Below are 72,089 nucleotides of genomic sequence, written 5' to 3'. Positions count from 1 at the left end.
AGCATCGCGCCACACGTTTTATATTGGTAATTTCGTGCCATAAGACATATCCGTGTCAAAAATGCAGAAAAAGAGAAGGGCTTGTCCTTTGGCATTTCAAATGAAAATCCACAGCCTGTTTCCAGCCATTCTTCGACCGCGTCAGGAATGGAATGAATAACGCCTCCATCGAGCGGCGAGGATAGGAACTGTACTGGCTGCCGAAGCCTGTCGCACTCCTCTAGGGCAATAATTAATGACTGACAGTGAAATGAAATGATGTTGAAGAATGTTGCCGGAATGAAAGATGACAGCGAAAACCGGAGTAGCCGGAGAAAAATTTGTCCCGCCTTCGCTTTGTCCAGAACAAATCTCGCATGGCGTGACAGGGATTTGAACCCCGGGACCGAGCAGTAAAAGGCCGGCGTGCTACCGCCTGAGCCACGGAGGCTCGTCCTTTGATACTTGTTTGAACAAAATATTGTTATTTAAATATTGGGAAAGTGTGATATTAGACTGTTTTATTATATGTTCGTAGTCTCTTTGACTGAGAAAATCAATACCATTATAATAGATCAAGCTGAGTAATGTATGTGTACTCAGCTTGATCTATTATAATGGTATTGATAATAGATCATAATACATTCGTGTCCTCATCTTGAGGTACCGGTAGTGGATCTCTTTACAGGCACATCCCTAATGGAGATGAGCTGTGTGTATTTTACCCCCTTACTAGTCCTCTTGCCATTTTTAAATCTCTGGCAGTACTGGGAATCGAACCCGGGCCACCGAATATGGCAGGTAACTGTTATGCTATGGAGGTCGACAATACCATTATGGTAATATATATATAAAATAAGAGTTTAGTCTGTTCATTGCTCAGAATTTAAAAACAATGGTATTTCTGTATCGGCCGTGTCCGCAGTAAGAAGGAAATGCAATTTGTAATGTTCCGTCATCTCTGTCTGTCTGTATGTTCGTACGTACGCGCATCACGAGAAAATTGCTGAAAAGAATTAAATGAAAATCGGTATGTAAAGTGGTATAATAAGGCACTACAATCTAGGATATAAATAATGAAATTTTGCCGGCCCCGTGATGTAGGGGTAGCGTGCCTGCCTCTTCCCCGGTTCGATTCCCGGCCAGATCAGGGATTTTTACCTGGACCTGAGGGCTGGTTCGAGGTCCACTCAGCCTACGTGTTTAGAATTGATGAGCTATCTGACGGTGAGATAGCGGCCCCGGTCTCGAAAGCCAAGAATAACGGCCGAGATGATTCGTCGTACGGACCACAAGACACCTCGCAATCTGAAGGCCTTCGGGCTGAGCAGCAGTCGCTTTGCAGGCCAAGGCCCTTCAAGGGCTGTACTGCCATGGAAAAAAATGGATGAAATTTTAGTTTAGGGCAAACTTAACATGTAGTTCTCAAATATGTATATTGTTATTGGTTCTATCGATGAATATTACATCACCAAAGTGACAGAAAAATACAATTTTCGATCGTTCATGTCTGATACAGTTTTGTCATACCGGCTATGATAACCGAGATATTCATGATTCACACTTTTGTTGCGTAGTCCATTTCAACGCTGAGCTACGAGGAGATGGCTTGACAGAATTGAATGGAAATCGGTATGTAAAGTCGGGAATAACGCACTACAGTCTAGGCTACAAATGGGTGAAATGGTAGTTCTCATACGAACTTAGATTTTTGTTGCTTAGCCCATATCAACAAAGAACATAGATAACATGCAGATGTTGTTTAATCGTGTTAACTGGCGATGGTGGTGGATTCTGTCCTGATCATCTTAAGGACCGGTATTATAATAGAAGTTTAAACTGTTGGTTCAGTTTAAACTTCGGTTTGTGTGTTTGTTGTGTATTATAAAACTTAATCTTCAGTTTAAATAGCGATTAATTTTACTGCCACTCATCTACCGTTTAAAGTGAAGTGTAAGAATACATAACCTTACAACATGGCAGAACGAATGGATCTCGAAGATATTTGTGAGGTGTTTGAAGAAATACTAAGCGATGACGAAGAAGTGGTTCAAATTATCGAACGACCACGGGCATTACGAGTTTTACGAGCAAGGACGTCACTTTCATATATGGAATGAAAAATAGTTTTTAAATAGGTTTACAAAACAGACTTTCATAACCCTATTTCAGCAAATTGGTGCTAGAATAAAACATGCAACGAAAAGGTAAGAATGTAAAAATGACTTTTTGAACATTTTGAAAGTCAAAAGTGTAAATTTTAGAAAACAAAGTAACTTCCTTCTATTTCAGAAATCATGCTGTAGACCCCGCCAGTCAGCTACTAATAGCATTGCGCTTTTATGCCTCCCGTAGTATGTTTATTAAAATGGGAAATTTCGGAGAAATTCATAAGGCCACTGTTTCACAAACTATATAAATATTTCTGCATTAATTGCACAAGCAATTCTATTTCCTTGCAAGTAAAATTAGGACAACGTTTATTGCTTTTATCCGCCATTTTTACCTACAAGAAGTAAACAAAATATTATCAATAATAATCTTTTCTTGCAAATCACCGTAAAACATTATCGACAGTCATCTTTTCTCGCAAGTCACTGCTACCAAGATCGTATATTTCCTTCTTCATCTCAGTTTAACTTAGGCCGGCCATTATAAGACACAACATCGGTTTAAATTCAAGTTACATTTTAACTAAATCTTCAGTTTAAACCCTCATTATAATACCGACCCTTAAGGTTAGAAACCGCGTGGTCATCAGCCTATATCGACAAAACAATTGTGAAGATGACTATCAAAATGAGAAAAAAGTCGTGAAGGAATGATCGCTTGAAGAATAAAACCAAGAGGAAGTCATGACAGGAGGAAGAAGGCCTCCCTTTATACTGCATGCGTTGATATCAGAGAGTCGGAAGAAAACTAAATATAGATAGTCCAACAAATTGATCAACGAAAGCATTACATTGGCTATTGTTTATTGTGATGTGCTTTGTCTCTTCTGCTGCCGCTCCTGTCCGATAGATGGTATTATTGCTGCGTGCCGCATGATCTTATGGAGTTAGCTACCCGAGTAGAACAGCCTCCCTAAATCTTGGCGGGAGATAACTGGGTAACTTCCTTTTATTTAGTATGCCATTCCTCAGGTTCATATATTGTCTGATAATTACTGGTGTGCGACACACTGGTTGAACACAGTATTCCAGCTATTCTATCGCTGCTATGTTTTATGTTATAGGAATGGGAACTTGCTCTCTTAAGCGGCAGAGCATTGTTCAGCGGTGTTTGTAGATGGGTCATTCCAGCTCAGGAATGGTTTGAATGGCAGCGTAATACAGTACGCTCGCGAGAAGTGAGAAATTGTGCCGTGTTTAATTTGAAGGAGCAATTTGTATGAGAGCTTTGCGACATTTCAGTCACTTATTATAGTGTTCTGACAATAATACTGACGTCATTATCTTATTTTAGTTGTAATTAGCATTGCTGTATTGTCTTCTTTTTTCTCTTCATCGATTTCGATGACTCTCTAATTATTATCTCTATGCCATTCAAATGAAAAATGCCCTACCCAATTGTGACTGGCAGTAGACAAGAGGGCCTGCCAGTACAATGAAACTCCCTAAAACGGTCTCGACATGGAAACGATGTATGGTGGCCTTCCCGTCGTGTTTCTCCGGAAACGCTAAGAGCTATGTAATGTAATAAAATCTAATTCACAACGTATACGCTGCTTCGTTTAGAATTCTGTATACAATGTAGAATTCCGTAGCGAAACACGGCTACAAGAGCTAGTTGATAATATAAAGACAACTTTAAATTAAATTTAAATTAAATTGAATTACCGATGGAACGTCCTGCACTGTGAACTGATTAGGTTTGGTAGACCTCCACATTCCTTAAACTTGCCCTGGCTTCAACGAATGTGGGCAGCATATGCCGTGTTAGTGTGGTCTGTCTGAGGTATTATGGGTTGCAGGGATATTGGGGGACAACTCTCTGAGCCAAGGAAATTAACCGCTTAAAATTAAAATCCCTCGAACCCTGCATACTAAGGAACGAAGGCCTCTGAGCCAGACTTGATTATTGATCAAAATCTTCGAAATCGCACATTTTCTCCGCGACACGGAAAAGCGTTGAATGACGTATTTGTTTTTGGGTTTGGGAGATGAGAGCGAGTACAGATTCTTTGGTCGTTCCCCTCTTAGTAGCCTCTTACGACATGCAGGGGGTACAGATAATGCGTCCTTTGACTCCACCCACAGGGGAGATAAAGAGTTCTGATATATCGAAAGAAAAATGAGCGTATCCACGAAAGAATAGTAAGGCTCATGGATTGGGAAAATGAAAGACATTCTAGAGCTCGTAAATGTAATACCAATCTAATTCTTCTTCTTATTATTATTATTGAAAATGAAAATCCACAGCCTGTTTCCAGTCATTCGACCGGGTCAGAAATTGAATGAATGAAGTCCCCATCTAGCGGCGAGGATAGGAATTATACCGGAATTATACCGGAATTATACCGGCTGCCGAAGCCTGTCGCACTCATCTGGGGCAATGATTAATGAATGAGAGATGAAATGAAATGATTTTGGAGAGTGTTGTTGGAATGAAATATGACAGGGAAAACCGGAGTGCCCGGAGATAAACCTGTCCCGCCTCCGCTTTGTCCAGTACAAATCTCACATGGAGTGACCGGGAGTTGAAACATGGAAACCAGCGGTGAGAGGCCGGCGCGCTGCCGCCTGAGCCACGGAGGTTCTTATTATTATTATTATTATTATTATTATTATTATTATCATCATCATTATTATTATTATTATTATTTCCGACTCGTTGGCTGAATAGTCAGCGTACTGGCGTTCGGTTCAGAGGGTCCCGCGTTCGATTCCCGGCCGGTTCGGGGATTTTAACCTTCATTGGTTAATTCCAATGGCTCGGGGACTTGTGTTCGTGCTGTCCCCAACATCCCTTCAACTCACACACAACTCATAACACTATCCTCCACCACAATAACATGCAGCTACCTACATATGGCAGATGCCGCCCACCCTCATCGGAGGGTCTGCCTTACAAGGGCTGCACCCGGCTAGAGATAGCCACACGAAATGATGATTATTATTATTATTATTATTATTATTATTATTATTATTATTATTATTATTATTATTATTATTGCCCGTCTGGTGGCCATGATCGTTAAGGCGTTGAAGTCTAAACTGTCAGACTCCGTGGTTAGCCCGTTCGAGTCCCGCCGGTAGGGTAGGAGAGGTGGTGGTATACAATTTCTAATCACTAGACTGCGTGTCAAAAGCCCTGATTAAATTCCAAACCTCTCCACAGTGCTCATATGGAGTAAGGGCATATGACGCTGTTGATGGTGATTCATCCGTCGGATGGGGACGTTAAGCCCTGAGCAGACCTCTTAGTGCTATTCGATAGGAGTAGGCTATGTGCCGGCACCAGGTTACCATGGTTACAATGGTGTCGCGAAACTGATGACACTAATTCCAGATAGATATCCACCTCAAAAATAATATTCGTGTTAACAGAGGAATAAATTAATCAACGGTCTTAAATAATTTATCTTCCTAGGAGACAAAATTTAGTTAAGTGTAAATGTGTGTATGTTGAGTGCTCAGCCCGAAGGCTTGTTTGATCCTCAACAGCTCTGCCATCAGCTGTCATAGGTGGCCTAGGTGTCTCTGAAGGGGCATACTAGGGAAATGAGGAGTGAGGTAGTTTCCGGTTGTTTTCCTCACAGAGCCAGAAGTTGTCATTACATCTCAGTCTGCCAAGCCAACTGAAATGCCCGTCACCAACGAACCAATTGAGCAACATATTCACACCATTCATAATAGGTGACTGGCTGTATGAGGAATGGTATTACTAGCATCGCTCATACCTCAGTCACTTTCATTTTGTTAAAGCCAAGGATGAGACAGACCAGTGAAAGTAACAAAATTTTAGCCCACACCAGAACACATAGTACAGGATAAAAACTAGGTCTTGCCAACGAAGGCATATGTATAGAACAGTAAAAATATGTGATGGTCCTACCTTCTTTCCACTGGGATCTTCAATACGTATTATTTAATTTTATATGGTGGTCTTTAACTTCTGACCGGTACTGTAGTTAGATATAATAGGAAGTGAGCCAATGTTAGTCTTGTTCTGGCGCTATCACACACCAGTAGCACTTGCTGTACTCACCTGGTACTGCACTTGTGAACGTTACGGACGACCGATTGGTACTGCACTCAGATCTGTGTTCTACTCTCCACTCTCTACGCACACCCGGTGGGGCTCCCTTCTCTTGTGAAAGTTGAAGGTGTTTACACATCCAGTTCATGTCCTGGCTTTGAATCTTGCGACAGCAGTGCCTTCATACCTTCTCATTAATTATTGATCGATAGAGTTCAATACTTTTCATGGTAACACTAGTAGAATTTTGTAATATGCATGCAAATTCGGTAATAAGGGTCAAAATGTTCATAAAATAAATACAAAGAAGGGAAACCAGAGGGATAATTTGGTGGTGACGTCAATGTACAAGAATAAAGACCTAAGAGTAGAAAAAAATAAATCAATGCATTTTATGCAATAAACATATCGAAGTGGACCATCTGTTACAATACTGTAAGGAAATGAGAAAAATCAGAGAGAAATATATAGATGGGGAAGAAACAGGGCCCACCTCTGTGGTGCAGTGGTTAGTGTGATTAGGTGATACCCCTGCCATGAAATTTGAAAATATGGTACGAGGGCTGGAACGGGATCCGCTTAGGCTTGGGAGATCAACTGAGTAGAGGTAATTCGATTCGCACCTCAGCCATCCTCAAAGTGGTTTTCTGTGGTTTCTCACTTCTCCTCCAGGCAAATGCCGGGATGGTACCTAACATGAGGCCACGGCCGCTTCCTTCCCCCTTCCTGGTCCATTCCTTCCAATCTTCCCTCACAAGGCCCCTGGTCAGAATAGAAGGTGGGGCCGCCAATTTCAGCAGCGGCGATTGGGAATTAGAAGTGGGGAGGGGGCAAACATGCACAGACCACAAGAAGTACCCGGGTTTATGGGATATAGCGGGAAGGGGTGGGGTTGTAAATCCAAACTGAAGAAAAGAAACCTACAAAATGTTAAGTTTTTTATGCTCTCTGAGTGAATTTCGACATACAGGTAAACGTTGATAGCTTACCAAGTTAAGTGCGGTAATAATAGATAATAGTTTTTTAGATTTTGATACAATACAGACCAAATGAACGATATTACACGTGTATTACAAATAAATCATTTAGTATTTTACTACACACTGAAACTAACACTGACGAATGCGCGCGGCTAGCGGCTGAATCTTACCTCGTGTCCATGCCTTGTCAACAAAATATACCCCTGCTACCCTTCCTCACAGCACATGCAATGTCTCCACTAGTTGCTGTGGCGCTATAGAAATCGGTTAGACGCGACGAACGACATTTTGTGCGTATTTCCGCTAATAATTTTGTTAGTACGGTGAAACCTGTTCAAGACGGAATTGGTCGGGTTCCAACGTTTTTTCGATTTGGACAGGTTTCCGTATTATTCAGGTAAATGCAATACAGTATTTAATGTGACATTGTTTGTTATACACGGTTATTATCTGAAAAGTCTTGAAAGTCAAAGCCATGCTATACATTGTGTGAAAATTTTTACACTAGGCAACTGTACTTACGTTACAAAGATCATCCAGTGTCTTATCCATCAGTGGATCTTAATGCAATTCCAATTCACGGCGCACATTTTGTGAAGACTTAAAGCAGTAAACGTTTAATAACCACATTAAATTAAAAATGAACACTCTAAGGCTACTACAAAACTATTTGAAATACAAACGAATTTATTTCTTGCTGCTGGAGCTCCAAAAGTCGGTTATCTTCACCTGCTTGATGTTGCACTGGATTGAACTTTTCTCGACGGATTCTTTAACCCGCCATAAATATTCGTATAGTTCAGGCAAATTCCGTTTGGCAGCGAATTTTTGTACACTCCTTACGTGCGCGAGAGCTAGAGATTTCTGGAGAGTCGTCATCAACTTCTGTCTCCTCTTCCTCGTTACTTTCATCATCATTTTGCTCCATTTTTTTTCTCGAGTTTCTCGCCAATGATTTCTGTCGCAAATTCAGCGGTTTGATATGGCGACACATCACAATCGTCGTTGATGTATTGGGCAGCATCCATGTCAAAGTTTCCAGATGAACGCATTGATGACATGGCCTGCACATTGTCTACCACTTCGTCCAAGAGTGCTGGGAAGAAAATTAGCCTTCCTGAAGCATTTTGTGACAGTTTCTTGTTTTATTTTCTGTACTGCCATTTGGATCGAATTCACAACATCCAGCATAGAAATAGATTTTACCATGTCACTGGCACTAGCTGCCCCCTCCATCTTGGCAGCTATTTCCTGCAGAACTAGTCTCCTGTAGTGACTTTTAAAGGTGTAGATAATACCTTGGTCCATGGGCTGAGTGATACTTGTAGTGTTCGGTGGAAACCATGCTAGTGTTACGTTGGTCAATTTAATATGTTGATTGCATGTAGCATTGTCAAGGAATAGCAACACATTGCGATTTTCTCTCTTCATTTTGACTTTGAAACTTGTGAGCCATTCCTCCATCAGTGTAGTAGTCACCCACGCCTTTTTGTTTGCTCTCCATATGACTGGAAGATTACGCGGATCTAGATGTATGAAGCAACGTAGCTTAGCTGATTTTCCCTATCACAAAAGGTTTTTCAAGTTGTCCCGCCGCATTCCCGCAAATAAAAAGTCAACCGTTCTTTAGACATTCTGCCACCTCTTCCTACGAATGTCTTCAAAAACATCATTCTAATTCCTATATCAAAGTTCGAAGTGAGCAAATTTCTTTTCTTAAGAATGGTCTTACCGAGCTCGATAGCTGCAGTCGCTTAAGTGCGGCCAGTATCCAGTATTCAGGAGATAGTAGGTTCGAATCCCACTGTCGGCAGCCCTGAAGATGGTTTTCCGTGGTTTTCCATTTTCACACCAGGCAAATGCTGGGGATGTACCTTAATTAAGACCACGGTCGCTTCCTTCCCACTCCTAGCCCTTCCCTGTCCCATCGTCCCCATAAGACCTATCTGTGTCGGTGCGACGTAAAGCAAATAGCAAAAAAAAAAAAAAAAAAAAGGAATGGTCTTTCTTGCTTGTACTAGTCTGCATTTTATGTCCTCCTTACTTCTGCCAACGTTAGTTATTCTAATACCCAAGTAACAATATTCACTTACTTCCTTTAAGACTTAATTTATTAATGTAATATTTCCTGCATCATCCGACTTCGTTCGGCTGCACCCCATTACCTTTGTTTGGGATTTACTTAATTTCATCTTGTACACCTTCTCTAAAACTGTGTCCATACTATTGAGCAATTTCTCCAGATCTTCTGCAGACTCAGATAAAATAAAAATATCATAGCCAAAACTCAGAGTTTTTAATTCATCTCGCTGGTTTGTGATTTCTTTTTCAAATTCCTATTTATTTTCCTTTACAGCTCGTTCTATGTAAGGTAAGGTAAGGGTGTATTCTGGCCGAAGGCAGGTCCGAACCTCCGCAGAGGTGTGCCTGAGCCGGAGTTTACGTACGCGAGGGTGGCTAGTTCCTTTTTCCTTTTCGCTCCTCCATTCCCTTACCCCCACCAACAGCGCACGGTAACCCATCCAAATCTTGACCACGCCCAATGTGACGGAGATCTCACGAGATCCGGTGTTTCAACACGGCTACGGCTATGTAAGTAACCTAAATAAACATGACTGGAATCGAACGTGATGCACAATATCCCTGGCATAAAGAAGAGAGCAGAAATTAAAACTGATTGTCAGGGTAATAACATTTTTATACTGTCTTTGATAGATTTTGAATAAAAGGAAATTGCTGCCTTCATGGTCCTTCAATACTTTATTGAATCTGACATGTCTTGCTTACACAATAGATCACATTCATTTGATGAATAACTTAAACGTGATATAGGCAACAATTATCAACAGTGCCTGATTTTCCGATTAATCAGAAATTGGCTGTGAAACTGCCAACTTCAAGTAATGAAATAAATCTACAAAATAAATTACTCTTTATCATATACTTAATGTGGCCTTTGACGAGGCCTGGTGCATGTCTTTCGAGTTGACGCCATGTAGGCGACCTGCGCGTTTGTGAAGATGCATTCTAATGATGAAGTTAGCACAAACATCCATCTCCCGACCCAGCGGTATTAACTAATGAAATTTAAAATCTCAGACTCGGCCAGGAATCGAACCCGAGATTCGTTGGACCAAAGGCCAGCATGCTGACCATTTAGCCATGGAACCGAACTATACTTAGTGATAACACTGGAATTCTGTGTTAATATGCGATTAGCAGTGACGAAATCTGCTCCACAAGCGACTGTGTCGTAACACTTTAATTTTAAGAAAAATGTGAGGAATGTGTGGGTATTTCTGGGATGTTTTGATGATACAGACAGTAGAAAAAATACCCGAGAAGACTGAATGTCAGGTCTGGAATACAAAACTGGGACAAATGGATCCTTTCAAGTATTTTGGATATATGTTCTCCTAGGACGGCAGTATAGTAAGTGAGATTGAATCAAGGGGCAGCAAAGCTAATGCAGTGAGCTCGCAGTTGTGATCAACAATATTCTGTAAAGAGGAAGTCAGCTCCAGAATGAAACTATCTTTACATCGGTCTGTTTTCAGGCCAACTTTGCTTTACGGGAGTAAAAGCTGGGTGGACTCAGCTTATCTAATTATAAGAAACAGTGAAATAGTGAAATGATTGCTTGTAAAAAGATGGGAACAATGACAGGAGGTTACTCGGAACGAGGGGATAAAGGGTAAGTTAGAAATGAACGTTATGGATAAAGATGTAAGCATTAATCGGCTTTGGTGGTGGGGTCACGTGAGGCGAATGGGGGAGGATAATTTACCTGGGAGAATAATAGACTCGGTCATGGAGACGTTGAAATGGCGTACGGCTTTTAGTGCCGGGATGTGTCCGAGGACTTCGGCTCGCCAGGTGCAGATCTTTTGATTTGACGCTCGGAGGCGACCTGCGCGTCGTGATGAGGATGAAATGATGATGAAGACGACACATACACCCAGGACGATGATTAGAGAGGAAAGAGCAGAGAATGGGAAGAAAGTGGTCGTGTCCTTACTTAAGGTACAGCCCCAGGTAGCATTTTCTTGGTGTGAAAATGCCAAATGTAGGAGTTGGAACGCACTATCTCTCGAATGCAAACTAACAGTCACACAGGCCAATTCACTCGGTACAAAAGAAATCTCCGAGAGACGGCTACTCTGGCATAGACATATAACGCGCAGTTATTACTACCTTGTGGGAAAAGAGTGCTTGTTCTGGAGGTAGAAGGTAAACAGTGGGAAGCATACTGAGAAGAAGAACATGATGGATAGAGAGTGAAGTTCTGGGGGAGGAGCAGTTAACACAGAACGATGTTTGAGATACAGACAAATAAAAACGCCAAAGGTACAAAAAACGGGGAAAAGACGCTAAAAATGAAGAAGAATAAGAACAAAAAGAAATAAAAATGTAAACTTTTCCCTTTGTGAGAAGTTAATGATCATGAATACGTCTTTCAATATATGGAACTCAAATATTGATAAGGAACGATTTATTTGCATCATTCCACAGATCTAGTTACAGAGGTTTAAAAAAAAATACAAATCTCAGCTCGTGCACCGCTCAAGGTCACTGTTACTAGGCCTAAGTAAAACATCCATGGCTGCTAATTTCAGATGACCATCAACCATAAGAATAGAGTAAACAGGAGGCTGTGGATTTGTATATTAGTTCTACAGTGAGAACCGTCAATCTCAATGTCAGTACTACCACGGCCGACTAGATGCAGGGAAGATCTAGTTGGCCGTGGTACTGTCCTGCGCATCTTAAACTAGTGCCTTCTGTTTCAACGCACTCTGTACTAATCTACAGCCCGTACACCTGCCACGGTCATTGTTGCTAGCTAAAACATTTTGTGACGTCACTTCTGTTACACATTTTGACACGTCATGCAAATTTCCAATGACCCCCCAGCCATCCCCAGCTCTAAGACGTATTGATGCAAGTGTAATGGACTAGTATAACTAACAATTCTCTAATCCCATGGGTAAATAGTGGAAATATCGAGCTTGATTAGTAGGTATTTTTATTATTATTAGTATGATTACTCGTGAGTTGTGGCTATGAAGTTGTTTACGTCTATTACTATTATTATTTACATAGTTATGTACGGACTTCATTTGGTATAAATCGTGGTCGTATCATTTATTATTTGTGTGTTGTATGATCTGTCTTGTGTGACAATACATGTGAGGTTATGTCATGATACATGTGCTGTTTTTATATTAATACGACTTTATTTATTGTACGAACACGTAATTAATAGTATGTCATGTATTGTTACCGGTAAATATGGTGTATAAATCCTATGCAATGTTTGCAACACAGGGTAAGGTTCCAGAACAACGTATCTTTGTCACTCGAGTTTTATAGAATGTTCTATCCATTTGTACGTAGGTTACTGGAGACTCGAGAAGATACGAGAAAACATGTTGTGTCATACTTTTCTAGAAGCCTGGCCAGGCAAGGTGCATAGTCCTGGGTGGAAGAGTTAAGTTGTTAGCGCGAGTTGTTAGTAAGTGTGTGAACTCATGTTGTGAGTTTGTTGTGTTGGTAGTTAGTTGACATGCTAATGTGGCAGTCTTCTTCTTCTTCTTCTTCTTCTTCTTCGAGTCAGTTCAAGATGGCAGTTCATTAGTGTGTGTGTATAATGTGTATATAATTTGTAAATATATCAGTGTACACAATTGACAGCATCTCGTGTGTGAGTCTTTGTGAATATGATAGTATACATGTCTGTAATATCTTCGAAAAAGTTATAACACTTTCAGTAAAGAAAACTGAATTTTCAGCTTTCCTATTAGACCTTCGACAGCCACAGGTGATGCAAAGACACATTAGAATATGCTTCAGTAGTCTTGATGACGAATTACCAGTCTTACCTGAACAAGTTAGCGAGAATCCAATCACTACGGTATTTGTATTACGAAACGTATAATATCTCATTGTACCAAGGTAAAAAAAAAACCATAGCCTACTGAAGGAATTTCAGTACGAAACTTCATATCACCCCAGAGAAGTTCTGCAGCAAATTTTCCTTTTCAGAACAGTCACCGGAGTACTTGATAACCAGAACTTTTTGGAAAGATACGTTTGCGTTTGAACACAAATAAATCTAATTTACGGGTGCGTCATCTACAAAACTTTCTTGCCAAATGTCAAAGTCTATGTTTTATAAGAAATTACCGCTGATTAGAATGTACGAAACCTGTAACAATGAATGCTTGAAAAGGACTCCAACTAACTTGCATGTTGTCGTTTAGAGATAATAAATGTGTAAATAAAATATTTTCATAAAATAATACTATTAATCACTTATGTACATAGAAGTTTGTTAAGCTGTTGAATGTTTAATTATACTTAAATATAATCGTTGCCGTTTCACCTGGTATGATTTATTTTTAAGTATATTTCAACGTTTTCTGTAATTTTGTTGCTTGTTTTGTTAATTTTATTTCAATTGTACACTGTGTGTTATGTTGCAGTGGTCCGTCTGTTGTAATTGGCCGGTCTGAATGGCTCAGACGGTTAAGGCGCTGGCCTTCTAACCCCAACTTGGCAGGTTCGATCCTGGCTCAGTCCAGTGGTATTAGAAGGTGCTCAAATACGTCAGCCTCGTGTCGGTAGATTTACAGGCACGTTAAAGAACTTCCTGAGGGTCTAAATTCTGACACCTCGGCAACTCCGGAAACCGAAAAGGTAGCGGGACGTAAGGCCAATAATATTATTATTTTTGTAATTGGAGCTAGTCTCTGTTATTGAAGCATAACTAACTAACTAACTAACTAACTAACTAACTAAATAAATAAATAAATAAATAAATAAATAAATAAATAAATAAATAAATAAATAAATAAATGTCTACTCCTTAGTCTCGTGTCGTGATGCGAGGTCGGGGATGAGGTGATATGAATTCATATGACATGATTTGACGGATAGGTGCCCTTCTTGACGCTAACCTAAGTTGTCGATCTAATGAAAATGAAATGAATTATGGTGAGTGAAATTGGGTAGGGAGATGAAAGGAATCGGATGGACAGGAAATCTCCTGGGATTTGCTCTGAAGTGAAAATGGGAAACCATGGAAAACCATTCTCAGGACAGCGGACGGTGGGGTTCGGACTTACGCGTTTACGGCAAATGTTCCGTAAGCAATTCACTTATCATATAACCATTTTGATATCTCTTTTAACAAGGAGAAATTTCTTTGTAATAAGGCTTAACATTAAACAAATTATAATGTGAATATTAATGTGTCGTTGAACAAATAGTTTGACGTGCTCACAAAGACATTCAGCAAATTATATTGTGGACATTGGCGAACGGGGGTTATATGTGATCCCGCTTTATGAAGTGTTTCAGCTTTTCGGAGGATGGGCGATCGGGTATAGGTCCAGGGTACTCTCTTATCCTTCAGAGGAGAGATCATTCCTGAGGTCAGATAAGTCATAACATGGTTAACGACATAGGATTCAGAAAGCAACGAGATACTCCTTCATTAAAGAATCTCTAGACATCCCAAGGAATAGTTGGACATGTCGGGAAGACTTGCAAAACATCAGTCAATTAATGATCAACAAGTCTACCAAACTGAGGATTGAACACCGCAGAGGAAGATTATTCTTCTAGCATCATTCTTTTATTTTAGGCTAGTGAACGTAATTAAATCTCTAGGTAAATATGAATTTTATTCTTAACAAAAATAATATCGAATTTTCATAATATAACTTGACTTGTCTGTGATGCACAATGTAGCTCAACATTAAACATAACATCAAAATACACGTATTTGGTGAGAAAGGAACTTAAATCTAAGAGTTTTCAGTCCTTGCTTCTTCTCCTTACGATGACGATGCCTTGTTCTCCCTCAAGGGGTTGGTCAGCAGCTTGTTGACAGCCTTCAGCACGCTGATAGGAATCTGGAAACGAGAACTTATGTTAGTTACAGGACACTTCCAAGGAACAGGGAGCATTTCATCTCAGAAGTATGTATACTCTGAATCAGGTAAGGTTAGTCACTAAATACCAAATATGGCCACCCTATTTTCTTTTTATTTAATGGCTCATCACTGCTGTCAACTTGACTAGTTACATTTTAAAATCCCCAAACATTATCATGTCACAGTAACCTAAATGTAAGCAACAATAATGGAGGGTCCCATACTCCAGTAAATTGTTCATCTTGCCATATGAAATAAATCACGATTTTCACAATTAAGTCAGTTTTCAAGCTCACTGAGGAATTAAGTAAAGAAACACACACACTCTCTCCCACGCTCAATTTATTTTGATATTGCCTTTATTTTGATATAACTGTAACCTTGTTATTAAATTATGTCTTAAACGATGCAATGTATTTGATAAATCACGTAGAGTGATTTTCAAAAGTTACAGAACATACTTCGAATATAGGTCTTCCCTCGATTTTACTTGAATATTCTTTGCCGGGCTGAGTGGCTCAAAGGGTTGAGACGCTGGCCTTCTGATCCCAACTTGGCAGGTTCGATCCTGGCTCAGCCCGGTGGTATTTGAGGGTGCTCAAATACGTCAGCCTCGTTCGGTAGATTTACTGGCACGTAAAATAACTCTTTCCGGACTAAATTCCGGCACCTCGGCGTCTCAGAAACCGTGAAAGTTGTTAGTGGGACGTAAAGCAAATAACATTATTATTATGAATATTATTTTCTTTCTTTCCTTCTTCAATAAACAGTAAGGGGGTGTATTAGCATATTTTCAGAGATTAGGATGGCTATATCTCCAATCTTACCCAGGAAACGTATAGGGGCACTATTAATTCAAACTACGTGAATATAACATTTTCACTGAGGAATTGAGAGTAATAATGTTAATGGTTTAACATCCATTATCGGATATTGTAAACGTTGAATTAAAAAAAAGAGAAAAATATTATAAAATTTTAACAAAAATAATAGTCCGCCTCTGTGGTGTAGTGGTTGGTGTGATTAACTGCCATCCCCGGTGGCCCGAGTTCGGTTCTTGGCTTTGGCACGAAATTTGAAAAGTGGTATGAAGGCTGGAACGGAGTCCACTCAGCCTCGGGAGGTCAACTGAGTAGAGATTTCCATCTCACCTATTCTCGAAGTGGTTTTGCGTGGTTTCCCACTTCTTCTCCAGGCAAATGCCGGGATGGTACCTAACTTAAGACCACGGTCGCTTTATTCCGTCTTTCCTGTCCATCCCTTCCAATCTTCCCATCCCCCACAAGGCCCCTGTTTAGCATAGCAGGTGAGGCCGCCTGGGCGAGGTACTGGTCCTCCATCCCAGTTGTAAACCCCAACTCAAAGACTCACGCTCTTGGACACTGCCCTTGAGGCGGTAGAGATGGGATCCCTTGCTGAGTCCTAGGGAAAATCCAACCCTCGAAGATAAACTGATGGTGAAATGAAATTAGATAATAATAAACTAGAGGACCCGCTCTGCTACACAGCATTCCTCATGAACAGGTCAGACAACTCGTCTTGATATGCCTGTCGTGTCATATTGTTTTACCTGCCCTTTTCTATACTTTTATGAACATTTAATAGCGGTACGTAATAACTGATTCATTCGTAATGTAATTTATAACACTTCTTATGCAATATTCTCCGTGCTTCGACCGTTTGGCGAAATTTCCGTACAGTTACCCGTTTCAGGTGTAATCACAACTTTAACTTTGGTGTCTGTTTCTCTGTTTGTCTGTTTGTCTGTTTGTCTGAGTTCTTATAACTTGAAAACTACTGGATATATTTCTACCAAACTTGATATTTAGAATCCACCTAAATTTACTGCGGGGTTATTCGAAACCGAAACCATGATTTTGCACTCCCACAAAATATGCACATCCAAAATTAATGTAAATCTACCATCCTTAATGGGAATCAATTACTAAAACATTTTTCTCGTGTACGCCATTTCGATAGGAGGGTTAATATGGGAGATATCATTAGCGGACGGTTTTTCAGCACAAGTCTCAACGGACTCAACTCAAAAGCGGGTGCCTGTAAAGTTTCTTATAACTTCAAAACTACTGAAGATATTTGAACCAAACTTTATGTTTAGCATCCACCTGTCCAAAGGTAGGTTTCAAGGTCCATACCATTTCAAACTCCCGGAATGGACTGGGGGTTTATAGGGAACCGAAACAGTGATTTTGCTCTTCCACAATGTATATAAGACCAATCTGAATGGAAATCGACCAACCTTGATGGAAATCCGTACCTAAAACATTTTCCTCATATGAATTTTTTCGATAGGAGGATTGATAAGAAATATATCACGAACGGTCTGTTTTACAGGCTAAGTCTAGCGGACATAGCCCAAACGGTGTTGCACGTCGAGCAGATTCCTCGTCTATCTATATAAATAAAATCGTAACGAAGGAGTGTCTGCACATGACTATTTTTTGCGAATTTTTCGTACAGGTATCTATTTAAAGGGTAATCATGACTATCTGCATATTTTTAGCTTTATTTTATGAAAGTCCTAATTTTACCCCCCCCCCCAAAATGAAGATATGCGCACAATCTGCCAGACGAGCTAGAAAATTGAAATTTGGCAAAACTATACGTTTTAGCTTGTAACTGACGGAAAACTTCCAAGATCTTAAAATTTTTCACTTTTTATCCACGAGAAATATCGAAATATGAAGGCATTCTTTATGGCGGCGCAGACCTTCGTTTCGAGGTATTTCGTGGCTAAACTGTAGGTCCTATCACAAAATGGATGGCACAATCTGTGTTCAATTTGGAGTGATCTACAACTTTGGTCCTATGAATTTTTGTCTTATCTCTATCCCTTATACGTTAGATTTGTCTCTATTTCTGAATTGTAAGTATATCTTGCATTTACACGCATAGTTCATGCTTTGAATCACTTATAGGAAAAAGAGAATCATCATATTCTACACGAACATTGGCCCACCCAGTAGCCATATGTGAGCTAAATTCTATGTTTGTAGCTGGCCGTGAGTCAATATTCCCTAAATTTCACCCTATTCAACGTTTCTAACTTAATCTGATCCATGAATAGATGAGATACGAGAAAATATCATGGGACAAACCATTTAGACCGTTAAATACGGCGTCTTATGGTACAATCCGTTTGTCATATGTCGATCTATGTATAGGTCTACATTCATTGATGTCGATTTGTAGCGATCGACAAAGGGTGTGTCTGCTATTGTAATCAGTACTCTCCACATCGACTTTGACTGGCAGTAGGAATGAGGTCCTTCTCCAACTCCAGTGTAGCTGGCATCAGCAAGGAGGGCCTACCATTGTAATGAATAATTACCTTCTCAATTTGACTTTCAGAATAAATTTTTGTTCAAAAATCCCCTACCCGATTGTGTTAGGGTGCAGGCAAGGGTGCCCGCCATTATAAACAAATGTATCCATCTAAAATGTGACTGACATTAGGCATAGTGGCCTGCTATTTTAATGGAAACTCGCATACTCGGTGTGACTGGCGGTACGAAAAGGGGTCTGTCATTATAATGATAACAGCACAACTCAATTTTGACTGGCAGTAGGGAAGTTATCTGCCATTGTAATAAAAACTCCTCAACTGTAATCTGTCTGGAAGTAGGAAAGAGGGCCTACCATTGTAACGAAAACTTCCCAAATCGATTGTGACCGCACATTAGGCAATGGGGCCTGCCATTATAATGTAAACTTCCCAACCCGATTGTGAATGGCAGTAGGCAAGTGAGCCTGCCGTTATCATCACAACTCCGCAACTCATACTTTGCATTGGAAACAACGTTTGGGGACCTCCCAATGCTGTTTCTCGGATAACGCTAAGAGACAAGTAATTAAAAAAAATCTTATTCACTGCATGTTCAGTAATTTACTTCGATATCCGTACACAATGTAGAATACCGTAGCGAAGCACGGGTACATTTGCTAGTGCAAAATGAAGTATTTATTCCAGCCCCCCCCCTCTTAGTTCTGTTCATTTTCGCCTGCATTTTGTTGTGATTTTGTAAAAAAAATCTTACATTCGATATTACCTACATCATAAACCCTTCATAACATAACTTTTCCAAAATGTCACGCTAACTTTGAAAAAAATATGTGCTACATTGGGTCCGCAATTATGTTCTTTTTTTAAAATTTTAACCTGAAATTCGTAATCAGCGAGGATAAAAGCCATTGTAACACCTTTTACCCTCCGAAATGCCATGTTAAGAAAAGAGCAAATTCATCTGAGCACAGGCCATGAAGGCCCTTGGAGGAATGGAATGTAAAGTCTTCCACTATCCGTAACCTCGGCTCTTGATGGGGTACGCCCGGCCGCCTTTGCCCCCAAGAATTGATCTGGTACTCATTTCTGAGTAGATGAGTACTACTACAACTACTACTAAATTTTTTCATTCTTCCCCTGAAGGGGTAGGCGGGTCTCTCAGGCCAGGAGATTTGTATTGGAGAAGGAGATGTTTGGAGGAGGTGAGGGGTTGGTGGCCGTGGTCTATACTAGGAACTCTCCTGGCATTCACCTTAGTGCAAGAGAATGGAAAACCACGGAAAACCATTCTCAGGACAACCAACGGTGGGGACCAGCCCCTCTCCATCTCCCGAATACAGAGGTGTAGAACCGCGGTAGAGCCGTGGCCACCTCTCAACTGCTCGGTTGGCCGGTTGTAGTGTAGAGCTGTTGGACCACGGAGCAACCGCAGCTACTTGATACGAGACTTTCTCAATCTCTTGGTTGCAGAAAGAAAGCACACAGGCAGAAGATGGCTCTACTTTCCTAGTATACGGTATATTACCACACTGAAAGGTACGGTATCACTAATGCGAAACTACTTATGCCGGAATTAGCGAGAAATTACTACAATAATTAACACTGAAATGTATACTTATAATTTATTATACTTTGTCAACTGGCAATCTCTAGTGAGAGGAAGTTGAAATAAACGTTCAATCTCTAGACGAACACTGCTTGCCATCGTTACATCAGTTTCGGGAAATTCAAGACGCTACACAAACTCCCAGCTCGAAAACATATCCACGTTGAAAAGAAAAAAGAGAGTTCAGTATAACATTCTATTACCTCAAATGCTGAAACAAGACCAACTACAATATATCACACCTTAATGCAGCTATCCATATGAGCTAAAGTGCGCCGCGTTCGGTTTGTTCAAATGTAATCATGAGCATGTGCGAAGTATCAGTTTAGTTCTTTTTGTTGGTTCGGTTTGATTAGAAGACGTTAGTGTAGTGATGTTTCACATATGATATATTAGGACGTGGCGATCCTATTGTATGCCTGGATGTAATTCATATTAAAGCAAATACACTCACATTCAGATGAAATGTACTTAATGCATCGTGATGATTTCGTCGTTACGAATAATTCATTAGGGTGCATTAAATATTCGAGGTTACATTTGTCATTAGAGAATACGTTTTCCGTGTACTTGATGAGCTATTTTATCGGGATAAGGCCAAAACTCTATCCTAGTACATCTCCCAATTAAAAATACTTCTTAAGGTTTTAAAAATTGAGGTTATAAAACGTGATAAAGCTTTAAATGAAGATTATATATTTTTGTTAAATTAGAGGACAAATTATCAACTTATTTGCTGTCACACTTACAGTACCCTATGTTTTTACGTTGCCAACGATTTGGGTGTTAATTTGGTTTATGCGAAAATGCATGTGCCACCAGAGAACTTCAAATCGATTCTCCTATTGAGGGACAAAGATTATCTGAAGTGAAACAGATGTATTATAACAGTTAGGTGAATCATTATCCCAATCATTGTTATAAAAGAATTGAAATTTCTGATTGGGTTATGTTGCTAATACATTTATTGAACGAGGTAGGCTCTTATATTTAAAAGCGTATGGTACCGGTAATAGAATGTTCATTCACATAAATGTATTTCTAAAACAAGTATTGATTTATAGGAGGAAGAATTACAGACTGTAATAATTTACTAAGTTCGCCTTCTATTATATCTACACAAATTCGATCAATTGCCAACTTCTCTGAAATCATTCAAGAAAAGTCTATGTAAACAATTGATACGTAATCTGCCACTTGGATGACAGCCCTAATTTCACATCATTGGCGATTAATTGGTTGATTGAATTGAAACTGCCACTCTTTACAACGCATCAGATATTTCCCCAGGACTGTTATTTTAGAATGAAATCCTATCTTACTTATTTCATGGACTATTCTAGTTCACAGAAAGACTTGTATTTTGAATTTTCCACATATTGCTTATCTACACGTAAATATAAGCTATTTCTAGATAGCATTGGTTCAATTACCCGAAGTAATGACAACTTAGCAATTCAATACGACAATCAGAGGGTTATGTTTATGTATCACAGGCTTATTTACATTCAACCGATGCGTCAGCCATATTGATTTAGTATTAAGGTCTGATACTATTGTAGATCAAGGCCGACTTCAATCCTAGGACCGTAATATGAAAAAATGGCGGCTGAAGTAGGCGGACTGTTGGTATTGGCTAACACGAAAATACAACGTACATATCATACAAACGGCGGTAATTTAACATGATAAATGTAACGTCATAGGGAAAATACTTTATTACATATGAAAACGCTTCGCCGACAAGTACGCACCACATATAATCAATTAGAATAACATGTATTCTACTAGGAAAGAGAACAGAAAGCTGATTTCGAAATTTCAATTAGTCAAATAACGTTTTCTCTTAGATTTTACTTCGCTCGATAGATGAAAAAACATGATAAAACTGTTAAAATTATAGTTATAACATCATTTTGAACGTTTCAAAATAAATTAAGGTGCGAATTTCCTCAGTTTATTCGCTCTCATGAGAAGTATGAAACATAATTTGTTGCCCTAGTTTTGAAGTGGTGGACAATTTCTTACATTCAGCACGCAGTGAATGGGAAGTTCACCCGAAATATTAAAGTTATTGGCTTTATGTTCCACTAACTACCTTTTTACGGTTTTCGGTGACGCCGAAGTGCTGGAATTTAGTTCCTCAGGCATTCATGTTCATGCCAGTAAATCTACCGACACGAGGCTGATGTATTTGAACACCTTCAAATACCACCGGTCTGTGCCAGGATCGAATCTGCCAACTTGGGGTCAGAAGGCGAGCGCCTTAACCGCCTGAGCTACACCCGAAATGATTATGTTAATCCAATGAACGGCCCTGGTAATGCTAACATAATGTTGACATATGGCATAGCAGCACTTCACACAATGATTGTAACCTTAGTAATGGAACGCTCAGGCACTAATAAAGGTATAAAAGGTTTTTAGCGCACCCATTAAAGAACATGAGTGCAAAATCTCTATTGACTCTAAACATTGATATTTGGCCAGATGGATGATCTTCAGTTCGGAGTAGTCTGTTTGATAACAGATAACCACAGCATGAATCGGAAGGTGTTGGTAGTGTAAACCCTGCGTTATAAACCCAGCAAATCCGTCCAAGTCACTATTTCTTCTGTGTAACAGTGTACAGATTGCTCCATCTGTCACACTTATAAGTTTTGTTATACTCCAAGATCCAGCCAAACATTTCCGCAGGCAAGCACAGATTATTGTAAAATACACTTGCGTTTAAGTCACTGGACACTTTGAAGCACATAGCCACTGGAGGAATATCAAAATATCAATTATATTCTATCTAAATTAATATTTTTCGAGGAACACTATTAGGTTCACCGTTTGGAATTAGCGAAAAGTCTTCCCTAACCTCAGACTTATTCTCAAAAATAATATAGGCCTATGCACACTACATTTTTGTTGTCGACTTCAAAATAATCACAACGTATATTCTTAATCCATTTCTCTCTTAATGCTTTATTCCGTAGAAAACTTTAGAATAACTTAGTTATAAAAAAGGCATTGCCGTAGTTAGACTTAAACCTGGTTGACAACACGATCAAAACTGACTACATACGATAACAAGAAATAAAAACAAACCCACATTTCCAACATGTCCGGCTACTCGATTCGCCATCTTTGTACGATCGAGAGTAGCATTAAGGTCTGAGGACTGGAGTCGGTCTTGTGTCGATGGTCTTGGCTGAAGTGTTGGTCTTGTACGTTGACTTAATCAGAGCGACTTGCGCGTGCCAAGTTCGACGGGCTGTTCTTAATACCAGATCGTGCCACTGAACTTTTATAGAGTTAGCCACTTACCAGTGAAATGCATTCTAGTTAGTACTCACCTGGAAGACGTCGTCAATAAATCTGGAAAACCCTGTACCAGAAGGTCGTACTGTGGACCCAGTCACACTTGGAACTCCCGTTGTCAATGGATGTATGTGGGGTACTGTGACGTCAGGCGTCGCTGGGGCGGCGCTTGCGTCAGGAACAGCGTCCGTCTGCAATCAACGGAGCCAAGACATATTTATTTATTTATTTATTTATTTATTTATTTATTTATTTATTTATTTATTTATTTATTTATTTATTTATTGCTGAAGTAGTGGTGCAGTTAAGGCTCGTGGCCCTGCCTAACATTTAACCACATATTTACAATATTAAATAGGTAAACAAGATAATAAGTTACAAACATTCACTGCCTTGAGGAATTCCCATCTTAATTATTACAGGGTCAGATAAATCTTCGCCAATTCTAATTCTCTGAGATCTATTTTCTAGAAATATAGCTACTCATTCAATCACGCATTTATCTAGTCTAATTGCACTCATTTTTGCCAGTAGTATCCCATGATCCACCCTATCAAATACCTTGGATAGGTCAATCGCGACTCGGTCCATTTGACCTCCTGAATCCAAGATATGTGCTATATCTTGGTGGAAACCTACAAATTGAGCTTCAGTGGAATAACCTTCCTAAACCTGGACTGCCTTCTATCGAACCAGTTATTAATTTCGCAAACATGTATAATATAATCAGAAAGAATGCTTTCTCAAAGCTTACATGCAATGCATGTCAAACTTACTGGCCTGTAATTTTCAGCTTTCTGTCTATCACCCTTTTCTTTATACACAGGGGATACTATGGCAACTTTCTATTCATTTGGTATAGCTCCTTAATGCACATAATGATCATATATGTTCTTCAGATATGGTACTATATCCCAACTCATTGTCTTTAGTATAACCCCAGAAATCTTATCAATTCCAGCGCTGCTTTTATAATTTTCAACTTTTGTATTTTTTTGTAAATATCATTGTTATCATAGGTAAATTTTAATTCTTTTTTAGTAGTAGTCACCTCCTTTCTGTGGAGATTATCCTTGTAACCAACAATCTTTACATACTGCTGACCGAATACTTCTGCACTTTGCAGATCCTCGCTTACACACTCCCCTTGTTCATTAAGTATGAGTATGAGTACCATGAGTTGAGTACAATACAGCCAATTAATTGGCGATGCTGACATTTGTTTCCCCATTTTCTAACTGCCATATCACGCGTGAATTTTCTTGAATATTGAACACTTTAACTTTCTCTTGCAACATCTTCCACAGCGATGTTTGCCATGACTGTTTAACAGACAGACTGATTTTTAAATCTACACTCTACTGAAAACCTGAGTTTGAAAATAAACTTTACAGCAAATCCCAAATATGTAACAAACAAAAATCGACATTTGATGTTATAGATGAAACACGAAAAATGTGATAAAAATACGACGTTTTGTACGATATGTCGTAATAATCGATGTCATACTAAGCGAATTTTTAAATACAGTGTTTATGTAGAATTTAGATCGGACCGTTATATCCAACATGTCGTTAAAAAGGATGTCGTAAATAAACGATTTCGACTGTACAACAACAGTAATAATATTAATAATCACTATACTAATTGCCACTATTGATAGATTCTTGACTACCAAATTCATGGCTCAGATGGATGTATATATGTATGTACTAGCAAATGTAGCCGTGTTTCGCTACGGTATTATACATTGTATACGGATTTCTCCGTAAATTACCGTAAAGGCAGTGAGTAAGATTACATTAAATTACATGTCTCGTAGCGCTATCCGAGACACAAAAAAGATAGGACACCATACGTTGTTTTCGATGTGAGGTCGGCATTGGGGATGTTCTGTTGATAAACTGCCGATCACAATCGAGCAAATGCCAGAAAACACCTTACGATGTGAAATAATGGGCTATACTCCGCGGTACTGTTCAAATATTAACAGCGCTCCTTAGTGCAATTCGAGGACGATTACAACCTCCAACGGTATTCCGCCAATATCCCGCAGACTGGCCGATTGACGTCTCTGTCGCTTTCTATCAAAGGAACAACCACGAGTTTACAGGAATGATGACGAAAATGGCAATACGTTACTTCCCTGCTGGCAAGCAGTCAGAGACATTGCCATGGTAACCTATAGGTTCGTTGTCAGTCTGTCGGTCACTCAATGCAGAGCATGAGACTCGCAGAAAATAGTAATATTCTCCGTCATTTGAAGAGTAAGCGAAATTATGTACATAACAAAAGTTGTTTATAACGTTTCACACATGCTCCACGGATTTTACAGAAAATTAGCAGTATAAGAGAAAATAGAAGAAAACTGTTCTGGTTTTCCTATAAACCCCCATTTAGTCCCAGATTTTTAAATCTCCTTTTCAATGTTTACATAGAACAGGCAGTAAAGGAAATCAAAGAGAAATTTGGAAAGGGAATCACAGTCCAAGGAGAGGAAATCAAAACCTTGAGATTTGCCGATGATATTGTTATTTTATCTGAGACTGCAGAAGATCTCGAGAAGTTGCTGAATGGTATGGATGAAGTTTTAGGTAAGGAGTACAAGATGAAAATAAATAAGTCCAAAACAAAAGTAATGGAGTGCAGTCGAACGAAGGCAGGTGATGTAGGAAATATTAGATTAGGAAACGAAGTCTTAAAGGAAGTAGATGAATATTGTTACTTGGGTAGTAAAATAACCAACGATGGCAGAAGTAAGGAGGACATAAAATGCAGACTAGCACAAGCAAGGAAGAGCTTTCTTAAGAAAAGAAATTTGCTCACTTCAAACATTGATATCGGAATTAGAAAGATGTTTTTGAAGACTTTTGTGTGGAGCGTGGCATTGTATGGAAGTGAAACATGGACGATAACTAGCTCAGAAAGAAAGAGAATAGAAGCTTTTGAAATGTGGTGTTACAGAAGAATGCTGAAGGTGAGATGGATAGATCGAATCACGAATGAAGAGATACTGAATCGAATTGGTGAGAGGAGATCGATTTGGCTAAATTTGACGAGAAGAAGAATGATAGGACACATCTTAAGACACCCAGGACTTGTTCAGTTGGTTTTTGAAGGAAGTGTAGGTGGCAAGAACGGTAGGGGTAGACCAAGGTATGAATATGACAAACAGATTAGAGCAGATGTAGGATGCAATAGTTACGTAGAAATGAAAAGGTTAGCACAGGATAGGGTGGCATGGAGAGCTGCACCAAACCAGTCTATGGTCTGATGACTCAAACAACAACATGCATATCAAAACCTTCCCCGGGATGAGTATATTCTAAAGATGAAGTTTGGTCGAGATCTATCCCGTCGTTTTGCCGTGATGGAGGAAGAAACAGACACGAAAAATAAAAACCTCTGATACGGTCTTGAGTTGACCTAATGATAAAACCAAAAATGTCCTTAAAGGTGAAATAAGGGTGAAATGGAATTTTATCAGAGTTTCTATTTAAACCTAAATGGTTATTTGATCCTGTTTGGTGAAGGAATAAGAGGTGAATTATAACTATTATAGCAACAATGAATGGTGAAACAAAATGGAAGGTGAAGAATCGAGTGAGAGTAGCATTATCAACCGCGAATCTAAAACGGATAAATATTTGAAAAATTGGCAAAACAAACGAAATTACAGACAGCGGTCCCCCTACAACTTTATTTATATAGGTATAAAAACATTGTACGTTTAAAACCCATCGGTCTTTCAATTTTAAAATACCACTTTTTGGGTTCTCAAGTCTCCGAAAAATTCCAATTTCTAATAAAGAATAAATGCCCACTTTGCACTTTTGTAAAATTTACCTCCTTTCTACCACATCTAGCTTTGTTGAGCGAAACTCTTTTCTCTTCGAGCTGGCGAGACTACATTGTAGTACGGAAGCTGATATCCCCTTCGTAGCAAGTGAAAGCTCAATGAGTGAATGTTGATCACGTAGTAAAGGAACACGAACACACGACCTTACTTGTCTCCATATCAGGTTGTCCTGTCACAATTACGAATATTGCATAACGCAACATACCGAAGTGATGTCCACGACGTGACATGCCTGTGATGTGAATGACCTCAACCTATTAATATCTCGAACAGTTCTATTGGGTCTGTGGTATTGGGACCTACACCAGGACTACTTAATACGAGGACTGGAAAATATCCAAAAGGATTGACAGGAAGAGAAACATCAGCGTTGTTATTAATCCAACAATAAGATTTGAGAGTACCAGTTCACACAGTCACAGGCCAAAGAGGTTGATTCTGAAAAGAACAGACACTACGAACCCTGTTTTAAGTACTTTGAAGAAAAGTATCACATATCCGCCAGTTTTTGGGAGGTGATTGGGTTACTCTTCCGTGCGCGAGGATATGTCACAAAATTTTCAATTAATTTCTTCCTTTGTTTTGGTATTCCAGTTTCGTTTTTTAAAAGATGTCTGTAGTGGCCGTGCGGTTAGGGTCGCACAGCTGTGAGCTTGCATTCGGGAGATAGTGGATTCGAACCCCACTGTCGGCAGTCCAGAAGATGGTTTTCTGTGGTTTCCTATTTTCAAACCAGGCAAATGCTGGGACTGTACCTTAATGAAGGCCACGGCCGCTACCTTCCCAATCTCCCACCCTTCCGTTGCCGAAAACCTTCGATGTGTTAGTGCGACGTCAAACAAATAGCAATATATATGTGTCTGTTTAGATGTTTTACGTAATTAATTGCCAACGGTAAATCATCATTTATACAATACACAAAAAAAAAAGTTTTCCTGATCGGGCATAGGGAAATTTAAAAATTAAAAACTATGTAAGTTCATTCTATCCTAAGATAATTACTGTGAAAATTACTTCCAATTTGATGCTGTTACCGTACGATACGGTGCCCCTTCTTTCTCTCTCTCTCTCTGGGTAATTTCCGCCAAAGGAGTAGTGTTAAGAAAATGTTGCAAACTTTAGGTTGGGAAGACATGGGAGTAAGGAGGCGAGCTGCTCAACTATGTGGTATGTTTCTAGCTGTCAGTGGAGATATGGTGCGGAATGACATTAGTAGACGACTAAGCTTGAACGGACCTTTTAAAAGTAGGAGAAATCATAATATGAAGATAAAGTTAGAATTCAAGAGGACCAACTGGGGAAAGCATTCATTTATAGGAAGAGGATTAAGCGATTGGAATAAATGAACACGGGATTGTTCGATAAATTTCCAAGTTCTTTGAAAACGTTTAAGAAAGAGTTAGGTAAGCAATTGATGTGGAATATAACTCTTCCCTTCTCCTCCTCACCCTACAAAACCTTCGTCCGACCTCCTATTACCTATAGCCTCACCACCTGGGCAGCCATAGCCCACTCCAACCCCAAAACCCTCTCTGGGTGGGGCAGTAGAATAACACCCACGGTATCCCCTGCCTGTCATAAGAGGTGACTAAAAGGGGCCCCATGGGTCTTAACTTGGAAGCGTGGTTTGGCGACCATGAGGCCCTCAGCTGATCCTGGCATTGCTTCCATTTACTTGTGCCAGGATCATTTTCATCTCTCCTATCCGACGTCCCTTGGTCAACTCTTGTTTATTTCCGACCCCGACGGCATTAGAGCACTTGAGGCCCAGGGAATCTTTCATTTTCACGCCCTTGGTGGCCCTTGTCCTTATTTGGCCGATACCTCCATTATTCGAAGTGTCGAATCCCTTCCATGTTTTCTCTCTGATTAGTGTTATATAGAGGATGGTTGTCTAATTGTACTCCCTCTTAAAACAATAATCAGCACCACCACACTCCAACCCCCAACCTCTACCACTCTCTCCTCTCCATTGAACGCCGTAATCTCCGGCTCCCATACCTTCGATTTGTATGATATCTTTCCTTTCCCTAAACTTGACTCCTACGTCCTAACCCGCTTCCAACGTGCCTTCTTTCCAGCCTTCAACTGATACCGCCCCTCCCTTAACCATCTCCTAAGTGATCCGCATCCTCCCTCCCCACACTTTATCCAAACTCCTCTACATCTTTACCGGTCCCTTTCCCCACCCTAAGGTGATGCTTAACTGTGATCTGCGACGGAACGCCCTCAACCCTATTTTCCTCCCACACAAATAAAAAATAAATTGGACAACATGATCCACAATAATAATTGTTGTGAAAAACCTTGTATATAAATAATATAAATAGACACTTTTATGTAGAACATCTTGATAAAACTTAAATTGTAAATATACCGAACTATGCATTATGAATAAAGAAAATAAAAATGCAGAATAAAAAAAGAATAAATACGATTAGCCAATAAGCCAAACCCCTTCTATCTACGAATTTCTAAACATTTCGTACCAAACACTTAAATCCCCCACTCCAGCTTTAACCCGCCTGAATCTCCTGGCCAGAGAGAAGGTGTTACCTTTTAGGTGGCCCACCTCCCCATCGGGGGAGGAATGAAAACTTGCTAAAAAGGTAATCTGCCACTTGGGCGACCGCTCTAAATGCAGATTATTGATGACATTGATGATTGAACTGATCACGAAAGTAGGCGCTGAAACTTGCTGTTTCCCACATAAATCTGTTACCAGAGTTAGGCTATTGTACCACCACAATAACACGCAGTTACCTACACATGGCATATGCCGCCCACTCTCATCGGAGGGTCTGCCTTACAAGGGCTGCACTCGGCGAGAAATAGCCATACGAAATTATTATTATCCTAATACTCTGTAATCAAGAGTACAAAATTGCATGAAATATTAAAATAGTCCAAGAACAACTGGCATAAGCCGCGGGTAAAATGTAGCATGAAGTCACGTGCGGAAATTGTTCTTTACTATTGGTTGATTGTATAAGGCGAGTTTTGGAACGACAGGCGCCATTTTAGTTGAGAGTTGCCACCTTTAAAATACAGTGAAACCTTATTCATACGTGTCTGCTAGGGACAATTTTATTGGCTACTTGAAGTATTTTAATTTTTCCCCATTATTTAATGATTTAGTCCGTCTGCGTGGTGTAGTGTTTGGTGTAATTAGCTCCGGTTCTGCCACGAAATTTGAAAAGTAGTACGAGGGCTGAAACGGGGTCCATTCAGCCGTTAGGGGTCAAATGAGTAGAAGGGGCTTCGATTCCCACCTCAGCCATACTCGAAGGGGTTTTCCGTGGTTTCCCAATTCTCCTCCAGACAAATGCCGGGATGGTACCTAACTTAAGGCCACGACCGTTTCCTTCGCTCTTCCTTGTCTGTCCCTTCTAATCTTCCCATCCCCCACAAGGTCCCTGTTCAGCATAGCAGGTGAGGCCGCCTAGGTGAGGAACTGATCCTCCTTCCCAGTTGTATCCCCCGACCCAAAGTCTCACGCACCAGCACATTGCCCTTGAGGTGGTAGAGGGGAGATCCCTCGCTGAATCTGAGAGAAAAACCAATTCTGGAGGGTAAACAGATTAAGTAAGAAAGAAAGAAAGAAAGAAAGAAAGAAAGAAAGAAAGAAAGAAAGAAGTTTCTCATCAGAACGCAGAATACACAAACTCATAGGAATAAAGGGCGAGGACTGAGTAGCTCAGGCGTAGAGCGTTGGCCTTCTGAGTTCAATTCAGCGGGTTCGATCCCGACTCAACCCGGTGGTATTTAAAGGTGCTTAAATACATCTGCTTTGTGTCGGAAGATTTACCGGCACGTTAAGGAACCCCTGTGAGACGAAATTCCGACACCTTGGCCGTAAAAGTAGTTAGTGCGATGAAAAAACCAATAACATTATTATTAATGAGAAGCATGTGTACCCGTTCTTCGCACGGGAATTGGTAATCGATTTCACGATTCCTTCATGAACTTATGCGAAGTTTATTCAAACGTTTAACACGGCATATGTACGGCCCCGCGGTGTAGGGGGCAACGCATCCGCCTGCCACCCGGCGGCCCCGTGTTCGATTCCAGGCTGGGTCAGGGGTTTTTAATTGTAAATGATTAATATCCCTGGTCTGGGGACTGGGTGTTTGTGTCGTCCTTAATGTTCCTCACATTCAACACTACACTTCCTCCATTTCAATTACACGCAGGTTCATATCACAGGGTGCAAGTAGGGGCAAAAGATCTCTATAGATCGACGCCCCGAACAAATAGCACTTAAAAAAATAAACTGATATTTCATCTAGTAATTGACCATAAACCTGTTGAACGAGTCCGGAAATACACTCATCTCGGCACCATCGTTAATGATCAATGGGATAATTCGGTTGAAGTGAAGTCCCGCATTGGGACAGCTAGGACTGTGTTCACCAAAATGGTAAAATTGTTAAAAAGTTGTGACTTAACACTAGTTACAAAAAGGAGACTCCTTCGCTGCTATGCATTTTCTGTTTATTACTGTGTTTAACGAAGTCACTCAGTAAAATATTAGAGGCCTTTCAGATGTGGCTATACCGAAGCATGCTAAGAGTGTCATGGACAGATCATGTCACAAATACAGAGATCCTTCGAAGAATGAGTACTGACCACTGTAAAATCGAGAAAGCTACAATACCTCGGTGACATCGTGAGAAACAGAAGCAGGTACCATCTACTGCAAGAAATCCTGCAAGGAAAGAGAGGTGTTGGCAGGAAACGAATCTCCTGGCTATAAAAACCTCAGACCGAGCTCGATAGCTGCAGTCGCTTAAGTGCGGCCAGTATCCAGTAATCGGGAGATAGTGGGTTCGAGCCCCACTGTCGGCAGCCCTGAAGATGGTTTTCCGTGGTTTCCCATTTTCACACCAGGCAAATGCCGCGGCTGTACCTTAATTAAGGCCACGGCCGCTTCCTTCCACTTCCTAGGCCTTTCCTATCCCACCGTCGCCAAAAGACCTATCTGTGTCGGTGCGACGTAAAACAAATAGCCAAAAAAAAAAAAAAAAAACCCTCAGAGACTGGACTTTCAAGACGTCGGCAGAGTTACTCTAAACAGCTCGCAACAGAGAAGACACAGTCAAGATGGTTGCCGACATCTGGAACGGATAGGGACTAGAAGAAGAAACTGATATTCTTCTACGAAAGCACGTGGCAGTACCGTGAAGCACGATGAAGCTGAACAGAGTGGAGACAGAATGGGATTTATTGAACGATACAGTTCCTGGCCCGAAGTTGTGCGTATTTCTCCCTATTTCTCTGTTAGATGTTGTTGTTCATCTGAAACCGGGAGTGGCACTATGGTTGAAGGCTCATGAAACCCATCGTTGACATTAACCTCTCTTATTATCTGTACTATCAAAACGAGTAAAATGGCTCCTTAGTTAAACCATTTAACCCAACTTGAAATGATATGATAACATGTAAAACAGTCCATTAATGACAACTCCCTTGTTTTCTTCCTACCGAAATGCTGCACCTGAGAAAAACATTTTAGAAATTGATTTCCATCAAGGCTGGTAGTTATGAATTAAGATTGGTCTGTGTATTTTGTGGAGGGTAAAATCACTGTTTCGATTTCTTATAAACCCCCAAAGCAATCTGGGATTTATAAATAATATTGACCGTAATACCTTCCCAAGGGCAGATATGAAGTTTGGTAGATATATATAGAACAGTTTCCCAGTTACAAGAACTCAACAAACGGACGAACAGGCAAATCGACCCCAAAAAAAGCTAAAATGAAGTCCGCGGGAAGTTAAGACTGAAAAACAGCCCGTTAATGATATCTCCCTTATTAATCCTCGTATTGAAATGATGCACACGAGAAAAAAGTTTAAGAATTTGCTTTCCATTAAGGCAGGTAGATTTCCATTAAGTTTAGTTGTGTATATTTTATGGGAGTGCAAAACACGGTTTCGTATAAACTACCAGTCAATTCAGCGATTGACTGCAGGAACAATATTGGCCCTAAAACGTACGCAAGGACAGGTGGATTCAAAATATGAAGTTTGGTAGAAATATATCCAGTAGTTTTCAAGTTATAAGAACTCAGACAAACAGACAAACAAACAAACAAACAGACACCAAAGCTACAAAATATGCAGATGGTCATTGTACCAGGCGGTACACCCCTACGCCGCACCTTTAAATGTTGCGCCAATAAATCCTCCTCTACAGGAGAAACTCTGAACTTAAAACTGGACCTACTTAAACCTTTCCTCTGAAGATGTCACTGTGTGAATTTCGACATGTTTTTGTTTACTATCTATCAAGAAGTTTGGACATTCTCTCATAGATGCCTCTACAAAAATCTATGATCATGCACCCTGGTGCGAAGTGAAGGAACTTTATTTGAAGAAATTTTGTATTCGCAAGTTTGTTCTTTACTAAATTTAGTGCATTCATTTTTGGGTTGACAATATTTATCCTGTCTTTCCGCCTGTTTTTATTTTAACCAATCAAGAATTTCTGTAATTAATTTTCTACCAATCACAGGTTTCTTCTTCGATTTTGGTGTGTAACTCTAAGCGACCAAATAAAATTAAGTGGGTGTGGCTGTTTTTTTCATGAAAGGTCTCGAACCTTCCCCGAGGGTAAAAACCTGCTGATTTTCACGCCTCCTGGCCACTTCATCAACATCTAACCTAGTGTATGGACGTGTAGCAGGAGGCGGGAAGCGCTTCTTTCATCAAGCAACAGCTCTTCAGTAAGGTAATGGCCGTTTAACATCGTTATTTTCTTGCTAGCTCAGCAGTTTAACCCGTGGGAAAGGTCCGAAACTTTTACCATGTAACCTACTTTTCTGTACGGTAATCTAATTTTTGCCGGCTTATGTAAATATCTTTAACTATAAATCGGGGATAGAGAGTGCCTTACCCTCTCGAGCTCCCCTTCATTTTGATTTGAGGTGACTACGTTTTGGTAACTGATTTTCCTTCTCTTCTTTAATGTTTAAATTTCTTCCTTATACGGGCCACCTCCATAGTTTGGGAATAGCCCCTGTTTCATCGGCCTAGTGCCTTTTAGGTTTTAAGAAGTTTCATGTAGGAATGCAAGTACACGCCTCCATTCAACTTTGTGTTGCGGGCCAATTACTTAACCTATTATTTTCTGCTATGGCCCAGTAGGTTGGGTACGAGATACCCCTGCTTCATTTGTTGTAAGTTGTGCCTTGATGGCAATTTATTGTAAAGTCTGACATTGCCTTAAGTAGGCTTGAAAAACTGAGAGCGCGTCTGCTCTTTTCTGGTGTTATAAAAAGTCCTCTGGGAGGCTTGAGGTTAAAAGTTGGGAGCAAGTGCTCCATGTGGTAGGGGTTTTCTGCCCCTTTGAACAAATTGTGCTTTTGTAAAACTAGGGGCGTGTAGCCCGAGAGAGTTAAAGTTCTGGAATCTTGGATCTTTCTAGTCTTGTTTACAAATTTTTATTCCCAAAGTAAATGTTGTTAAGATTTTGTCGTTGATTGATTGTTAAAATTCAAAAATATAACCTTTATTTGAAATTGTAAAATTAACTTTGATTCTGTAGTTAGACCCATTCATCCCGGCACCATCTTTCACCTCTGCTAATCCACCAAACCACGGTAACAGTCATTATTACAACTGAAACGGATAACTGAACGAAAATTTCGCCAAAATAGGCAATGTACAGACACTCGGTCGTTACGATTTTATTTATCTAGATTATAAAGTGTTACAGAGCCTCCGTAGCCCCGGCGACACCACGTCGGCCTCTCATCACTGGGTTCCTTGCTTCAAATCCCGATCACCCCAGCTGAGCTTTGTGCTAGACAAAGTGGAGGCGGAACAGGTTTTTTCATTCCATCTGTCAGTGGTTAATCCTTGTCCCGGAGAAGTGCGACAGTCTTCAGCAGCTGGCACAATTCCTATTCTCACCGCTAGATGGGTCTTCATTAATTCCATTCCTGACACAGTCGAATTACTGGAAACAGGCTGAGGATTTTAATTTTCTTTTCTCAAAGGTTACAGTATCAGCAAAATCGATGAGCCGGAAGGTCGAGCTACTTATTTTCTCGCATCTTTTACCCGTCCCGACGTAGATGTAAACAGTAAACAATCTTGCTGAAGAAAGAGAAGTTCATTTTGATGGATCTCGAGAGGAGGGATCAGATTTGAGAGTGTAATGCCTTATACCCATGACTGAAAACAGCGAAATAATGCTTTATTTTTGAATTTGGTTCTATTGGCAGTGCAGTGTAGCTTATAAAGTTGTTTTTTTCTACGGGCTTTACGTCGCACCGGCACAGATAGGTCTTACGGCGACTATAGGATAGGGAAAGCCTAGGAGTTGGAAGGAAGCAGCCGTGGCCTTGATTAAGGTACAGCCCCAGCATTTGCCTTGTGTGAAAATGGGAAACCACGGAAAACCATCTTCAGAGCTGCTGACAGTGGGATTCGAACCCACGATCTCCCGGATGCAAGCTCGCAGCCGCGCGCCTCTACGTGCACGGCCAACTCGCCGGGTAACGTATAATGGACGAGTTTTCTACAAGTATTGAATGTCGGTGGATAGGATGTAAATGTGATCAATCTACTGGAGTGTTTGATATATTAGTGAATGTCATTATACTGATACGACAAAAATGTATTTTTACTAAAAATAAAAACAAAACCCATGGCACTACAGCCCCGAAGGGGCATGGCCTACCAAGCGACCGCCGTTCAGCCCGAAGGCCTGCAGATTACTAGGTGACGCATGGTCAGCACGACGAATCTCCTCGGCCGTTATTCTTGGCTTTCTAGACCGGGGCCGCTATCTCACCGTCAGATAGCCACTCAATTGTAATCACGTAAGCTGAGTGGACCTCGAACCAGCCCTCAGATCCAGGTAAAATTCCTGTCCTGGCCGGGAATCAAACCCGAGGACTCCGGATGAGAGGCAGGCACGCCACCTGACACCGCGGAGCTGACTCATATTATTCTACTAGTGTGCTTTATTATAAGACTAGCTGATGTACCCGTGCTTCGCTACGGGATTCTCAGAAAGACTGACTGTGTGGTTTTCCTAACTGAAATCAACATAGGTCAGTACAAAAACGTAAGTATGAATATAGCGATTGAAAGCAATGCTATCATATAAAATACTCAATCAAATGGAAAGCCGCACGTTTTATCACTTTTAACGAACAGTGCTGCGGTTAGATTGTGGTGCCAATCTAATAGTCCAAAGTTCCAGAGCTGGAATGACCAGGCTGCAGATTGCCATGAACACTCATCTGTCATTATACCGCTAAATATGCACATTGTTCATTCCAATCAGTGCCTCAGAGTAGGGATTGAATACCCCCAATGCTATGCTGATCCAGTGTGTTACGTACCAGTAGTATCAGAAAATTTATAAACCAGGGGAATGGCATGCTAAAGAAGAAAGTTATCTAACTCCCCAGCTACTTCCCATCATTATTCAGGCAGGCTGTTACACTCTGTCCGACTGGGCGAGTTGACCGTGTGGTTAGCGGTGCGCAGCTGTGAGCTTGCATCCGAGAGATAGTAGATTCGAACCCCATTATCGGCAGCGCTGAAGATGGTATTCCGTGGTTTCCCACATTCACACCAGTCAAATGCTGGGCCTGTACCTTAATTAAGGCCTAAGGCACTCCTAGCCCTTTCCTATCCCATCGTCGCCTAAAACCTATCTATGTCGGTGCGACGAAAGTCAAATAAAAATACTCTGTACGCAGCAGTAATCCTATCTACCGGAGATGAGGGGCAACAGAAGACATAAAGCACATCACGACAAACAATGGTCAATGTAATGTCATTGTTGATCAATGTTATGAGCTTTCTATATTGTAGGCCTACACATTTAGTTTTCTTTCGACTCTGTGATTTGTAAAATATTTTATACCGTAAACTGTAGTTTCTTATTCTCCGACTTTACATACCGATTTTCATTAAATACTGTTTACCGATTTTCTCGTTACTCGCCGCTGATATGGACTTAGTAACAAAAATCCAAATTCATTAATATCTTGGTGATCATAGCCAGTACGGTAACAATGTATAAGACATGAATAATAGGAAATTTAATACTAACCTTAGTTATCTAGCATTCATTGACTACACTTCTAATAAGAAATATTTGAGAATTACATTTTAGGCCTCTCCTTAAACTACCATTTCACTCAGCGTGAATAAAATAATTTACAGCCTAGACTATAGCGACTTATTTCCTGACTTTGCATACCGATTATCATCAAGATAGGACTACTAATAAGAACAATATTTGAGAAGTTAAATTTTAGGCCTTCCCCTAAACTACCATTTTTCTCAGCGTGAATACAATTATTGATAGCCTAGATTGTAGCAATTTATTCCCCAACTTTGCATACCCATTTTCTTAAAAATACGACCACTAATAACATAAAGTTGAGAATTCAATTTTAGGCCTTCCCCTAAACTACCATTTTACTCAGCGTGAGTAAAATGATTTATAGCCTAGATTGTAGCGGCTCATCCCCCGACTTCACATACCGATTTTCATTAGACCACTAATAACATAAATAGTTGAGAATTCAATTTTCGGCCTTCCCCTAAACTACCATTTCACTCAGCGTGAGTAAAATGATTTATAGCCTAGATTGTAGAGGCTTATCCCCCGACTTCACATACCGATTTTCATTAAATTCTCTTCAACCGTTTTCTCGTGATGCGTGTACATACATACATACAGACAGACAGACAGACAGACAGACAGACAGACAGACAGACAGACAGACAGACAGACAGACAGACAGACAGACAGACAGACAGAAATTACGGAAAAGTAAAAAGTGCATTTTCTTGTTACTATGGACATGGCCGATACAGAAATACCATTATTTTCAAATTCTGAGCAATGTACAGACAAAACTCTTATTTTATATATATAGATTATATCCACAAATTGTTATCTCTCCTTGTTTAAAAAATTAAGTTGTGCAAGGTAAAATTTTTCATTTTCCGGGTGAGTTGGCCGTGCGGTTATGTGCGTGCAGCTGTTAGCTTGCATTCGGGAGATAGTGGGTTCGAACCCCACTGTCGGCAGCCCTGAAGATGGTTTTCAGTGTTTTCCCCATTTTCACACCAGGCAAATGCTGGGGCTGTAGCTTAATTAAGGCCACGGCCGCTTATGTCTCACAGCTAGGCCTTTCCTATCCTCCAGTCACCAAAAGACCTATTTGCACTGGTGAGATGTAAAGGAACTTGTAAAACAAACAAAAAAATGTCTCATGGGATGGTCCAAGACTCGTCTTGTCCAAAACACAATTTTAATGTATTGCAATTCTTCTTCTTTTCCTATCGCTTTTCCCACACCTGTGTGGTCGCGGGTGCGAACTGCGTCGCACATGTGGATTTGGCCCTGTTTTATGGCCGGATGCCCTTCCTGACGCCAACCCTATATGAAGGGATGTATTCACTTTTGCGTGTTTCTGTGGTGGTTGGTTGTGTAGTGTGTTGTGTTGTGTTGTGGTGTGTGAATATGAAGAGAAGAGTGTTGGGATGGATACAAACACCCAGTCCCCGAGCCAGAAGAATTAATCTGAAGCGATTAAAATCCCAGACCCGGCCGGAAATCAAACCCGAGACCCTCTGAACCGAAGGCCTCCACGCTGACCATTCAGCCAACGAGTCGGACTTAATTTATTGCCATTCTACTAATTAAAGTTTTGATTCCTCAATATGACGACACTATGGCCTTAGACTTGAATGCATGGTAGAACTATTAAATAAAGGAGACTTATATTACAAAAAAAATTAAATTAAAAGTCACTCATGGTAGATAAGACGAGTTTTGGAACTGACTGCCTCATATGTACGCATCAAATGGTCAAAATAATAAGCGCATCACAATTTGAAACTTTTCTGATGGCTTGTTCGTGTTCAGTGACTTTTCTTCTAGTTTTGGTATCACAGTGCCATCTATTGGGACTTGGTGAAAGTGCAATAATAGTACCACGGTCGACTGGACCCCTCGCTGCGCTCCAAGCTAGCTAGAGCGACGCATCAATTCGGCCGTGATATTACAAATCAAGGATGGCTGTCTTCGGCCTTGTCCACAACGAAGTACCGCACCTAGCACTGCCCTAGTCCTATGCTGAACTGCAAAAGGAGACGTGTTATAAAATAGTAGTGATCACACATAACAGAGGACTGCACTTTGCACTGATCTTGGTTACAAGCTATACAGAAACCCTAGCACCGCTCTTGCAAATTGATTTTCCATTTGTTTAGCCTCGCACCTAGCACAGAGCTTGATCATACGAACCATAAAGTTAGCCTTGTGGCCATGATCGCTAATGTGACAAGTCTGTACGGTCTTACACGTTGACAAGCCGGTTCGAGTCCCGTTGATGGAAAGAAATTCTCCTTCAGAACGTTGGCTGACAGATTAGGAGAGGTGGTGGTATGCAATCACTAGATTGCGTGCCAAAAGCCTCTATTAAATTCCCAACTTCTCCGTAGTGTTCATATGGAGTGAGGGCATATGACGCAATTGATGGTGATTCGTCTGTCGAATGGAGATCTTAAGCCTTGAGCAAACTCCCTTGGTACTATTCGACAGGAGCAGGCTATGTGCTGGCACCGGGATTCACCATCTCCCTCCTACTATCATGTATTATCTCATGAAGTTGACGTCGGTGAGGTCCATCACGTTTCTACCCGACCCCGCAAAGAAACTACTATTTGCTTTAGACGCACTGATGATGCGATAGGGAAGGCCTAGTAGAGGGAAGGAAGCAGCCGTAGCCTTAATTACAGTAAGGTAAAGCCCCAGCTATTGCCTGGTGTGAAAATGGGAAACCATCTTCAGGGCTGCTGACAGTGGGGTTCGAACCCACTATCTCCGGGATACAAGATCACAGCGCGCCCCTAAGCGCAAGACCAACTCGCCCGGTCCGCGGAGAAACGGGACAAGGGCTGGGCATACAGTAGTAATAGTATTTTTCGTGTACTTCCTCTGATCATCGATCTAGCGAGAGTTTCGTATCTAGTGGTCCTTTCTATTTAACTCTCAGATACTTGCACAGCCTCCAACCTAGAGAATGTCATTCCAGTTTATTTTCATCAGGCGAGTTTGCAACAACTTTCACCCGGTTGAAATCAGTGTTTTCTTTTTAGCTAAAGAATGTACAAGTAAAATATATGAACATTTCAGTGCAATGCTACCGAGCTCGATAGCTGCAGTCGCTTAAATGCGGCCAGTATCCAGTATTCGGGAGATAGTGGGTTCGAACCCCACTGTCGGCAGCCCTGAAGATGGTTTTCCGTGGTCTCCCATTTTCACACCAGGCAAATGCTGGGGCTGTACCTTAATCAAGGCCACGGCCGCTTCCTTCCCACTCCTTGCCCTTTCCTGCCCCATCGTCGCAATAAGACCTATCTGTGTCAGTGCGACGTAAAGCAACATGAAAAAAAAAAAAAAAGAAGTCCAATGCTGTTATTAATCTTTAACATGAGGTAAGTGTTGAAAAATAAAATGGCGTATGGCATTTAGTGCCGGGAGTGTCCGAGGGCAAGTCCGGCTCGCCAGATGGAGGTCTTTCTATTTGACGTCCGTAGGCGCATGATGATGAAGACGACCATACACCCACCCCCCGTGTCAGCGAAGTTAACCAATTATGGTTAAAATTCCCGACCCTACCGGGGATCGAATCCGGAACCCCTGTGACCAACGGCCAGCACGTTAACCATTTAGTCATGGAGCCGGATTAGGTTAGTGTTGATTCTCACTCACGGTTTACAATCCTCCTATCAAGGTAAATACTGCACTATGGAGAATCTTCATTGGGGTAATCACACAAATGGGATTGCAAGTAAAGGGTACAGATCTTTCCACATGACTACGAGAGCATTTATAAGTTATAGTGAGGATGTAAAAGAGGGTAAGACCCCAACTAGAGTATGGTTCCAGTGTAAGGAACCCTCACCAGGATTACTTGATTCTAGAACTAAAAAAAAAAAAAAAAAAAAAACCGTGAAAAACAGCTCGATTTTCTCTGGGTGATTTCCGACAAAAGAGTAGCATTACGAAAATGTTGCAAAGTTTGGGCTGGGAAGACTTGGGAGAAAGGAGACGAGCTGCTCGACTAAGTGGTATGTTTCGGGCTGTCAGTGGAGAGATGGTGTGGTATGGCATTAGTAGACGAATACGTTTGAGTGGTGTTTTAAAAAGAGTGTAATTTGAAGATGTTACAATTCAAGAAGATAAATTGGAGCAAATATTCGTTTACAGGAAGAGGAGTTAGGATTTGAAAAATTTACCAAGGGAAATGTTCAATGAATTTCCAAATTCCTTGCAATTATTTCAGAAAAGACTGGGTAAGCAACAGATAGGGGATCTGTACCTGGGCGACAATTCTCCACTCCGACCGACCGGCCGAGCAGATGAGCGGTAACCACGGCTTAACCGTGGCTCTACGCCTCTGTATTCGAGAGACGGAGAGAGGTCGGTTCCTACCGTCGGTTGTCCTGATAATGTTTTTCCGTGGTTTTCCATTCTCCCGCACTAAGGATAATGCCGGGACAGTTCCTAGTATAAGCCACAGCCGTCAATCCCTCATCTTCTTCGAGCATCTCCTTCACCGTACCAAATCTCCCTGCTTTAAGAGCCGCGCCTCCGCTTTCAGGGGAGGAATGAAATCATTTAGTAGTGGTAGCCTATTCCTTTTCTCTCTCACTTTTGGTTCGGTCTTAGTCTGATCATTACAGTGTAAACCTGTAGGATGTACAATGTTCAGATGAGTTCAGATATCAAACAATAGTTAAAGTTTACTTCTCACCCCTGATATCACATTACTCTGCTCGTCCTTCTTGACCTCCTCCGGCCTCGCACGAGCTACGATAGCGCTAACTGCGACTATCAAGGTAACTACGAGGAGCTTGGCTGCCATCTTGTTGTCTGTACCTGAAACAACAGAAAAGATATGTTACTAATGTCCAAGAAGAACAGTTAAGTAAGTTACTTACCTACTTTCACAAGGTTAGGAATGGGCAAAGTAAGAGCGAACAAAATTTTCATTATAAAGTCTAATAAGCGTCAATACAGACACTTTCTATTTAGAAAGATAACGGGAAGGAGCAAAATAATCTGCCTTCGTTAAATCAGGGAGACGCATTTCACTTGCATTGGACGGTTCATTCCATACAGACTAGCAACCTGAGCTACCTGAGAACTACACATTCTGATCAGTGGCGTTTTCTCAGGGTGCGTAAATTGTGTGTCAACACCCAAATACATTAGTAATAAAATAATAAATCATTTTATATCATTTGTTTAAATGTAATGTTACATTATAACGTGTTTTTCTTTCGTCACCGTTCCTTGTTCCGCTCCATATACTGTAGTTCCTCTCAGCACCGTCCGGAACCAACGACTCGGCGCGCGTACGCTCTCAGTACACTTGCCTCGTGCATGCTAAACCTAACCAAGGTGTTATTTCAGTTACCAAAGCTTTGAGTTGACTTTTGTTTTCGAGTTCCGCTCGAAGATATTATTTCGTACACAATCAATTCGGAGGTTTAAAAGTGTTAATATGGGTAGTGAAGGCATAGTAAAACAATTATTAAACACTAGATTTTCATCACTTTCTTATAGAAAAGAACAAGAGATTGACCTACAGTCAATTTTCAGGGTTGCCGACGGTGGTTTGTTTATTCTCCGTACTTTAGTTTTGCAATATTTTATTATTACAGTATATACATTTTACAATGGTGAAGTGATTGAAATGGCCAAAGTACGTATTTCATCTTTGAAAGAAAATCGTAATTGTCTGCCGGCTTTCTCTTTCTTTCTCCATGTCTTTATCTTACATTGATTAATTTTCTCATCTGACGTTTCCGAACCTATGTCCATAAAACATATTTTCTTCCTCTACGTGTGAGGGATGTGTACTGAAAGTTTGACCTACCTTATTGTTAAACCCTCAGAACAGCCGACGGTGGAAACCAGCCCCTCTGTCTCCCGATTACAGAGGCGTAGAGCCCCTTCTCTGCTCGGTTGGCCGGTCGGACCACGGACACACTCTGCACCCGCCGACCTTATTATATTACCAGCTGTAGTACCTGTTGTTGACTGGACAATATATAGCATGTGCAAAGTTATCTAACTCCCCAGCTACTTTCCGCAAGTATCCAGACATGCTGTTTTACTCAGGACCCGGCAGTAATCCCATCTATCGGAGATGAGTGGCAGCAGAAGAGAAAAATCATACCACAACGACAGTCGATATAATATTATTGATGATCAGTTTTATGAACCTTCGATATTGTAGGCCTTCACAATTAGTTTTCTTTCGACTCTGGGATATTAGAGCATCTAATGTGAAGGAGTCCTTCCTTCTTCAATGACCCCCTCTTGTCTTATTCTTCAAGCGATCGTTCCTTTACGATTTTTCTCATTCTTTATATTCATCTTCACAATTTTCCTTGTCAGTATGGACCGATGACCATGCGTTTTTGCACCTTAAGACAACCATGACAAAAACCATCGCAAATTAACACGATTAAACAATATTTCCATGCCAGCAATGCTCGGCGTTGATATGGACTTAGCAGTATAAGACTAAATTCATCAATTCTATTATCATAGTCGGTATGGTAAAGCTGTATAAGACATAAATGATTGTAACATTTATTCTCTATAACTTTTGTTATGTGATACGTTTAAATAGGTCCAATAACATACGTATTTTAAAAAATAGGCATCTTCCCCTAAACTACCATTTCATCCAGCGTGAATAAAAATTATTTATAGCCTAGACTGTAGTACCTTATTCCCAGACTTTATATACCGATTTTGATTAAATTCGCTTCACCCATTTTCTCGTGGTTCGGGGTTAATATGGACTTAGCAACAAAAATCGAAATTCAGGAATATCACTGTTATCATAAATGATCGCAATTGTAATTCTGTATAAGTTTACAGATTTAGTTATTATCAATAGGATTACTAATAAGATAGTTATACGAGAATTACATTTTAGGCCTTCCCTAAACTACCATTTCAATGAGCGTTAATAAAATTATTTATAGCCTAGATTGGAGTGCCTCATTCTCCGACTTTATATACCAATTTTCATTAAATTCTCTTCTGCCATGTTATCGTGATGACCGTACAGAGAGAGAGAAAACACAGGTAGACAGAGATGACGGAAAATTAAAGAGTGCATTTGCTTGTTACTGTGAACACGGCCGATACAGAAATACAATTCTTTTTGATTTCTGAGCAATGTACAGACAAAACTCATATTTTATATATTGTACGCGCACTTTTTAGTGATAGCTTTTTGTACTGGGTTGAGGAGTAAGGAGGGAGCACTGCCAGTTCTGGTAATACTGCCAACTGAATGGAAATGAAATCTGAATTGAATCGATAATATGATCGATCGATTTGAATTTTCTAAACCTTTATTATCTTACGCCAACAACTGTGTCACACACACAATATATAATACTATATAACATTTCTCGATGCGAAACGTGTTGCTAGCATGAATTCTATAGTTTGGCTTTGCTGTGTAAACAACAACAGTACGAGTATTTAAAGTGTACGCCAGATGTCGCACAGCGATCGTAAGCGATTCTTAGTTTGTGTTTCAAAGGTTGCCAATACGAATCTCGAACGATTCAGCACTAGGGTGTAAATCTATCGCTAAAAAGTGTGCAGATAATACATAGATCATTAATTTTAAATGCGGTTTTTTTTGCGTGCTGATTCGTGTTAAAAGGTACTTAGATGTCGTATTAGGCATCGTAGAATTAAGAGAATGTGCCGCGGTATGAATGTGTGGGTTAGTAATTATTCAATTCCACCTAAAACGTTTTTCCAACTTCAGCACTGTAAATACTTACGAGGAACTCATTCCACTTCGCGGTCGGGATCACGCCTTTCACAGTTATCTCCCAACTTTCACACTCTTCCGCTAAGCGGACATTCCAGTGTTGTAGCGTCTACTTCATTGTTAACTTTGACCGCTAGATGACACCACCTCTCCTGTTTGCTTTGTGTTTACCACAGGCTAACGATTGTTGCTCTGGCTATATTGAACACATTCACCGGTTAATTGAATGCTCCTGATCAGCTTATAACGAACATGTAATTTAAAATACACAACATTTTCTCCTTTAGCTTCATTGAATAAATAGTGAAAGAAGATATTCAAATATCCTCCTTTAATTTGTTACCATACGTCTTCTATGTCCTGTTATTACCATCATACAAATCATCCGACTGGAGTGTACACCAACTCTAAGGAAAAGTCCTCCTTTTTAGAGGCGAAAAAAATACAAATTTTGAAACGAGATCGCAAGTATTTGGATAAATTATTCCAGTCCCTAACTCCTCTTCGTAAAATTTGCCCTTCTGAATTCATACTTTATCTTCATATTCCGATCTTTCCTACTTTTAAAACACCACTCAAGCTTTATCGTCTCCTATGGCCATTCCACGCCATCTCTCCACTGATAGCACGGAACATACCACTTAGTCGAACAGCTCGTCTCCTTTCTCCCAAGTCTTTCCAGCCCAAAGTTTGCAACATTTTCGTAAAACTAATCACCAAGAGCAAATCGCACTTAGTTTTCGAATCAAGTAATCCTGGTGTGGGTCTCATACATTGGAACCATACTCTGATTGTGGTCTTACTGGTAAGTTATATACCCTCTCCTTTACATCCTTACTACAACCCCTAAATACCCTCATAACCATGCGCAGAGACCTGTGCCCTTTATTTACAACACCGTTTATGTGATTACACCAATGGAGATCTTTCCTTATATTAACAGCTAGGTACTTAAAGGACTTTCACCCCACCAACGCAGTAATTAAAACCGAGAGGACTTTCCGTATTGGTGAAACTCACAACCTCACTTTTAACTCCGTTTACGATCCTACCATTGTCTGCTGTCCATCTCAAAGTCTTTCTGCAATCGCTCACAATCCTGTAACTGATCTTTTACTATACGCATTGTAATATCATCCGAAAAATGCCTTATTTCTGATGGTGGTGGTGGTGATTATTGTTTTAAGAGGAAGTACAACTAGGCAACCATCCTCTATATAACACTAATCAGAGAGAAAAAAATTGAAGGGATCCGACACTTCGAAAAATGAAGATATCGGCCAAAGGAAGACAAGGGCCACGAAGGGCGTGAAAATGAAAGACTCCCTAGCCCTCGCTAACCTAATAGCGTCGGGGTCGGAAAAGAACAAGAGTTGACCAAGAGAGATCGGATAGGATAGTGAAAGTGAGGAGCCTGGCACAAGTAAGTGGAAGCAATGCCAGGACTCAGCTAAGGGCCCCGTGGTCGCCAACCCACGCTCCAAAGTTCAGAGCCCCTGGGGCCCTTATTTCTGATTCCAATTCCTTACTCATATCAAATATCGCCGTTGTGCCCGAGAAAATCACTGTGTGGAATATTTTAGCTTAGAGATTTGGCCGGTAAGGTTGTGTCATTTAAGGTTCAATATTGTGCAAACGAGGTCAAAGAATTCTTGCTCTTCATAATAAATGTTCTGCGGGTCAGTATTCGCACGTAATATTATCACATATATATAAGAAAAGAAAGGTCCAATAATAGTGCCTTGAGGAACTCCCCTGTTAATCATTACAGGATCAGAGAAATTAAGCAAAGCTTGGGATTTACTTGATTTTTAACATTGTAATCATTGTGATGGAATCTCCAGTTAGACGTGAAATCCAAACGACAAGGACGGGAAATATTATTTTTTTTCAATCTACGTACCATGCATTGGCTGGGAGGATGACAGGTGTTAGCAATTCTGTCGCATCAGTAACAACGATACCATCGTATCACAAACCTGATGGAGAGACAATGGATGACACATGTTCAAGGCGTTGTTAATCAGTCAAAACCTTTGAGCAAAATTCCGTTATTCATATAATCGAACTCACTAATGAGCTTCTGAACAACACGACCTGCTGATATTGGTTCTTCCGACAAGAAATAAAAAGACAGAGTGTCTACCTTAACTAGGGTCACCATACGTCCGCATTTATGCGGACATGTCCATATTTTCGACGTTTAATAAGCGTCCGCGTGCATTTTTCGAAAGGTTATTTTCATCTCGTATCGTCAACAAGTTATGTTTTTTACATCGATTATTGAATACACCCTTTGTTGTTAGCTTACAATCGATCTGTTATGCTAGTAAAACGAAAATATCGATTTACATTTCCTTACAGTCGATGTATCTGTAGCTGTTGTAGTTCTCCCTTCTTCCGGTTTTCACTTAAGAGTTTATGTTTATGTGATAAATGGGTAGACACGAGCGAACTAGTGTAATCATCCAGCTGCATCTTCATTAAATTTCACATTCCGTACCCAATAAATCACCTTATTCGGTACGGTAAGTTGAAACAACAGTTTCTTGATTTTCAAAATGATCTGCACAGAAACGTTGTTTTATTTTATAAGATAACATTTGTTAGAGCAGAACAATGCATTTTGATCATGCTTTGTTTCGTTTTCGTTGAAGATGATTTATCATCATGCCGAAGAGGAAATGTCCATTTGCGGAAAAACTCCGAGAAAAATATCCAAGCTTTCGTCCAGGAAGAGTGCGATGGGAAGCAGAAGGTACGACTTGCTGCCCAGGGACCTATGTTTAAGTCGCAAATGATGGCGTCAGCGACCTGTTTATTATGTATTTATAGCTATTTGACAACATAAAATTGTGCTAATAATGTTTCATTCGGGATTCCGCAGTCTTAAGAGTGTGCTGATCAGTCCCGTTCAGGGTTTCATAATATGGTGACACTAACCCCAAAGGTGTTACATTCACCAATACATCAGGTAGAGAGAGAGAGAATGAAGCCAAGAACCTCGGAAGGTTTCGAACAACAAATTCAGGACAGAAGATTGTGGCAAAACTTGGGTAACGTTGAAATACTCTGGACGTGAAACGTGCATATTTTGAGACGCAATTCCTAAATTCATATCTTAGAAAATATATTTTGAATAGTACCAAACTTAGTTCACCGTTTAACAATAACTAGGGCAAAATATGAACTTCAACCATCTACAGATATGTACATAACAACAAATCAGATTTGAAAATTCACATTTTTGTCATTACCTTACGAACAATTTTCACGGAAGATACAGTAGAAACTCGATTATCCGAACCTTCATTATTCGGACGTGAAGAAGCGTTTTTCTCTCTCGCGACTTAGGCCCGATGAAAATGATTAAGACTATCCAGCAAATTAAAATTACGGATTTCGATGTCAGGCAATGGCAGATTCCTAGCCTTTTCCATGATTTCAAAGAATTTGGAAATTTATCAAACGTCTTCCTTGTAAAATTACTCGAATCCCCTATTCCTCTTCTTGTAATCGAGTATTTTCCCCAATTAGTCCTATCTTCATTTTATAATCTTTCGTAATATCAGAAAATTCGCTCAAGCTTATTCGTCTACCAATGTCATTCCACGGCATCTCTCCACTGACAGCTTGGAACATTCCGCTTCATCAAGCTGTTCATCTCCTCAGTGCCAAGTCTTTCCAGGCCATAGTTTGCAACATTTTAGTAACACTATTTTGCCTGAAATGACCCAGAACAAACCGCCCCTGACTACATCTCTACAACAAGCCTAGAAATCGAATTCCATGTAAGTCAACAGAAAAATAAATTCACGACTGCTGATCGTAAGAACAACAACAGTTCGCATATCTAGCAGACTGGAGGATGTTACGTTGTAAACCAGTAGTCTACATATCTTGGCTCCTTATTGTCCACTTCTATTGGTTCCACTGATGAAGTAAAACGAAGGATCGAAATAGCAAAGATAGCAATGATCCGTCTGCAGAATATTTGGAAAGATAATAACAAAAATGTCCGCCTCTGTGGTGTGGTATTAGTGTGATTAGCTGCCACCCCCGGAGGATAGGATTCGATTCCCGGCTCTGACACGAAATTTGAAAACTGGTACGAGGGCTGAAACGGGGTCTACTCAGCCTTGGGAGGTCAACTGAGTAGAGGGGAGTTCGATTCCCACCTCAGATATCCTTGAAGTGCTTTTCCGTGGTTTCCCACTTCTACCTCAGGCAAATACCGGGATGGTACCTAACTTAAGGCCACGGCACCTTCCTTCCCTCTTCCTTGCCTATCCCTTCCAATCTTCCCATCCCTCCACAAGGTCCCTGTTCAAAATAGTAGGTGGGAACCATTCCTTCCCAGTTGTATTCCCCGACCTAATGTCTCACGCTGCAGGACACTGTCCTTGAGGCGGTAGAGGTAGGATCCCTTGCTGAGTCAGAGGAAAAAACACGAACTCTGGGCGGTAAACAAACTAAGAAAGAAAGATGATAACAAAAAGGGAAGCTAGTTTTCTCAGTTACGCGGAGACGTGCGCGAATAGAAGGCTTTGAAATATGGTGCTGGACGAAAATTCTGAGGATTCCATGAACCACCCATCACACGAACATGTCGATTCTGAATCAACTTCAGATATAACGTCCAAAGTCTCACAGTGGATCATACGTTATTTTGGGCACAGAAGTAGCATTCAAAAGTTGATTGTGGACGGAACCAAATCACGAGGATGAGTGCCAACATGATGGATCAACATATTGAATGCTTGCCGTTGATGCTTTCACGGGTCGTACTTACAGACATGATATGGGTTTTTGGGTTTATCCAGAGAACTGCTCAAGACCGTCCACCTGGAGAGTTCTGCTAAAGACTTACCTGAGTTCACGACTTAAAGAGGCCACATCATGTAATGATAGAATTGGCTGATGATGATGAACTACAGTGCAAGCTTAGATAGAGAGCAGAATTCTGGAGTACAGAATTTGATAGCCAGGACACCTCCGCCAAGAGGAACATCGAAATTTGGAATCTCTGAAACTTCTGTAGTCAATTTAAAATTTATAGGGCTATTTTTGACGCTTTCGTAAGTGCATCACTAATGGTTTGAATAAGATTCGATTTTTTTTAACTTGAAGCCATTTTTGAAGAAATTATGAAAACGATTTTACTTCGATTTTAGTTCAGTATCTTTTCGTACATTACCACTACTACTACTACTACTACTACTACTAAAACGTTTTCATTCTGTTCCCGAAGGGGACGGCGGGCCTCCTAGACGGTAATGTCGTTTCTCAGGCTAGGGGTAAGTGATACGGTGAAGCTGTTCGGAGAAGGTGAGGGGTTGGCGGTCGTAACCTATACTAGTAACTGTTGTTTGTATTCATCTTAGTACAGGAAAATGGAAAACCACGGAACATCATTCTCCGGACAGCCGATGGTAGGGACCAGCCCCTCTCCGTCTTCCGAATGTAGAGGCCTAGAGCCACGATTGAGCATGGCCATCCTCGCACTGCTCGGCTGGCCGATCGGACCACGGACCAGCCGTGGCCACCTATAGGCTGAAGCCCACTCTACATCTGCCAACGTCTTTTCGCAATTGTTTTAAGAAACTAACAAAAATGGTTTCCATTCAGTAGTTTGTCACATAGTGGTAAAGACGTAGGAGCTATTGGACGGCATTATCTATTTCATTTTCCTTATAACTTGCCAGCGAACTTTGCTAGAAAGTTACGTGCTCAAGATAGAACAGAAAGTGAAACTGCATGACCGCTCAGTGTTACTGAGTGTCTTATTTCCTCGCTACAATAGCTCTGTTACGTAGCGCCGTCTGTTACATCACATTGTTATTAGCTGGACAAGTTCTCAAACCTCCTTCCGTCTTATTGTCACACACACATTATTATAATGTGGTGCTTTCTCCGTCATCTGCACTTTGCCTCATAAGCTGTGAGTCACGTCAGAACGTCGACCTCGTTTATAGCCGACAAGAGAACACCAACAACAATTAACATGTTCTACATTTAATGATGATGATCATTTTGTAGTAACATCAACGGCAGTTAAAAATAGCAGGGTGACAGCACAGGCAGTCTCAACACAGTGGCTTATGACGTCATAACAGATTGAGCTACCTCCCGGTATCCAGTTGTACTGATAATAACGCTAGCAGTGCCACACTGTTGCATTTGTGATGATGATCGTTGTTATACAGAGCGATCCATCTAACCTGAACTACTTTAACCCTTCTTTAGTCGCGCGAAATATTACGTTACTAGTCGCGAACGGAGGTAACCTCTCAGGCTAAAAATGCGCGTAATTTTCGTCCTTTGAGATGTTGTTTTGGCATGTTCGTTTGCAGTATTTTTCGGTATAATTAAAAGAAACCCTTTAAAGTATTAGTAGGTTATTCTTACACAGTTTGTTTGATCTAAAATCAGAATACGTAGACCTTAACTGTGACGAATGGTCTTATGATATTACCTAGGACGATCACATCATATGAAATATGAAATAATATTTTTCCAAAATACGTTTAGAAGAACAGAACAACAAAGTCATCGACCTAGAAAATAAATAATATGCACTGAAATATAAGGTTTTTTTGCTTATTTGCACACGGAGGAAACGTCCAAGCGATGTCACTTGTCACAACAATGATCCCACACTCGCTCACAGGATGCACGATCGCGCCGAAATGCTGACAGGACGAGTCCAAATGAACAAGGAGAAAGGTATAGGGGTGGGGAGACGAACAGTTCAACTGAGAAGTTCATTACCGTGAAAAATGTAATCGGCCCGGAGGAAATCTCCATGAGCGACTAAAGGAGGGTTAATAGTCATCTTTTCCTCTGAAACCCCGTAGAAACTGGACACTTGTTTTAATGATTTCAGTGGTTCTGAGAGAATCAGCTCCTCTGCCTTTTGTTGACAATTTTGTTGATTGTCGTGACAATAACGAACATTGTTGGTAAATTAATAATACCATCGCAGTCTTTAGCTGGCAATCGTAACGGAAACATGCATAACACACTTCGAGAGCGTTTTTTAATTTATTTGTGAAAACATACTGCAGAATCATTGGTTACAACACAACGGGCATTTCGAAGAGAATTCACTGTGTGCGATGTTCCAACAAAGGTAACAATGTTATCGATTGTAAGGAAACTGGAGATAACTGGTGTACTAAACGGTGCCAGTGATAAACATAGACCACCACTGAGTACAGAGACTACCGATAATGTTCGAAGATGCTTTGAGAACTCTCCCAAGAAATCGTTGCGTCGGTTGAGTCAGAAGACAGGCAATTCATATAGCACATGTCAGAGAGTTGCGAAGAAATGCAGAGTGCATATGATGCAAGCATTGAAAGAAGCAGATCATGAGAAAAGATTGCGTTATTATGGATGGTTTTAGGGGTTTATTATTCAAAGTCCATACATTCTGTCCAAAACTTGGCTTACATTGTTTCATCTGTCAGGTTACGTAAACACACAAAAAATCAGATGTTGGGATGCAGTAAACCCCCATATCATCCACGAAACAACACTGCATGATGAAAAGGTTGGAGCGTGGTGCGCGGTGTCAGCTTCCAGGATTATTGGCCTCATTTTCTTCGACACACTGCAGTTTATACGGGCATCTTCAATACATTTGTGAAGCAGCTGGGTGATGTCGAACTGACAGAAGGTTATTTCCAACAAGATGGAGCTACGCGTCATACGTCTAACGTGTCCATGCAACTTGTAATCGGCTTCTTTGCTGACCGAATAATCTCAAAAGAATTGTCCCACCCCCGAGGATCGCTGGACTTTATCTTATGTATGTATGTAATCTCCAAATATTGTGTAGTATCATCTCCCAAAGTTGCATATTTGTCCCATTTTTGATTCAAATGTTATGGCTCATTAAAAGTAGTTCAGGTTTATACGGATCGCTCTGTACTTAAGCAAATTTTCCTTATATTAATGTTAACATTTAATATCCCGCGCGTTCATTTCAAAACTTTCTACCTTCGTTTTGTTTTGTTTGTGTTTTTTGTTGAGGAACAACACGTCTTTTACGGGTGGCACATCAAATTCAGCCAGGAGTGGTTTTGAACTTCCCCGTCGGAGACTAAATTGAAGTGGTTTACACTTCATAATTACCCAACTGTTATTATCACAGCAACCTACCTTTTGTTCCTAACATGAAGGGAAAAACTGGAAAGAAATCTGAACATACTGAAATAATATATTTTTTGTTTAACCATACAATAGCCCGCTAACTACATGTGACGTCACTATATCTTAATACCACACATTAAGGTGCTGCCATCTATCATAATCTCATATATAGATACATTTTAGATGCTCAGTATTATTCTTAATTCATACTCGGCATTAAAATTCTTAGGTTTCTCTTATGTATTCTCCTCCTTGTTAGTATAGTCTATGTATATGAAATGGTAAAGTATTATTGTAATCTCTTAGATGTTTAGTTCTTAATCTTATGCTTATATCCTCAGTAGGTAAATGTATCACGCTTTTTATGTATTTTTTTAATTAGATGGTGTATATTTTAGTTGATACATTTAAGTTAAAGTGGCAGTTAGTTACAGCCAAATGGACCTCTGGTTCTACTTGTAATTAACTTTAAATAAATATATTTCTATTTCTATTTATTAAAGTTATGTTATTATTCCATCTATTGACTTCCAACTGATTATGACCCGATATCGATGTATAGATATCTCACTCCCCAGCTACTTTCCGCCAATATTTAGGCAGGCTGTTTTACTCGGGACGCAGCAGTAATCCCATCTATCGGAGATGACTAGCAGCAGAAGAGAGAAAACATATATCATAACAGTGGTCAGTGTTATTATTATTATTATTATTATTATTATTATTCCTCTTTCATGACTCTCTCTTGCTTTATTCTTCAAGCGATCGTTCCTTTTCGATTTTTTCTCATTTTTATAATCACAATTTTCCTTGGCAATATGAACCGATGAGCACGCGATTTTACACCTGAAGGCAATCATGACAAAAACCATCGGCGTTGCTATGGACTAAGCAGCAAAAGTCTAAATTTATCAATGCTATTATCATAGTCGGTACGGTAAAACTGTATAAGACATAAATGATCAGAAATTGTACCCTCTGTGTAACTTTTGTTATGTGGCGCTTTTCGATAGGACCAATAACATAAGAATTAATTTTGGCGCCTTCCCCTAAACAATCCAACGTGAATAAAATTATTTATAGCCTGGACTGTAGTGCCTTATTTCCTGACTTTACACATCAATTTTCATTTATGCTCACCCATTTTCTCGTGGTTCGGCGTTGAAATGGACTTAGAAACAAAAGTCGAATTTCATTAATATCTCCATTATCATAGCCGGTACGGTAAAAATGTATAAACCGAGCTCGATAGCTGCAGTCGCTTAAGTGCGGCCAGTATCCAGTAATCGGGAGATAGTGGGTTCGAACCCCACTGTCGGCAGCCCTGAAGATGGTTTTCCGTGGTTTCCCATTTTCACACCAGGCAAATGTTGGGGCTGTACCTTAATTAAGGCCACGGCCGCTTCATTCCCATTCCTAGGCCTTTCCTATCCCATCGTCGCCAAAAGATCTATCTGTGTCGGTGCGACGTAAAGCAAATAGAATAAAAATGTATAAGACATAAATCGTTGGAAATTTAATTCTGTAAAACTTTAGTTATGTAGTTTTTATCAATAGGATCACCAATAACATATATATTAGAGGACGCGTGCTGCTCCGCTGCATTCGTTATAAATAGGTCACATAACTCGTCTTGATATGCCTGTCGTAGTTATATTGTTTTTCCTGCAGTTGTTTCATGGACATTTAACAAGAAGCGCGTTATGGTATGCCACAGTTAGTTGTCAGAATTTATCCATTTTGACGTAATCATGCGCTCCGTTTGGTAAAAATATACCCATATATTCGCTTTTTTATCCTGCAGTTCTTGATGTAAAGCTTGGTATTGTGTCGTAGAAGGCAATGGTATTTTTAATCGGAGTTCTTCTGTATAGAACAGTTGTCTTGTGAGCTCATAGATTAGTCTGGAAGGAGCGATTATTGCCAGGCAGAGAACTTGATTAAGATACATAGCCTTCACTCTTTTTAGTGTAGCTAGGTTATCCGATAGATGTTTCCAGATAATGTCTAAGGCCTATCACATAATAGGGTCTGTTTGTACGCAGACTGTCTTCTCTTAGCAGCTTTACGTTATTAGGAACGCTCTGCCATCTGTTGAATATATTTGGAAACTGTGGAAGGTCAGAGAATCAAAGAATATTTATCAGGTAATAGTATTCTTCCGTGATCAGAGGAACTGTATATTCTCTGCCTTGACAGGTGGTAATCAAACATGGCTTCATGCAATTACATTACTGAGGATGAAAATCACATATATCAGAATATTAGTGAAAGTGTCGATCGCTTAGCAACCTAATACATACATAATGTACTGCGGGTTAGGGTAAGCCTTCGCTTGCAGTTATTGGAGTGATCATCTCGCCCAGGCGGCCTCACCTGCTATGCTGAACAGGGGCCTTGTGGGGAATAGGAAGATTGGAAGGGATAGACAAGGAAAGGGAAAGGAAGGTGCCATGGCCGTAAGTTAGGTATCATCCCGGCATTTGCCTGGAGGAGAAGTCGGAAACCACGGAAAACCACTTCCAGGATGGCTGAAGTAGGAATCGAACCCACCTCTACTCATTTGACCTTCCGAAGCTGAGTGGACTCCGTTCCAGCCCTCGTACCATTTTTCCAATTTCGTGGCAGAGCCAGGAGTCGAACCCGGGCCTCCGGGGGGTGGCAGCTAATTACACTAACCACTACACCACAGAGGCGGACTTCGGTAAATTCATTAGTTTAAAACGTAGCCGTTAAGTGGAAGTATGGGACTCCAGTAGTAAGAATACGTTCATGCAATAATTCTTTTAAATGTGCCGGGCTGAGTGGCTCGGTTGAGGCACTGGCCTTCTGACCCCAACTTGGCAGGTTTGATCCTGGCTCCGTCTGGTGATATTTGAAGGTGCTCAAATACGTCAGCCTCGTGTCGATAGATTTACTGGCACTTAAAAAACCTCGTGCGGGACAAACTTCCGGCTCCTCGGCGTCTCCGTAAACTGTCAAAAGTAGTTAGTGGGTCTTAAAAACCAATATTATTATTATTATTATTTTAAATGTGCTCAAGTTACAATCTGTGCTGTGTTATGGTGCTGAGTAAACTTTCAATCGCGCGCCAGTACATTTGGAAACCAAGGTAGGGTTACCATTTTCAGCACCCCCAAATTCTCAGCGGGATTGATCAATGTGCTCTTAGGACTGCTGAATCCCGAATGAAACATTATTAATTCAATTCATGTTGTCAAATAGCTATAATTACATAAGAAACAAACAAAGTAAAGAGCTACACCCCTCGCGCATACTTACACTTTAGAACCCACGTCCCATGTGTATTCCTCACTGGACTGAGTCTACTTTAATAGTTCCTTTTGTTGACACCAATACGCTAGCGGGGAAAAAAAAAAAAAAATCCAAATACCAAGAAGGGGTTGTGGTAGGATAACGAATGTTGGTAGGCCTGTTTATAGATCTGAAAGATGACGTTGATTCATATTTCCCTCAAATCGCATTAGCGTGGCCTTAGTAGCGGCCCCATGACGTTGCAGAGTGATAAATAAGTTACAAGATTGTGAGCAACTGCAACGTGACCTCGAAAATGTTGTGAGATGGACAGCAGGCAATGGTATGTTGATAAACGGGGCTAAAAGTCAGGTTGTGAGTTTCACAAATAGGAAAAGACCTCTGAGTTTTAATTACTGTGTTGATGGGGTGAAAGTTCCTTTTGGGGATCATTGTAAGTATCTAGGTGTTAATATAAGGAAAGATCTTCACTGGGGTAATCACATAAATGGGATTGTAAATAAAGGGTACCGATCTCTACACATGGTTATGAGGGTGTTTAGGGGTTGTAGTAAGGATGTAAAGGAGAGTGCATATAAGTCTCTGGTAAGACCCCAACTAGAGTATGGTTCCAGTGTATGGGACCCTCACCAGGATTACCTGATTCAAGAACTGGAAAAAATCCAAAGAAAAGCAGCTCGATTTGTTCTGGGTGATTTCCGACAAAAGAGTAGCGTTACAAAAATGTTGCAATGTTTGGGTTGGGAAGAATTGAGAGAAAGAAGAAGAGCTGTAGACTAAGTGGTATGTTCCGAGCTGTCAGCGGAGAGATGGCGTGGAATGACATTAGTAGACGAATAGGTTTGAATGGCGTTTATAAAAGTAGGAAAGATCACGATATGAAGATAAAGTTGGAATTCAAGAGGACAAACTGGGGCAAATATTCATTTATAGGAAGGGGAGTTAGGGATTGGAATAACTTACCAAGGGAGATGTTCAATAAATTTCCAATTTCTTTGAAATCATTTAGGAAAAGGCTAGGAAAGCAACAGATAGGGAATCTGCCACCTGGGCGACTGCCCTAAATGCAGATCAGTATTGATTGATTGATTGATTGATTGATAGACACATCAGGTTTGTTTTAATTTTTTTTTTTCAGGTTGTTTTACGCCGCACCGACACAGACAGGTCTTATGGCGACGACGGGACAGGAAAAGGCTAGGAGTGGAAAGGAAGTGGCTCCAGCATTTTCCTGGTGTGAAAATGGCAAACCTTGGAAAACCATCTTCAGGGCTGCCGACGTTGGGGTTCGAACCCACTATCTCCTGAATACTGGATACTGGTCGCACTTAAGCGACTGCAGCTATCGAGCTTTGGTTTTTGGTTTGCTTTAAATACGGGCTGTACTGTGCGAGAGTGTTAGTTACCTGCGAAACTGGACGAAGTGACTGTGAGTGGGTCAAGAATGCCTTTACGACGACGAAGAGGTCAGTATCAACAGCTCACCGTGGTTGAACGAGGCCGTATAATAGGGCTACGTGAAGGTGGATTTTCCAACCGCGCTATTGCAGAACGACTTGGGAGGAATGTTTCCAAAGTGCATGCGTGCTGACAGCAGTGGTCATGAGAAGGTACTCTCGCAAGAAGACCGGGTTCCGGACCTCCCCGTGACACCACCGAGAGGGAGGACCGCCGTACTCGGCGTATGGCTGTGGATTAGCGAACTGCGTCTGCAGCAGCAATTCGAGCGGCAGTTGGTACCACAGTGACGCAACGAACTGTTCGAAATCGGTTACTTGAAGGACAGCTCCGAGCCAGACGCCCTGCGGCGTGCATTCCACTTACCCCAAACCACCGCCGTCTGCGACGTCAGTAGTGTCAAACGAGAGCTCATTGGAGGATGGACTGGAGTTCCGTTGTGTTTTCCGATGAAAGCCGGTTCTGCCTTGGTGCCAGTGATGGTCATGTGTTGGTTAGAAGGAGACCAGATGCGCAACTGCATTCCTCCTGTCTGCGGCATCGACACACTGGACCTACACCGGGAGTTCTGGTCTGGGGACCAATTTCCTATGACAGCAGGAGCTCTCTCGTGGTTATCCCACGCACCCTGACTGCAGATTTGTACTCCCGTTTGGTGATTCGACCTGTTGTGCCGCCATTCATGAACAGCATTCCCGATGGTGTTTTCCAACAGGATAATGCACGCGCCCATGCCATTGTTGTAACCCAATGTGCTCTACAGTGTCGACATGTTGCCTTGGCCTGCCCGATCCCCGATCTGGCCCCAATCGAGCACGTATGGGACATCATTGGACAACCCCAGCGTCATCCACAACCGGCATTAACCGTCACTGTATTGACCGATCTAGTGCAAAGAGGCACGGAACTGCATCCCACAAGCTGACATCCGGCACCTGTACGATACAGTGCATGCACGTTTACAGGCCTGCATTCAACAGTCAGGAGATTAGACCGGGTAGTCTATTAATGGACCAGCATGGCACATTTGCGATGGCTTTTCTCGCGTGGATATTAACCTGTAGTCTTGTACCTTTAATCAATTAAATATGTTACCTTGAAAAATATATCCAAAATTTCCGTATTCTACATTCCTTGGATATCTTTATCCGCCAGTGTATTTGAAATTGTTTTTTTCTTTTTTTTTCTTTTTTTGCAATTGAGTGCCTAACATTAAATTTTACAATTGCAGTCTCTTTTACATAATCAACTGTCAGTCATTTTTCTCCTTTGTCCACTGTGCCTGTATTAAGAAGAACACCCTCTGAGTTCTTCTGCAAAGAAGAAATTTGTAGTCTTCAGGAATTCACTAAATTGTTCTTCACTATTACACGACTCAATGTACTTGCAGCATTTCTTGTGGCTTGGATCATATTTTTCATCATATCTAGCACTGAATGTTTTAAATTTGAAAATTGATTAAAGCACTTTTCAATATCAATTTCAATACTTTTATTCAACAACAATTTGATAATTCCATCATTCATCTGCAAACTCGTGCCACTTAAAACAAGAAAACTCACTAACGGTCGTATCGAAACTTTCATATACTCCACACATGCATCATAGAGGATTCCAATATTGCACTTAAAATCTTTCACTATCGCAGCTAAAAAAAAGCGTCGATTATATTGTAACAATGTCATTCGATAGTTTCGGTTTTACTAGCATAACAGATCTATTGTAAGCTAATAACGAATGGTGTAATTCAATACTCGATATTAAATGTGTAATTTATTGACGATACGAGATGAAAACAAAAATCAAATGATCTTACTTCCCAAAAAGTAAAAAAATGTGGGCATCGGCAAAAACCGTAAAAATGTACGCGGACGCTACATTAAACGTCGAAAATACGAACATGTCTGCATAAATGAAAGAGAATAGAAGCTTTTGAAATGTGGTGTTAGGGAAGAATGCTGAAGGCGAGTAGATCGAGTAACAAATGAAGACCGAGCTCGATAGCTGTAGTCGCTTAAGTGCGGCCAGTATCCAGTATTCGGGAGATAGTAGGTTCGAACTCCACTGTCGGCAGCCCTGAAAATGGTTTTCCGTGGTTTCCCATTTTCACACCAGGCAAATGCTGGGGCTGCTTCCTTCCCACTCCTAGGCCTTTCCTGTCCCATCGTCGCCGCAAGACCTATCTGTGTCGGTGCGACGTAAAACAACTAGCAAAAAAAAAAAAATGAAGAGATACTGGATCGAACTGGTGAGAGGAGAACCGAGGTCAGTGCAACGAGGCAATGGCGTTACTTCCGCTTTAGTTTGACCCGGGGAATAACAATATTTATTGCAGCAAAGTTCAAGGAAGCAGTATGAAAAGTTATATGCCCAGTTCATGGACTGGAGTAAAATTGTTTTGTTTTGGGGTTAAACTCTCCAAACCATAGCCGTCGTTGGTCAGCACATGCCAGGCCTAGAGTGTTTCGATGTAAGCGTAGAACCTTTGTGCCTCTCCAAGGATAGCAACTGTTTCGAAATATTTTTAAGGTTGAGAAATGACCTGCTAGGAACAGATTAAATGGAACATTTAGCATTTTCATGTATTATTCGCGAAACTTTTAGTGATACTTCGGCTCCCTAGTGTCGAATCGGTAGACCTCAGTTATCGTCAAGATTCGCATTGGCAACCTTTGAAACACAAACTATGAATTGCCGTGAGACATCTGGCGTACACTTTACATACTAGTATTGCTGCTGTTTACACAGCAAAGCCAAAATATAGAATTCATGCTAGCAATAAGATTCGCTTTGAGAAATGTTATATAATGTATGTGTGACGCAGGTTTAAGATAACAATTCCTATCGATCGATCATACTATCGATTCAATTCAGATTTCATTTCCATTCAGTTGACAGTATTACCGGAACCGGGTTAGCTCCCTCGTTACTCCTCACCCCCGAAAAACCAACTAGGCCCCCTATCACTAAACGTTTTGCGGATAATACATAATCAATTTCCCGGATTAGCTCTTTATTGCGCCAACAGATGGCAGCACAGGGATGCACTAACAATAGTGACCTTCATCCTTGATATTACAGTGGGTCCTTTTGTAAACACGTTTGTCTCGTAGTTTGCGATTGCGTCATGGATAGAAAGGTGGAACAGCAAGCCAACGTGAAATTTTGCGTTAAATTGGGCAAATCGACCACAGAGACGAACATGTGTCGGCAAGCAAACGGCGGTGAGGCAATAAGTTCGAGATGCGCTCTATGGACTAGTCGGGCGACAGCACCTTCGAACTATCGACTGAATGGTCGAAATGTTTTTAGTCGAAAGTATTCGTACGTAACGCGAGTAGTCGATAGTTCCATGACTGAACACTCGAATGATTCTAATCGAAACTCTCCGTAACAAAAGTGGACAGTGGTATTTTTAATAAATATATTTTTAAATGTAATTGGTCAGTAATTAGAAATCATTTCTATAGACACTTATTGGAACAAAATAAATATTATATTGAACAACTTACAAAGTACATTCCACATTGGAAATGGGAAGGTACACTACGCGTGAGATCCCATCACGGAAACTGGCTATTTAAAAAAAACTGCTTTACGTCGCACCGACACGGATAAGTCTTATGGTGACGATGGGATAGGAAAGGTACAGCCCTAGCATTTGCCTGGTGTGAAAATGGGAAACCAAGGAAAACCATTTTCAGGACTGCCGACAGTAGTGTTCGAACCCACTATCTGCCAAACGCAATCGCCGGGCCTCTAACCGCTCGGCCGACTCTCTCGGTGGGCACCTAACTCAAGGCCACGGCCGCTTCCTTCTCTCTTCCTTACCCATCCCTTCCAATATTCCCATCCCCACAAAGGCCCCTCAAGCAGATGAGGCCTGCTGGGTCAGGTACTGGTCCTACTCCTCTGTTTCATCCCCGACCAAATGTCCCACGCTCCAGGACACTGCCCTGAGGCGGTAGAGGTAGAATCCCTCACTAAGTCCGGGGGAAACCAAACATGGACGGTAAACTGACTAAATAAAATAATAACCAATGAAAATCAACAGCCTGTGTCCAGTCATTCGACCGGGTCAGGGATGGAATATATGAAGCCCCCTTCTAGCGACGTGGATATAAACTGTGCCGGCTGCCGAAGCCTGTCGCACTCCTCCGGGGCAATGATTAAAAACTGACAATTGGAGTGAAATGATACTGGATAGTGTTGCTGGAATGAAAGATGACAGGCAAAACCAGAGTACCCGGAGAAAAACCTGTACCGCCTGCGCTTTGTCCAGCACAAATCTCAGACGGAATGACCGGGATTTGAACCGCGGTACCCAGCGATGAGAGGCCAACGCTGCCGTCTGAACTCTCAATAATAATAATAATAATAATAATAATAATAATAATAATAATAATAATAATAATAATAATAATAATAATAATAATAATAATAATAATAATAATAATAATAATTGTACCGGGCGGTACACCTCTACACCGTTTATTTAAAAGTTGCGCCAGTTGAAACTCCTCTTCTGGAGGAAGGTTGAACTTTATCTATTCTATTAATTCTCTACTTTCTCAGAAGATGTCACCACGTGGAAAATTTTGAGTTTTTGAACTGTGTCACTTTTGATGTGTTTTTGTTTCGCTTGAAGTAAGAAGTGTGAACTTTCTCTTCTAGAGGACACTACTGAAGATCAACAATAGCGCACCCTAGTGCGGAGTCAAAGAACTATTTTGTTGGAGAAATTTTTATTTCAAAAGTTTGTTTCTTGTTAAATTTCTTTCTGTTATTGTTTAAGTTGGCTGTATACCCCTCTTTTTCCCCTTGTTTTAGATTTATCCAATCCCGAATTTCTTTTAGTAATTTCTGACCAATCTGGTGTATCTTCCCCCAACTTGTATCTGTTGCGGGGTCCTATCCAATAAAAACATTGTGGGCGGGTGTTTTCATTCCCCTAACGCCTAGAAACTTCCGCGAGAGTATTTAAACTGCTGATTTTGGGGTCTCCGGGCCACTTCTGTTCCATCTTTCAGTGTATTAAGTACATAGCAGGAGGCGGGAAGCGCCTCTTTCTTCTTCAGCCGTTCAACACCAGGTAATGGCCTATTAATAACTTCTTTTCTTGCTAGGTCGGCAGTTTAACACTCGCGGCGGGTTCGAAGCATTTCCATCATGTAACCTTCTCCTAAAATGTAATTACTCTTTTCATCTTTTTCTTGTAAAGCTACATATTGGGATAGAGAGTGCTAACCCTCTCGAGCTCCCACTCACATTTGTTTTGAGGTGAACTTATTTTCTCAAACTATTCTTCGTTTATGTAATGTAAAGTGTTCTTCTCTAAGTCACCTCTGTAGTATGGGATTAGCCCTTGCGTTAGTGGCCCAGAGCCAGATTAGGTTTTAAAAACAAAGTGTATTAGGAGTGCAAGTTCGCCTCCTCTCAAATTGTTATTTTAGAGGTCATGTAATCAACCTTCTTTTCATGTAATAGACCTCCGTAGGTTGGGTATTTTACCCCTGTGAATACGTCCTTAGAGGACAGCTTGAAGGTAGAGTTTGGTGTGGCCTTGTGATAGGCTTACAATTTTGAGAGCGGATCGCTCTTTGAAATTTGTTTCTGTATGCCTCGTGCAGGCTTTATGTGTAATGTTTGGAGCCAGTGCTCCTGGGCATGAATGGGGTTTTCTGCCCCTTGGCTAAAATTTTTTTTGGAGTAAGGCGGGGCTGATTGCCCAAGAGTTATGAAGTAAGGGCACTGAGCCCGAATCCAGTAATATTGTACCTACATTTTTGCTACTCTGTACCTGTTATGATTGTTATCTCTTGTTTTTGAAAAGAAAATATAACCTAGTTAAATTTTAAATTAATTTTACATTGCACGTTAATTTCGTAGCTTGAAACCCATTCACACCCGCACCTTCTTTCACCTCTACCTACCACGGATATCTCCGTAACAAGTGGTAGCAGAGCGTGGTTGAATGGGTCTCAACTTAGCCCCTTTTGACGGCTAAACATTGCTTTAATTCGAACTCTAACAATTTTCTCAGTTGCTGGAATTTTTTGAGTTTTTTTTAAAATTGTTCTGTCATCATGTCCGGCCCTCGCGATGTTCTCCTCCTTAACTATTTGCGCAAAGAGGAGTTGATATACGAGTTAACTATCAGAAACGTTCAATCTGGAGGCACGGTTGCAATAGACACTAACAAGCTTAGAGAGTCCCTTGATTTGCCCATTTCCATCCCCAATTTGGGAGAGAAAGAAATTGACGACTCTCTTTCCACGATCACGGAGAATATTACTGGGCTAGCATCTGTAGTCAGTTTTTTTGATGAAAATGATCCGTCTCCTAACCAAATTAAGCGTGTGCAAGGCAGATTATATCACTTTTCAAATAGAGTTAATGATCTGTTGTCTCTAAAGGTGAATGACGTTCAGAGGAAGCAAGCTAATACGCTCCTTGAAACTATCTCTGAATTGTCTAGTAAAGTCACTCAATTGTTAACTGGGGAAGTTCCTCCCAAATCTGATCAGCCCACCATTGTGAATGTAAGTAGTGAGGAAGAACCTGCTAAGGGAGAAGGCAATAGGATAACCGTTGCTGCTCAAACTATCTCTGCCCCATTGGACAACGAGTCTGAACGCCGCACATCGTTGAACAATGTACGTGCTGAATTAACTTCCTTGCCATTGAAACCTTTACCTACTATGTCGCCCGGGTTTAGCAGCTTGCCTCATCCATTGGCAATGTTGCTCAGAGGTATATCCAAGTTTTCCGTTAATACCACCAGTGACGTAATTTCATTTTTAAGATTTCTAGTGGAATTTCAGGATCATGCCCTTGTGTTTTCTCTTTCCCCATGTCAAATTTTGCAAATTATCTATCCTTATGCTATTGGGGTTCTCTCAGATAAAATAGTAAGAGCCATAGCTGAACAGTCATCTATCGAAGATTTCCATGCACATCTGCTTGCAAATTTTATTCCTGCCCGCGCGAGGTCATCTCTTATTCAGAAATACTATTATCGGGTACAGCGCTTGGATGAAAACCTGGCAGACTTCATCCAAGATATTAAGTTTTATACTAGGGTGTTTGCTCTCCACTTCCCTGAGGATCAGATCGTGCAAGCTATTATCGAAGGGATTTCACCACCCTACAGGTCATATTTGTGTTTCGCGGCGTGCCCGCAAACCTTCTCTGAACTGGAAGCATTAGCCGTCTCTGCGGAAGGAGTTAGGTATGCCGATTCCTTGCGTGTGGCGAAAGAACCCCCGCCTTCTTTTAGTAATACTCGGCTTCCACCTCGCCGATCAGTCACCCCTCGTAAATGTTATGCTTGCGGGTCGCCTGACCATCTGCGCAATAAGTGTCCTCTGATCAAGTCTAGTAGGGCAAATAATGGAGCTGGTTCATCACAAGGCTGTTTTAAGTGTGGGGCCTTCTCACATATCGCCAAAAATTGCCCAAACTCAAATAGCACCCCCTCCTGCTCAACTTCTGGTGCAAATTCCACCTATGCCAATAATAAAAAGTGACTAGTGGCATCGGCTGAGTCGACTAATCCATCTTCCCGAGACTCAGCCCCTAGTAAACAGGTTGTAAATGCAGAGAACAATCAGCCTTCAAATTCATCTTTTGAATGCCCTAAAGAATGTCTTAGGATTGCGGCGGATACCCCCGCACCTGTTCCTTTTCTTAAGATTGAGTTAAATAACGAGCCTATAACAGCTCTCTTAGATTCAGGCAGTGTTTGTTCGATTATTTCGGCTGAATGGTATTCTAAATTGAAATCTGTTTGTAAACTACCTGACCATGTCTCAGCTCTTATTCAATATGTTTCGGCTAATTCATCGCCATTAGAAATTCTAGGTTCCGTACTGGTCAAAATTCGTATTTTTAAATTTACATGGAAAATCAAACTGTTTGTGGCTAAGCACTTGTCTTGCCCCATCATATTGGGAGCGGACTTCATTTCTCACACTGGTCTTGTGCTCGATCTCCAGAGTAGGTCGTGCACATTCAAATTTGCGTCCAATTGTAGAATTCCCTTGTTAAAGTGTAATTCTGTATCATGTTCATCTATTTCGCCTACCCAGGATGAGATGTTGTTAGACCTTAGACATCTACCTGAGGAGCAGGCTGATAGTATTCGGAAACTGTGTCAGTCGTTTCCCGAGGTGTTCTCTGATACTCTTGGTGTTACTGACCTTATTGATTACAAAATTGAGGTCACGGATTCGATTCCTGTCCGTTTTCCACCGTATAGGCTATCTCCACCTAAAATGAAGGCTCTGAAAGAAATCATCGATCAGATGTTGAAGGATGGTATTATTAGGCCCTCTAAGTCAGCGTATTCTTCGCCTATTTTTCTAGTCCCGAAACCCCAAGGAGGCTTCAGGCCTGTCATTGATTACAGGGCTCTCAATCGGAAGGTGGTGTTGCAATCTGTGCCCCTTCCCGACCTTCATTCTTGTTTTTCATGGTTTCGTAAGGCCAAGTTCTTCACGATCTTGGATTTGAATCAGGCCTACAATCAAATTCCCCTTGCCGAAGAGTCTAAACATCTTACAGCGTTTGCCACGGACTGGAACTTATACGAATACAACCGCGTGCCTTTCGGGCTCCCCACGGGGGCAGCTGTGCTCACTAGGCTACTAGATAGGGTCTTTTCCGACATCAAATTTGAGTACTTATATCACTACTTGGATGATGTCGTCGTATTTTCCGAGACTTTTGAAGAACATCTAGATCATCTGCGAGAAGTTCTGAATCGCCTTCGTAAGGCTGGGTTAACTGTCAAGTTGTCCAAGGTTGCCTTTGCTAAGCCCTCTATGTCATTCCTAGGGCATATTGTGTCACCCGATGGGGTAGCTGTCGATCATTCTAGAACACAGGCCATCCGTGATTTTAAACCTCCTAAGGACATCAAAGGTATCGCTAGATTCATTGGTATGGTGAATTTCTTCAGGAAGTTTATTCCTAACTTCGCTAATAGAGCGGCGCCCTTAAACCTTCTTCGTAGGAAAGGCATCAAATTCGAGTGGGGACCTTCTCAACAAGCCGCTTTCGAAGATCTTAAATTAGCTCTCTGTAATGCCCCTGTACTTGCTATGCCTGATTTCTCGAAGAAATTCATCGTCCAAACGGACGCGTCGTCGTCAGCTGTAGCTGCAGTCCTTCTTCAAGAGACTGAACTAGGGAGGCGTCCCATCGCCTATGCATCTAGGACTCTATCGGCTCAAGAAGCCAAGTATTCCATCTATGAGCTCGAAGGGTTGGCAGTCTTATTCGCCTTAGAAAAGTTCCGTCTCTATCTGGAACATGTCAAATTCGACCTGGAGACAGATAACCAAGCCTTAAGCTGGGTCTTAGGTAGACCGCGTCGTACTGGTCGTATAGCCCGTTGGGCCATCCGTATTTCCGCCTTCCAATTCGATGTCAGGCATATCAGAGGTACCGAAAATGTTGTGGCTGATGGACTCAGCCGTATGTTTTCAAACGAGGTCGAGACCCATGAACCGGTCGACAGTTCATCACCTTCCGAGTCCATACTATCCGAGGTTAATGCCATCCTAACCGATGCTCCCATGCACTTTAGGGATATCGAGAAATACCAACGTGAAGATCCTACGCTGGCTCCGATAATGGAAACCCTTTCTTCTGGGGAACATACTGTCCCTTATGTTCTGAGGAATGGTGTTCTATGTTGCCCTTCGAGGCATGATAAGTTGATGAAAGTTGTTGTTCCAGCGGTTCTTGTACCTATGATCTTCAAATACTATCATGAGACCCCATTGGGGGGGCATCTTGGAATCTTTAAAACTCGTGAAAAGATTCGTGAAATGTTCATATGGAAAGGTATGGACGGTGAAATTCGGGAACTCGTAAAAGCTTGTAAATCTTGTTTGATCAGTAAACCCACCATGTCCACTAAAGTAGGCCTTTTGTCTTCTCATCAAGCGTCGCGCCCCATGGAACGCCTGTATATTGATTATGTGGGACCCTTCCCCCAGTCAAAGGGCAATGCCAACAAGTTCATCTTTGTGTGTGTAGATGGTTTTACAAGATTTTCCTGGTTATTTCCGACTAAGCTGGCTACCGCTCAGTCAACCATTACTTGCTTAAATTCTATTTTTGCTTCTTTTGGTCCGTGTCAATATATTGTATCTGATAATGCTAAGGCGTTCACATCAAATTTATTTCGTAAATTCTGTTTTGACTTGTCCATCTCTCATGTAACTACTTCTGCTTATTACCCTCAACCATCTCTGGCTGAACGGGTTAACCGTAATCTCAGGTCCGCACTCATTGCCTATCATCATGAAGATCCTTCCAGGTGGGACACGTCCCTGCATTGGATAGCTTTTGCTTTGAATTCGGCGGTTCATGAATCTCACAAGTTTACTCCAGCTTCTTTGATGTTCAAGTTTGTTCCCAACTCGCCGCTCTCTAACCTCTGGTCTTTGAATGACATTCTACCCGAGACAATAGATCCGGATAACATTAAAGATCTTTGGAAGAAGGCTAAAGCCAATCTTAAAGTGTCTCATGAAAAGGTTAGGGAAAGGTATGATCGTGGACGGAGACCCACCACTTTGAAGGTAGGTGACCAGGTTATGGTCAAAAATTTTGTTCCCGCGGGCAAGCTTGCCCCCAGATTTCATGGGCCTTGTATCATTCTCGATTTTCTTACGCCGGTTACCTTATTGCTAAGTAATCCAGCCACCGAGAGGATATTTAGAGTTCACCTGTCCCAGGTGAAACCGGTGTAATTTCTGTGTTAACTTGCTTCATATTATTTTGAAAGGATATGAAGGTTATATTTTTTTTTAGTTTCACTTTTAAGGCATTCTGCCCCTTCTGTAATATTTTGGTTTTAGATGTAAGCCTTGTGTAAAACCTGCCCCGACCCGTTAAACTGCCATCCTGTTCTTGCCACGGCCATTACCACGCTCCCGTCTCCTGCTCCACCTTACACTGTGGCTTCATAATAGTAAATGCCATGGATATCTACACGCCGCTGGCCCCTCAACCTCTCCACAAGCCTGTACCCTCAAAGAAGATGATAGTCCAACACAATTCTGCCGCCTAACTTTAATGTTTCAGCGCCCCCGCAGCCGCGCAGCGCCGTGCAGCGACTGGGGAGGGGGATGGGCCCCCTCCTCTCCAGCGAGGACGACATGTGCACGGCGAGCCGGAGCTCTCCTCCCGGCCAAGGCTGATGTGCGGCGCACGACCTGCTACATGCCCGCAGCCTGTATCTGTTCACCGCGGGCGCGGCGTACTTCAACACCTCTGCTCCCCTCATAGTGCGGGCGAGCGGTATCTCAGGGTACTTGAGGGGTCCGAGCGGCCTCCGTTGGACGCAAGCTGCAACGGCCGGTCTGGCCATCCGACTCAATCTACATCAACTACATGGACAGTCACCATAAGCAATAACTACACTTGGGAATTCAACAACAATATTTGGTGGACATTGCAAAATTTTTCTTCACCTTTAAGTATTAAAAGTTTATCTTCAGAAATTCAAATTCTACAAACATAAAAACTTTCATTCACCTGCAACAACAACATTTTAAAACTGAATTAAGAAATCTTGTAAATGCTTCTGCTATCTATCTTCGTATCAACATCATTACTTGGACTTTGTTTCAAACTGATTTCATGTGTCACCCCTGGAGGAACTTTTGGGGGGGGAGGTCTGTACCGGGCGGTACACCTCTACACCGTTTATTTAAAAGTTGCGCCAGTTGAAACTCCTCTTCTGGAGGAAGGTTGAACTTTATCTATTCTATTAATTCTCTACTTTCTCAGAAGATGTCACCACGTGGAAAATTTTGAGTTTTTGAACTGTGTCACTTTTGATGTGTTTTTGTTTCGCTTGAAGTAAGAAGTGTGAACTTTCTCTTCTAGAGGACACTACTGAAGATCAACAATAGCGCACCCTAGTGCGGAGTCAAAGAACTATTTTGTTGGAGAAATTTTTATTTCAAAAGTTTGTTTCTTGTTAAATTTCTTTCTGTTATTGTTTAAGTTGGCTGTATACCCCTCTTTTTCCCCTTGTTTTAGATTTATCCAATCCCGAATTTCTTTTAGTAATTTCTGACCAATCTGGTGTATCTTCCCCCAACTTGTATCTGTTGCGGGGTCCTATCCAATAAAAACATTGTGGGCGGGTGTTTTCATTCCCCTAACGCCTAGAAACTTCCGCGAGAGTATTTAAACTGCTGATTTTGGGGTCTCCGGGCCACTTCTGTTCCATCTTTCAGTGTATTAAGTACATAGCAGGAGGCGGGAAGCGCCTCTTTCTTCTTCAGCCGTTCAACACCAGGTAATGGCCTATTAATAACTGCTTTTCTTGCTAGGTCGGCAGTTTAACACTCGCGGCGGGTTCGAAGCATTTCCATCATGTAACCTTCTCCTAAAATGTAATTACTCTTTTCATCTTTTTCTTGTAAAGCTACATATTGGGATAGAGAGTGCTAACCCTCTCGAGCTCCCACTCACATTTGTTTTGAGGTGAACTTATTTTCTCAAACTATTCTTCGTTTATGTAATGTAAAGTGTTCTTCTCTAAGTCACCTCTGTAGTATGGGATTAGCCCTTGCGTTAGTGGCCCAGAGCCAGATTAGGTTTTAAAAACAAAGTGTATTAGGAGTGCAAGTTCGCCTCCTCTCAAATTGTTATTTTAGAGGTCATGTAATCAACCTTCTTTTCATGTAATAGACCTCCGTAGGTTGGGTATTTTACCCCTGTGAATACGTCCTTAGAGGACAGCTTGAAGGTAGAGTTTGGTGTGGCCTTGTGATAGGCTTACAATTTTGAGAGCGGATCGCTCTTTGAAATTTGTTTCTGTATGCCTCGTGCAGGCTTTATGTGTAATGTTTGGAGCCAGTGCTCCTGGGCATGAATGGGGTTTTCTGCCCCTTGGCTAAAATTTTTTTTTTGGAGTAAGGCGGGGCTGATTGCCCAAGAGTTATGAAGTAAGGGCACTGAGCCCGAATCCAGTAATATTGTACCTACATTTTTGCTACTCTGTACCTGTTATGATTGTTATCTCTTGTTTTTGAAAAGAAAATATAACCTAGTTAAATTTTAAATTAATTTTACATTGCACGTTAATTTCGTAGCTTGAAACCCATTCACACCCGCACCTTCTTTCACCTCTACCTACCACGGATATCTCCGTAACAATAATAATAATAATAATAATAATAATAACGGCCCGGTTGTTTATGATATGTCGTATTTTTTCTTTATACTCTTTCCATGGAAAATACAAGTTAAGCATGATTTTATCTACGGTGAGTAAAATTATGCAATATTCACGGGTCATATAAAGTCATATTTTGGCTTTATTAACTTTTTGTATTTTTCCTGCAATTTTTCATGTTATGGTCATATTTCCCGTGAATTGTAAGTTTTTTCATATTTTTATCTGTTTTATTCCATTTTCGTAAATCTGCTTGCAGTCGTCTCAGAGACAGATTTTTCACATCTCCTAATTATTGTCTGTAATTTCTTACAATTATCTTTCTTAGAAACATATACAGTATGTATGTGAATTAGGAGGGTAAGCTGTACAGATAGAGACATATGCGTAGAAAGCGACAGGAAGGTGATCCTCAATAATTGAATAATTTTACGGTTTTAAACTAAAAGTTATTATTCAAAGTTTTACATTTTAAAAAGTCCACTGTCAGGTGAGCCTGTAAAATACGCCCTCAGTTCGTGCGTCAAACGGTTTTGGGGTAATGATTATTTTCTGATCCAACATTCATTTGAACTCCATACGGAAGAACTTTAATGTTTTAAACCCTATCTTATTTAACTTCTAGGACGTGAAAGAGACCAACTTGTGAAATTTTGACTTTGTACGTCGAACAGTAATGGAGGAATAAATACTTTTTAAGGGGTGAATGTTTTAAAATATTTATTAACATTTTCGACATAGAAGATCACCCTTCATACAAAAAAAAAGTTCGTGCCTGAAACGGTTCCGGAAGAATGGATATTGTGTTTTTAAGAGTCGACCACCACCTAAACACCTTAGGAAAGAAATATTTTGAATATACGATATTTTACACCTAGGACATAAAAGAAGACCCTTCTCGTAAAATTACAACTTTGTATGTCAAACGGTTTTAGAGAGATGAATAATTT

The 72,089-nt window shown here is 40.9% G+C and overlaps 1 protein-coding gene across 1 annotated transcript; it reads right to left on the bottom strand.

Moving 5' to 3' along the window:
- Window positions 1-14,829: 14,829 nt before the first annotated feature.
- On the bottom strand, window positions 14,830-45,093 carry LOC136857355 (uncharacterized). The gene is made up of 4 exons (XM_067135968.2): window positions 45,052-45,093; window positions 41,982-42,106; window positions 23,355-23,510; window positions 14,830-15,079 (listed from the first exon to the last, which is right to left on the bottom strand). The coding sequence occupies exons 2-4, from the start codon at window positions 42,090-42,092 to the stop codon at window positions 15,002-15,004; spliced, it is 345 nt and encodes a 114-aa protein (XP_066992069.1). The 5' UTR covers window positions 42,093-42,106; window positions 45,052-45,093; the 3' UTR covers window positions 14,830-15,001.
- Window positions 45,094-72,089: the final 26,996 nt, after the last annotated feature.

The sequence above is a fragment of the Anabrus simplex genome, chromosome 1 (genome assembly GCF_040414725.1).
Source record: "Anabrus simplex isolate iqAnaSimp1 chromosome 1, ASM4041472v1, whole genome shotgun sequence".
NCBI lineage: Eukaryota > Metazoa > Arthropoda > Insecta > Orthoptera > Tettigoniidae > Anabrus > Anabrus simplex.
This window is presented reverse-complemented; position numbering and strand designations above follow the sequence as displayed.

Coding starts and splice junctions, on each gene's coding strand:
- LOC136857355 (XM_067135968.2), bottom strand. CDS start 42,092: ATGGCAGCCAAGCTCCTCGTAGTTACCTTGATAGTCGCAGTTAGCGCT. Junction 23,511..41,981: donor AGAGTAATGTGATATCAGGG/GTGAGAAGTAAA, acceptor CGTTGATTGCAG/ACGGACGCTGTTCCTGACGC. Junction 15,080..23,354: donor TTATTGACGACGTCTTCCAG/GTGAGTACTAAC, acceptor TCTCGTTTCCAG/ATTCCTATCAGCGTGCTGAA.